Source organism: Lepisma saccharinum, chromosome 6 (assembly GCF_977018435.1).
Source record: "Lepisma saccharinum chromosome 6, izLepSacc3.1, whole genome shotgun sequence".
Lineage (NCBI taxonomy): Eukaryota > Metazoa > Arthropoda > Insecta > Zygentoma > Lepismatidae > Lepisma > Lepisma saccharinum.
In genome coordinates, this window is record NC_139234.1 from 3,682,350 (window position 1) to 3,750,345 (window position 67,996).

At 38.7% G+C, this 67,996-nt stretch overlaps 2 protein-coding genes across 2 annotated transcripts; both read right to left on the minus strand.

Moving 5' to 3' along the window:
- Positions 1 to 2,253: 2,253 nt before the first annotated feature.
- On the minus strand, positions 2,254 to 3,708 carry LOC145988948 (uncharacterized). The gene has a single exon (XM_083124252.1). The coding sequence runs from the start codon at positions 3,706 to 3,708 to the stop codon at positions 2,254 to 2,256; it is 1,455 nt and encodes a 484-aa protein (XP_082980378.1).
- A 22,255-nt stretch (positions 3,709 to 25,963) lies between these two features.
- On the minus strand, positions 25,964 to 60,514 carry LOC145989195 (sodium/glucose cotransporter 4-like). Its single transcript, XM_083124496.1, has 14 exons — positions 60,391 to 60,514; positions 49,670 to 49,741; positions 49,208 to 49,312; positions 46,669 to 46,833; positions 45,801 to 46,005; positions 42,399 to 42,619; positions 39,672 to 39,915; positions 38,135 to 38,285; positions 36,275 to 36,443; positions 35,406 to 35,496; positions 34,426 to 34,568; positions 31,771 to 31,891; positions 30,887 to 31,037; positions 25,964 to 26,956 (listed from the first exon to the last, which is right to left on the minus strand). The coding sequence occupies exons 1-14, from the start codon at positions 60,472 to 60,474 to the stop codon at positions 26,890 to 26,892; spliced, it is 1,989 nt and encodes a 662-aa protein (XP_082980622.1). The 5' UTR covers positions 60,475 to 60,514; the 3' UTR covers positions 25,964 to 26,889.
- Between the last annotated feature and the right edge of the window lie 7,482 nt (positions 60,515 to 67,996).

Consider the following 67,996-nt stretch of genomic DNA (forward strand, 5'->3'; position numbering starts at 1 on the left):
GCTTAGCAGTGTTCTTCTTATGATTTCAGTTGATTCTACATTCCGAAATGAAACAATTTCTGTAGCTATAGTGGAAGATCTTGTTCATATTTCTCCCAGAAATTTGTAACAGATTCCCCTACAACAACTACAAAAGAAACTTAATAACAGCATAATTTCACAACTTTGCTGAAATTACCCTTCGACGTAATCTATGACTTGGTATTCAGCTAATGAAGGTTTTCTTCTAACCTGGAAATTCACTTACTACTTTTCTAGTGATTAACATTTTCTGTTTGCAGTTTTAGGGGTCTAAAAATATAATGTGTTCGGTTGAAAATATATTTTAACGCCGAAAGGAAAACCTTTGAACTATCGGTATTTCTTATTTTTTTCATTCGTTCTGCGCCCCCGAAGCTCGTGCGCCCACCCGCGCCGCGGAAGTTGCGGGGGTGTTATTTACGTCACTGCTTGGAGTACACGGCCTTGTCGGAAGTGACGTCACGTAATGTAGTTCGAAAGCGCCAATTAAACGAGCAAACGGGACGCTGCACGCTTCATTGCAGACTTGTTTACTTGGCTCGTGCCCTTGTTGTTCACTTCAAGGATTATGTAATAGATAATCCTTGGTTCACATGTTTGAAATCATGGAAGTTGATAGTCAGCCAGATGTTGGTTGTAATTCTTCTAATGTGTGGAAATGTAAGTACAAGAACGTTTTAGAACACGTGTTCATAATGCGGGGTAAACAATGTGTTCTCAATTTTATCTAGTGATCGTATTTGTCGCTGCATTCGAAGTACATTCAAAAACATTTTCCCTTCGAGGAGAAACTATTCTCGATGGATGTTCGCTTCAAGTACGGTCTTGCACCTTTCGGACACGGCCTAATTTTCGTTTTCCATGCCTACCTGCAAGGCATGTCCGAAAAGTAAAGATTTTCCTAGGGGGGTCGAACCGAAGTTGTCAAGGACACCCCCTCCCCTCAAAAAAGCTTAGGTGAGTGTTCTCGTGTAAAATAAATAAATATGAAGAAATTAGAAATGCTAGTAGTATTAGTAGTAGTAGCAGTTTTAGTTTAGTTTATTTTAGCATCCAATAAGTTTATTATATGAATAATATAGTACTTGTTACAACCAAGATTACATAATAGTTACTTCGAACATTAGTAGCAGCAGCAGCAGCAGCACATGAAAGTTACAAATTAACAGAGTTTCAGTGTTGCAATCTATGAAAGTTTCGTACCAAATTCGATATCTCAAGACCATTTTTATACAATGACGCAAAATGATGTGAAATAGAGTTCTTCGTTTCTAAATTGCCATAAATTGAAAAAAAAAATTGAAAGGAATTTCCAGGGGGGGGGGTCAACCGAACAGTTCGACCCCCCTGCCGACGCCCATGACCAAGGGGACATTGAATCTATGACCACAGACGTTTATCTGCGGTGTGACCAAGGCCTCAGTGTTATTGGCACCCGCCCCAGAAGTCTGTGGAAATGTCGCGGGTAACGACAGAGAAGGGGAGAAAGCGAGTGCGGGGAGCAAAGCAGTAGGCGCTGCTGCGGTCGCGTTGCCCCTCCAAGGAATCCCTTTCTCCTTCACGCGTTCATTGGTTCAGTCCTCTCGAGTCACTACTTGTGCAGATGATTTGTTTTCGTTCACTTGCTCCATATATTCCTGGGACAGAGTGTATTCACTTTTTTCTTAATTTCTTCGTAGGTTCCAGGTTTCCGCGTCATACAATGCTAATCTCGACACAAAACACAAGAAGCTTTCAAAATCCAACAAATAGTGAAAAAATACAAATAAGCGAAAACCATAGATAACAGTTTTCAACCAACTATTTCTAATAAGAATAGTTTAATAGTGATTATGATGTCACTACCGCTACTTAATCAATTTAATATAAAAAAACTGACTCCCTTCAAATATATGCCTTAAGAGGAAAACTACTTCCTCTGATGAAAAGCGAGTTGGGACCTTTCCTCAATAAGAAACCTACAAGCAATTGATCTGATTAGGATGCTACGTATGACTTAATATTTATGTATTGATATATTGAAGCATTATACAATGGTCCGGAAAGTTATTTAAAAATACCCTGAAAGTAGATTTCGCAATGAGTGAGTCAGGAGTTCGTGAAATTTTATGAATGTTTGTTTCCATCCGGCTTCAATAAATTTTAGTTCCAAGTCAACGCACATCATAAACATATACGATCGAACATGGATGTTAACATAAGGCTGCATTCCAGCTCTATCAATTCACATAATCAGTTCCTTTCTCTCTTAAGCAGTTTGGATAGGATCTCCAAAGAAAACACTATCGTACTAGTTATTATTCCTATGGAGAGTAGCAGATAAGCACTCATTAGTTTCTCCAAAGTGATTACCACAGTCGATGGCTTCTTGCTGAAACTTATTCGTTTGAGAGCATCCCATAAGAGAAGTTCTATGCCGTCAGATTTCCACTTGGCAGATAGTCCAGATTCTTCGCAAATGCTAATAATTCGTTTGAATGGCTTTGTAAAGGGAGAATGACGTCTTAAGTAAAACACTTGTATAACAGACACCAGTTTCTCAGAAGCTATGCGGAAGAGTGGTCTTCCGTACTGATCGAAAAGCAAAAACCTGTATGTGAAAATTTCTGGAAATATTTCCCCCGTGAAAAGAACGAAATCCCCCTTGTCAACAACTCTTCTGTAACTGAGGAAATTGTCTTCTTCCAAAACCCAGTTCTGATACATAGTGTCCCATAGTGGATCTTCGAACATTGTGAAAACTTCTCGGCTGAAGCGGTCCCCACCAAATTTCAATCCCGAATCCAGAATATCTTGCATGGTGTTTACCAATGGGAAACTCTTTGGTTTAGTGATGAAACTGTAGAGGGATGTTTGGTAGAGGGTGTTCAGTATTAGTGAACAAACAACCCAAACCCAGAAGATTGGTCTCAGTAACCCTGATGGAGGAGGTTGCGGCACTGTCATTCCTAAGAGAATTGCCATGTTGTAAAGAAGAGGTGATTTTAGTAGGCTTGACTCCTTCACACTTTTACTGTATCCTGCTAATTTGGAATATACAATAACGCAAACGTAAGAGAGTGCCGTGAAGCACCATAGAAGAGGAGTGAATGGAAAAAATATGGTCATCCATGATGGATACAGTTTTGGAATAGTTACAACCCAAACGTAGTGTGATATCTCACCCGTGTGCAATAGATCAAACCTTCCATTTCCCCATACTGTCGCGGTACCAAACTTAAAAATCCCTTCACAATTACCTGAGTGTAACTCTCTGAGATCTCCTGTGAATGTTCCATTATCAAATAGTGTTCCCACGTCGACTGTTGCCCTGAGGAAATCGTTCGTCCTCAATGTGAAGTTCATCCTTTCAGCAAGAGCGTTCATAACTTCACCATATGCACCTGAGAGCGTTGTTAGATTATTTGAAGATCTCTTAAGATACACATATGGTGGGTAACTGAAAGTGAATAGACAAACATGACATCCATAAAGATTTGAGACCTTGTTTGGAAATAGTCGTGTTTCAGATACCAATTTCTCTCCTTGTAACGCACCTAACAGCGCCACTCTCCCTACATTCATACAGTGGCGATATGAGAAAGGAAAGTACGTGTAAATCATTACAGTCTCACCTGCCATGTGCTCCTGTCTTATGACCCGTAAACTTTGTTGAACTGAAGAAGCAATCACAATTACATCGTACATGTATCTTGTAACCATAAACTGAAATATTCTACGAATGTTTTCAACGAAACTTGAATTAAGTATTACTACTAAATATTTAGCATTCGGCTGAAACAACCAAGGGTCATTAATTATGGCATCAAACTGAAACAGGTCCCATACAATGAAAACATAACTAACACTAGTTCTGTCCATAAACAATCTGAAAAGCCAAATCTTTTGAGTTAAACGTAGATCAGTGGTCATAATACTTATAACAGACCTGTCATAAGTTCTGGCGATAAGCCCTGATAACTGTGATAAGTCATATTGTCCATGTTCTTGAAATACAATTACTGTGTTTGTTGTATGCACACACATTTTCATAATGTCAACCACAGAAACAATTAAATTGTCAGCTACTATTTCTTCAGGATGAAGTATAGCAGTACCACTCAGGAAACTGATAAGGAAAATTACACAGATACATTGAACCACACACCACATGGTGTGGATATTCTCTTGTAGTGAAGTATTATTGATCAGCGAAATTGTAATAAAATAAAGATATAAATATTTCTTTTAGCTGCCTCCCAACACTGGATAGAAGAAGTTCCACCTTACGATGATCTGAACAAAATATGTCTAGTACGATTGATATGTTCCGTGTTAAAATAATGATGTATTCGGTTCTATTCACTAATCGCAGAATGCTACATTTAACCAACATTCATCGCATAGTTCTTGAGTGTACCTGATTCAAGAGCAGAAAAATAGGATGGAAAATATATAAAGTGCTTAATATTTGAACAAGCTGAACTGTTGAAATCCGAATCATGAATAACAGACATTTTCCCTTCGTACGTAACGAAAGTAGAAAAGATTGAAGATTTAAAAAAAGAGGACGTTTATAAATGAGTCAGTAATTTCGCAGGTGCTCCTTTAATCGAACTGACAGTAGATTTCACCTTTTGCATATAGCAGGCACACCTGGAGGCATTTCTGTAAAACTTTCTTCGATTGATCAAAATCAACAACCGAATTGTACACATAACAACTGGACAAGCAATACAAAGAATAAACACAAGGTACCTTTATGAAGCCATTCCCGAGGTTTCGAAATATTTTCCCATTATTCTGTGCGCGCTATGACGTCATTAAGAGGACAGAATGGAACTTACTTCGTTAGCGTATACGGAAGCTTGAGATAATTGGGTCGATTATTTACTTATACACACCTTTTCTTGAATGCCGGTAGAATGAGAACAAATCACCCTGTTTGTGCTCTTGCCACGTGCAATAATAATAGAAGAAAATCGCCTGGAATAAAGTAATCATCGCTTCGCAAAAAACAAGTTGCTGCAGCAGGATTGATTCGATTTGTTCCTCCAAATTTCGGACTTACTCAGTGGTGCAACCACAGGGTGGGCAGGGGCATTGCCCCCCAACCTTCGACGGAAGTCAATTCTAGGAGGGGCAAACATTGATGGCCAAAGGCACCTGCAGGGGGCACAGAGGAGCAATTGCCCCCTTCTATTTCAAATTTTATACAAATAAAAATACATTTCGTAAAATTTTCTTGCTCGCTTCGCTTGCAGTGCCTGCTTTTCTCAGTCTCGTCAAGTTCAGAGCCGTAGCTAGGGGGCGGCGGAAGTCGGCCATGGGCGCCAAATAACCTAAATTTTAAAAAAAAAAGTTGTGAAAGAGAGAATGCCTTGGCGCCATGTGATATTATTTGTTCCCTATTAAATCAATATTATTTGCAAAAATTGGATCTAAAAATTTTCTTTCTCGCTTCGCTCGCAATATGAATGTTTTCTGTAATGTGATGTATTTAAATAATATGTTTTGTATATATGTAATGAATAAACTTTGAATACGTACATAATTTAGTGTTAGCATCTTGCATATCTTTTTTCTCGTTTTATGTCGCTCCATGTTGCATATGTGTAAAACATATGAAAGTTATACATGTTATATGTACAAAAAAAATATCTTCGGCATGCATTTATCATTCATTTTCTGCCATTCAAAAATACAGTTTGTGTGCTTGTTTTCAATTATTAGCTAATGTAAAATTTCTGGTGTTGAAAAAAATAAATTAAATTGTTTGTTCCAAATAAATGCTTTAGCACAGACATCTACCTCCCTTTTGCGTAATTTATGAGGATAATAACGTCTTTGATACTACTACTACTACCACTAGTAATAATAATGTCTTTATTAATGTTATTATTATTACTAGTATTATTATTGGTACGTTTATCCTGGCACTTGCCCCCTCCAGACAAAAATTCGTGGTTGCGCCTCTGGCCTTACTTCCACACTCGCCTTCCATATCATCACGTATGCAACTTTCAAAAACCTTTACACAATCCGAACTCAGTTTCTAAGTATTGCTTCATTGAATATTGAGTGCAAGATAAGATTTATTAGCTTTGAAGTTGAAACATCGCCAGCGAAAATAATACTTTGAACATCTCGTAGGTAGCCAACACTAATTAACAATTGCACTGTGTTACTTTATTTATGTGCGTTTCATTGGCGGAGTATGAGCTTTTGCTTTGGGGGAGGGCAGACTCTGGGAGAAGCATATGATATTATAAACTAGGGGATATTCAATAATTCTCAGGTATTGAATATCCCCTAGTTTATATGGGTCCGGAGGCCTTCCCCCGGAAATAAAAAAAAAACAGCTTAAAATCACTGAGTTTTAAGCCTTTTAGATTTGAAAATGTTAAATTCCCTCGCTTAAGTAAACAAATATTAATTAGTATATTGGTTGTCAGTTTTAAAAGAAGCAAAACAGTAGGATTATTGCATTTTGCATTTCATTAATTTTTTATTGATACAATACTCGTATTACTTTAAAAAAGTTACGGTAGAATAGTAAGCTTCAGAAATTTTAGAAAAATTAAATGGAAAAGTTCTTTTGATGCCTCAGCAGTAACTGTTGACTCAACATAGTCATTTTACGTTTTTCTTTCCTCGAACTGTACACATCAACAGGGCCGGATTAAGGTGGGTGCTATTGATTAGGCCCATTCCTGAAATATGCCCAGATGAAAACAGACGAGAATTTTTCGAAAGCTGAACAGTTTTCTTTTGCTATATTAACCTGAAAATAAATCTTAGAATGAAATTTGGAGCCCCAATTTCGGACGCCTAGACACAGCGTTACTTATTATACAGTTACTATTATTCTTTGCGCTGTGACGTAATTATAACGTCGTTGTGTTTATTGTTCACCGAATATTTCTAGTTAATGCTATCAATTGATGCAGCATCAGGCCCAATTTCGTCTTAATCCGGCCCTGCACATCAATAAAATCGTCTAAGACCCGCTATTGCGGCGCAATTACCGCACGTGACATCATGCCAAACGTCAAGATTTGCGGTATGGCTTCATAACAAAAATGTAGTAACTGAACTTAATCATGTGTTATTTTATAGTCTTTTTTAAGTTGGGGGGCCAGGCCTCCCCTGGCCCCTCCAGAACTTCGCCTATGGTGCGTTTGTTGAGAAATTGTGCTGAAAATATAATGTACGACTTACAGGACAGACGTTTCTCCCCTGCACATCCTTTCAATCTTCTCGTCAATTAATGAGAACAGCTGTCATGTAAATAATGCCCAAAGAAGCTATTCAATATAAAGCATACTTATCAAAGCAAGGAAAATTTATCAATTATTTTTGTATTATCAATATAATGTGTTGTATACACGTCTATTATATTATAATTTAAAGATATCGTACAAATATAATACTATTTTGCTGGCTTTAATTTATTTTATATGTGCTTTAAAAAGCCTTGTTGGTTCAGTCTGTAAATAATCTGACTGTCACGCTGAAGACGAGGATTCTGTTCCTAGGGTGGTTGGTTTCGAGGGGGATTTTCTCAGCAACGTCCTTACATGAAAACTGCTTTCAGGTTCACCAGGGGTCTATAAAGATAGTATTTTGGGGGCCGGAATGTGATGCTAACACCACCTTCATAAATGGCCGGGATTGTGAATCATAATCCCTATTTATTCATGGCATGTTACAACGCGCAGAAGGTACTTTTGCTTTTAAAACTTAGTGCATATTTAGTTCACACCGTGGCCGTTTGGTCTAAGACGTCATGCTTTGGGCTCTGGATACGGAACGCGCAGGTTCGAGTCTCCTAGGGGAAGCGTAACAACTTTCCTTCTGAGGTTTCGGACTTAGTATGGGACCGGTGGCCACCCACCATTGGGAGGAAATTGGAGAGCTACGAATGAGTAGCGTAATCCGGTCATGGAAACTTACAAAAATGACTGGGGGTCGTCGTGCTGACCACACGCCACCTCGTAACAAGTTGGATGATCTCCCGCCTCGGCAGGTGGAAGTGAGGCCGGCAGTCGGTAGGTAGGCCTTAGCCCTGTATTAGTACACATTTCAATACATGCCGCGAGAATACACATTATGAAATTTGTTTGACTCAACTCAAACATACTGCAGAAACTCTTTCCACGTAGATTTAATAGCCGGCATCCGTGGCAGAGTGGTTAGCACATCGTGCTACGACGCTAAGGATCCCAGGTTCGAATCCCGGCCTGGGTATGGATGTTTGTGAGTGTCCATTTATCAATTTCATCATCATGAGTCATCCCCATCTTCGCAATTAGCCAAAAGTGAAGTAAAATAAACCAAATAAAAAAAACTAGATTTAATATTTCATATTTGTGTTGCTTCATTGAATTGGCGTTTTAAGTCCGCTTTTTGCACAGAAAGGCTAATTGGGACTGGACCTACAGTTTAAAGTTGGATCCGAACCACTATGTGCCTACACCGAGTATCGAACCCGGGATCCCTTGACTACAAGGCGACGGCGCTACCACTAGGCCATCGGGGAAGACATATTTATGTTGCTTCACAAGACTTATTTTCTAATTGCGCACTGTATTATTAGTAAAACACATTTTATGTGTATGTTGGATATGGTATGAGATTTAATTAGGAAAAGCGATGGATAATGTAATATTTATACAAAGTAAATTAATGTATTATGTTCTTACAACAAATGTAACTATTACAGAATAGGAAGCCAGTGCCGAAATTAGCCGTAAGTTTCTTTTTAATTCCTCGCAGTAGTAAATATTGTTACAAATAAAATCTAAAAATTTAGATCCTCAACTCAGGTGGATAAGAGACCAAATTATAATTCTCAGCTTGCATTTACCTCCGTTTATTAGAAGTATCATTCGACCGAAAAGCAATCTCTGACTGTTGGCTGATAAATGCGACGTGTCTAAAATATAGGAAAACGTAACAGCATAATCGTTCCATTATTTTTGTATTTGTATTGCTTTTGTTTTATTTCAAGTATAATTTACCCCTTGGCTAATCGCAAAGATGAAAATGAATGGTGAGTAGATGAAATGGATGAAGGAATGATCAAAAATCCATGCGGATCACAAACAGTACAGAGTAATACACAGATCGTTGGTTGTTGATTGTTGGATTGTTGTTGATCCTTTCGGTCCTCGACCCGAGGTTCCGGAAATTCCACTGTCGTTAATGTCTTCAGCTTTGGACCCCAACTGGAACTAGTAGTATACTTCGTTACTATACGGTATTTAGTCCTTTTCATCTTCGAATCACTAGATCTTATAAAGCCACCAATGGACACTGACTGATCACTAATCGACAGTATGAACTGTTACACTTACCTTTGAATTCTCATTAACCCAATTCTTTTGTACAGATCAACCGGGAAATTGAAGCAGCGTATTTATATCCTCATTATATTCTAAAACGTTCCGCAGATAAAACGATTCGTAAATATTGCCAGTAGTTCGACTCCTTCTCTTATTCAAGAACGTTTCCTCTCGCGCTTTCCAGAGATTAAAAAAATTACAATGAATCGCTCTACGTGTGGCGCTACGTTTGCAGCTTACAAATGGTGACAAGTCTTTACGTAGTGCTGCGACAACACCGAAAGCTCAAAAAAAGTTTTAATGCAATATTATCAACAACAGGGTTATAAAACATTCTCCGTGTTGCCTTGGTAAGTATCTCTCTCCTTATATTATCGGCACACTATTCAAGAAAACAAAAACCTAATTTTATGTAGTGTAAACTGAAAAAAATTAAGGGGGGACTCCAGCCCCCTGATCCCACCTTGATCCGCGCTATTAACAATAACAGAGTTATAGAACATTCTGTGTCTTGCCTCGATAATTATTTCTCTCAAATTATCATCACATTATTCAAGAAGCCATGAACCTAATTTTATGTAGCGTAATTTCCTGAAGGGGGTGCTGGAGGCATCTGATTCCCATCTTGGATACGTGCTTGACTCGATAATTATTTCTCTCCTTAAATTATCGTCACTATTTTATTTCCCACCACAAGAAACAAAAAACCTCATTTTATCTATTGTAAACCGCAAACTTTCGGGTGGGGGGCTCGAGCCCCCTAAGCTCCCCCTTGGATACGTGCCTGCTGCGAGTGTCCCTTCATCAATTTAAACTAATCATCACTCATCCTGTTCGTCGCGATTAGCCAAAAGTGGAAGAAGACGCTAAATAACAAAAACAAATTTATCCTCATCGTGGCGATCAACTGGAGAATCTTAAAAGTAGCTTAAAAATATTAAAGGGAAATTCCAGGACATTCAGTAAAAATTCATATCAGAATATGCCCGGACAAGAACTTTCCTTAGAATTAGACATTTAAAATAAATGGAATAGGTTAGCTGGAAAGAAAAGCCGGCAGTGGACTACAGCCTACAGGGACAAGATATCACGCAAGAAATAAACTATGCATTGTTTCGGAATAAATGTATTCTTCTATCGCGTATTTGATCTCTTGTTGTCAAATTAAATTAACAGCTTTGCTGTATAATATCAAAAGATGCATGAAAACACAGCGTTTCATGTGCCATCTGCTACATTCTACGCATAGCTTTCTTTAGGCAATAACGTGCAAGTCGCGGAGTGGCCCCCTCTGGAATAAACAGTTCGCAGTGTTAGAACATGTAAACACATTTAATCAAATTAAAGGAAGAAAGTAGTCCCACTTTCAGTAATTTCTCTGTTGACTATTCCCACAAAAACGTACAGTTTAGTACATTTATTTGCATTGACTGGCAATATTGAAAAGACAATTTGCACTTGCTTAATTTAATCTCATTTGATCATCAGGGTAAATCCATGGACAAAAAACGGCTTAAAAGCTGTTAGGTCCAAAATAAGAATGAATTGATCATCAGATGAAGACTGTATTTAACCTCTCGCGAAATATCCTAAAAATTATGTTTATTTGTTATTTTTACAATTTCTGTTTCAGTATATTTTCATGCTGAAAATTGCATACAAGCACTACAATATGGTTGCTTCAAATATTATCTAGTGGCTTTTGTATCAAACATCTAATCTTCCTTTATACTGGTAGTAAATGTTTCTTAACTGTTGAAACAACATTACATTTGCGAATATTTTGGAGAATATGAAACTCAGAAAAAACATAACAAATGTATAGTTACCTTAACGCGAATCGAGTTAGATACGTCAAAAGGTCAAAATTTGTTTTTCAATGTCCACTTCAAAGCTCAAATAGGCCAATTTGGACTGGAACTACAGTTTAAAATGAGATCCATAGCACTGTGCAATGTGCCTCAATTGGGGATCGAACCCACGACCAATAGGCGCCCCACTTGTCAAGCGGCATAAAAGCCTTATCCAACAACACGTACAATTCAAAGGTCGGATACATGAAAAATGCCGGAAAGAGGATTTCAAAAGTGAAGTAGAAGGGTGCGGGATATGGTGTAATCCCAAGGATAAAAAACCTGTTTCGCACAAGTTTCGACAATAAGGTCTTTCGTCCGGTTAAATGTTGTCTCTCCAAACTGTATTAAGCTGTACAGTGGGATCCATGAGTATTACCGTGCAAATTGTCCATGACTATTTTCATTATTACTTTTTAAAACCTATGTGTTTTTAAGCAATGGATTTTTATGTATGCTGGTGAAGAAGTTGTCAACAGCTTGTTTTGAGTTTTCTTTTAATTCTTGAAGCTGTTATTGGGTCAAATAAAGTGCATTAACATGGTGATGGACAATTTGCAAGGTAATACTCATGGATCCCACTGTACAAGCCTGTAGTGTAAAATAAGCGGTCTCCTGTCTGAAGCAAATTGATTTTTAAGTCCTGCCTAATTATCAGCGAGGGTCAAACATACTATTGTCAGGAAAGGAATCGGACCATCTGAATTCGTAATAGTTAGAAGTTGCTTCTCTCTTTCTGTGCTCTGCTAAGCCAAAAAGCTGTAACTCCTTTTCAGATAATGTTGAGAAAATGAGCAAAATACGTTTACTTTGACTGCATCTTTAATGAAATGTAGCAAGATCTACCCCTATGAAGGGACGGCGTTACAGGAGGGCTAGGGGGCTGAAGCCCCCACAAAACCGCCCTCAGCCCCCCCTGTAGCCCCCAAGATTTCTGTGGTATGGTAGACGCATTTTGACCGAAAAGTTTAAGTTTACATTTTCCATTATTAAAATTCCATTGAGGCAAGTACAATGTTCAATACATTTTCTAGTTCAGTTAGATCGCAAAGTTACTTTTAATACGATGTGTTCTAAAATAAACGGGAAGGGGGTAGATGCAGATATGCCTGGATAGCAGTGGCTACCATTTGATACTACGTAATGGACCAATCATGAGTGCCAGCCAAACTTGCTACGAAATCTGTTACCTGCCTCGTAGGTGGACGACGTATTCAGTGGCTGTGAGATTGTTCTTTAATTGTTGGCAGATGCAGCTAAACGTGTACATTATTAGGCTCCATATATCGTATTGCTATATTTCTGAATAAATCTAACAGATGTGTAAAATGATTTTTTTTTAAAGTAGGCCAACGTTCAACATCTAAAGAGCCGTCAATGTTATTTTCTGTTTGTTAGTTCCTCATTCGAGTACCGACAATGGTATGAGTGTTATCTATGTTCTCTCATTGTTTTCATCGTTATATCTATCCTTAACGTTGCAAATATTCAAGAGGGAGAAATAGGACGTTATGAAATCAAAGAGTACACAAAGTAACTAATTCTTAAATGTTAAGAATTGGAAATATTAAAATTGGACCTCCCCGCCCTGGTTATCTAGAAGCAATACTGCTTCCTTGAAATTAAGGGAGAATTCACACCGAAGAAACACGCAACACGCAACATGCAACATGCAACACGCGACACGAGTGTTTCACACCGAAGAAACAACATGCACGCGGCAAGCGACACTTGGTTTCTTTGCTCAGTTTGCATGATGGTACCGATATAATTGCATTAATCAGTTTATTAGTCACCCGAAAATAACGTAACAAGAGACATTGTTACATGTAAACTGCGTTGTAAAATTTGTGCAAGGTATTGAAACTTGGGAGAGGCATGTTGTGCACGAGAAAACTGAGAAATAATATGCACTGAAATCAAACTGTATACGCTAGACTTTTCAGCCTGAATAAAACGAATACCTAAACACTAGAGAAATGGTTCTCACCCTTCTTGAAACCATGTCAAGGTATTCTTTTTAAGTTAATGCCCTTAGCCGAAGAATTTTCGTCGTAAATCTTTACAGTATTGAAGATTTTATGCATGAATTAACATGTACCTATGAAATTAAATATTGATAAATAAATTCTAGCATAATCATAAGAGTAATAATAGTTTGATTACGTGTATATATTTGCTGACAAATATAAAAATATGGAAGAGAAAGTGGTAACGTCGTCTCCTTGTAATTAAGTGATCCCGGGTTCGATAACCGGGGAGGCAGCGGGCAGATCCAGTTCTGATTAGTCTTTTTGTGCATAAAATGGACTTAAAAAACGAAAACTCACAACTCAAATATGATATTGGGATTATGATAGTTGTCAACCAGTTTCAGCAGAACATTTCACAGCTCAGTATAGTTGATACGAGGGCACGGTATCGGGTCGCGGCCCGTGGTTGAAAAACAATGCACTAGAGTACTTTACCATGTTCACTATAGTTTGGACTAAAGTGCCTCCATAAGCTGACTTTTTCAAATAAAAGCAGTCAGGTAAATGGCTAAAACACGGCCTCTTTTCACGATTTTCAAGGCAAATTACAGCCGATAGATTACTGCATCAAAAAGCTTGATAAAGCGAAATGAACGTTGTGTTTAAATCTTAAAACAATGTTAAGACATTGTACATATCGATACTTTATTATATCAACAAATTAGAGGATCAAACATTATACCGGTTGGATTCTCTTCTAGAGTCTAAATACAGCTCGTTGGAATGAAGCATTCGCTGCGCATGCGCGAACAACAAACTGAAGCAACACGATGCACAGTATTGAGAAAACGGCACAGTCCGAGAGGCACGTAAGCGACATGCGACACGTGCATCTTGCCGTGTCTCTTCGGTTCGAAAGGTTGCATTGATTACTAAGTGTTGGCTTCCAAGCGACACTTGTTTCGTGTTGCATGTTGCGTGTCGCGTGTTTCTTCGGTGTGAATTCTCCCTAAGGGGACCGGGTTCAATCCCCCGATGATGGCACATATCATTAAGTGGCTCGGATTCCACTATAAGCTGTAGATCTCATCCGAATTAACTTCTGTGCATACAGGGTGTTTCGTAACTTCGTTTACAACGCTTGGGAGGTGATTGTACGAGTGAAAATAAGGTGGAAAGTTCATGTAACGAAATTCCGGAAACGGCTTTGTTGCCGAGTTATTGACGTTTGAAAACGTGGGAAAATTATTTTCCGAAGTGAATAATGGCAAAACGGGTGGAGAGAAGTCGTCGTTGTTGGGCGGTCCACTAAGAAATTGGGTACGCTCTTGTCAAAAAATCACGCGACATTGTTGTGCAATGTCGGCGCAAGGGATTCCCCAAAGGACGCGGATGAAGATGTTGACGGGAGTGGGGTGGGTGTGCGTTCTGCGTGAGCTGGTATCGACGAAAATTGGCATGTGTTGAATGGCACCAAAAAACAAAGAAAATTTCCAGAGCGAAGGGCACCATGACGTAAAAACGAAAAAAATTAACTGTCATAGGTTGCATACCCTGAAGGGCAGATGGATGTCCGTGTGATCTGACGTTAAGTATCACATTTCCCGCTAGGGGCGCCAACAGTGTAGGTTTCCTCATGAAGGAGCGCATGTGTCTGTGCCATTCGTGCTTCAGGTGCTGTGCCAGCAACAGGTTGTTAAACATTCACGGGTGATTGGAAAGACGTGAGGTTCTTGGACAGTAGTGTTGGGCAAACATTTGATCTAGCAGTGTTACGTGTTAGTTCTTAGCCACAGCCCATCGTGTTCTGTGAAGTGTACTAGTATTAACGGCCATAAACACTTGTAGCCCGGTGTAAGGGATGGCTGCATACACGTCCCAAGAGCTGGCGAACATGCATCTGATTTATGGGGAGGTTGGAGGTAATAGCCGTGCTGCAAGGCGTCTGTTTGGGGCACGTTTTCCAAGTAGGGTGTTACCATCGCACACCTTATTTCAAACTGTAGACACTCGACTTCGGGAAACAGGATCAGTGTTGCCACCTCGTCGAGAAGTTGGACGACCGCGAATTGTGCGAATACGACGGTTTGTGGAAGATGTGCTAACTGCAGTGATGGATCATCCAGGCACCAGTACGCGCGCACTAGCCCACGAACGAAACACCTCCCATGTGAATGTGTGGCGAGTCCTGCCAGAAGAGGGGATGCACCCGTACAAATTGAAGAAAGTGCAAGATCTTTTACCTCGGGACTTTTGCCAATGGTTTGTTCATCAAATTGAAACTATCCCCAATTTTCAGAATACGGTACTATGGACTGATGAGGCTATCTTCACGAAAACTGGTGTGTTCAATAGTAAAGACAGTCATGTGTGAGAAGATGAAAATCCACATGCACTGCTAGTGGCACATCATCAGCACAGATTTGCAGTGAATGTGTGGTGCGGGATACTGCATGAACATTTGATTGGACCGTACATTCTCCCTGTTCGCCTATGTGGACCCACTTATCAAGCATTTCTCAGTGAGGTTTTGCCTGAACTACTAGAGGACGTGCCCTTGGCACTGAGACAAAGACTGTGGTTTCAACATGATACGCTTTGTTTATTTTGACCATATGAAATATTTTATTTGTTTTCTGTTAATTTCACATTTGATTTATTTGTTAGTTTCAATACTGTTGTTTGATATTTTGATATTGGCTTAAATTTGTAATTTTTTCTGTACATTAGTTACACGCAATATCGGAAGCGGAAGTCATTTCCGGTTTGTGAAGATGTGTAGAACTGTCCAATCTTTTATTGATTCGGTTGCGAGGACAACAGTGCAAAAGAGAGAAAAATAATAAGTTGAGTTGCGGAAGATGATGTCTATTTTGTGAAAAACGCTGTTTTAAAGGAAAAGCAGCAACTTAATTCAAAAGTGATTGTGTTGGTGAATATTGTTATTAATTTGCAGTGATTGTTTAAAGGTAAAATGTTTTATTAAATTTGTAAAATAGTAAGAAGCTAATTTTTTGTTCAAATCGTTTCGTCCTGAGAACCAAGTGTAGTATACATTAAGGTGAGTCTCATAACTCCGCCGCACAGGGAGATTGGGTAGCTACCGTGACGTAGTAATCCGTGATCCAGTGGCGAACACCAGAAAGGAACGTCACAGGTAAATTTGGCGCTCAACGTGAAGGCACCGATGATGTAAAAGGATAAATTGTAACTGTAATATCTTGTGAAAAAACGTGTGTTTTGTGCCGTGTGAAGTCATGAGGAAATTGTCGAGCGTTACAAAGTCTGATAACACATAGATGTAAGTCATGTGATCGATTTTGCAGAGATATCAAGGTATGAGTAGGAGAATTTTGAGAAGCCAGAGCAAGAAGAAAATGGATAAATTGAGTTGTTGTGATGATAAAGATAAGCCCTTGGACGAAATATTTCAGTGCAGGAAATGCGAGGCGTATTTCCATTTAGGGTGTGCAAATTTGCCAACATCCAGAGAATTTCTTCCTGATGGTGACTTAGTTTGTAAAAATTGCAAATCGCATAGTGCTACTTTAAATATGGAGGTACTTTGTGGCTGGTTAAGGAGAATTGAAGAAGGAAGGAAAGAAGGTCAGAATGAAATGATAAAGAGGTTTGAGAAAATGGAAGAAGGAAGGCTAGAAGATAAGAATGAATTGAGAAAGATCATTGAAGAAGGAAGGAAAGAAGATAAGGATGAATTGAGGAAGATCATTGAAGAAGGAAGGAAAGAAGATAAGGATGAATTGAGGAAGATCATTGAAGAAGGAAGGAAAGAAGATCAGAATGAAATGATAAAGAGGTTTGAGAAAATGGAAGAAGGAAGGCTAGAAGATAAGAATGAATTGAGGAAGATGATAGAAGAAGGACGGAAAGAGGATAAAAAGGAACTGATGAAGATTATTGAAGACGGAAGAAACGAAACTAAAGTAGCTTTCAGGAACTTAGAGGAGGTATTTAGGAATGATAAGGAGGAAATGATGACGAGAATGAAAGCAGACCGAGAAGAATTGATGAAGAAGATTGAGGATGAGCGGAAAGATGATAAAAATGAAATGATGAAAGTAATAGAAGACAGAAGACAAGAAAACAAAGAAGAATTGGAAGCTGTGCGATGTGATTTGTTAAAACAAATTGATGAAGGAAGAGATGCTCTAAATAAGATAGAAGAAGTCTGGGAAGTAGACAGGCGAAAAGTAATGAATGAATTGGACACCGTAAGGGCAAGGATAGAATCCGTCGTGGATCAGCAAAGTACTTCAAGGAATTTGTGTATGCAGGACAGCGAGAAGATGAATAAAGAAATTAACCAGAAGTTCTATTTTATGGAGGAATTCCTTTTAGGGAAGTTGGAGAGATTACATTTAGAATCTGTGCAAGGAAATCCAGGAATGACTGCTGGAAATACTGACAGATCTGTGGAAAATGTTCGATGGGTGAGAGATGATAATGACCCTTTGTTTTCCGGTATATCTTCAACAGAATCTGTATCTTCTGCTGAATTGTTGACTAAAAAGAACCGTAAGAGGAGAAGACGTATCCAAAGTACAAAAGGGATACCCAGAGAAGATATTGATAAATCTCCTGATGTCTCTCATAGTCCATCTCACACTGGACATTTTTTTAGAATGTCGGATATTAACTCTCTGAGCAAATTTACCGGAGAAATAAATTCCATATCAGCGGAGCGTTATTTGGAAGAACTGAAAACGTCCATGGACATAATGAAAATGCCTATGCACTATAGATTAAAGGTGCTTCCTTCTGTAATGAAAGGGAAAGCTAAAGCCTGGTTTATTGCCAACGAGAGAAGGTGGAAGTCTTTTGAACAGTTTTGTGCCGCGTTTAAAAAACAGTATGCCTCTGCAGAAGCGAAGCAGAGAGAGATCCAGATTTTAAGAAACAGAAGATATTCCAAATCCTCAGGTCTTTCTATGGAGGATTATTGTTGGGACGTCTACGGGTCATACTGTAACTTGGTCGAACGTGTGGACCAAACAGAAGTGTTAAGTTTAATTATTCATCAGCTCCCATATAGAATACGGCAGCTAGTATTAACAAGAGATCCTCGAAACATTGACCAGTTGACCAACTTCTTGGGGAAGTACGAAGCCTCAGAACAGATAGATGGGTGGAGAGGCGACGGTAATAAAGCAGAAGAAAGGAGACCTAACCAACTTCGAGTTCGCAGAGTACAGATGACAACTTCTACTAATAATCTTGGAGGATCCCGCAGCGCAGAGAGCGGAAATGGGAAGGAACCAATCACCAGAGAAGGACAGCGATTCCCGGGTGGAAGGTGGAAGAATAGAAACTGGACAAGTAACAGACTTTATAGAAGGACTACGCCGTACACAAATAGTTGGAGAAGAGATCAAAGAGCTCCAGAACGAAAAGAGTGTGCAATACAGACGGAAGAGCTACCTTCCAGTAATCTTAGTTACAGCGTCGCCATGGGAAATTAACTGCAATGAAGTTCTGGGTTTAGCCCAGCGCCCGTTGTAAGCGGTACTCTTACGCTTGCAATGAAGGGCATGCAAGTACAAGAAAGCGACGAAAGTGAAGACCCATTCCTAACAGAAGATCTGTTAGAAGTATTGTACTTGAATATCGAAGCCACTCCTCTAAATTATTTAAAAATTAGAAAGACGATAATGGAAGAAGGTAGGGATAATGTGAAGAAACCTGAAATTTCAGTCGAGATATTAGGATTCCAAATAAAATGCACTCTGGACACGGGTAGCGAATGTACCCTTATGAATTATAATATTTGGCTTCAAGTACGAGAGCGATTACCAGGTCTTAAACTGCAGAAGTGTCCAGGCGTAATATTAAAAGATTTTGCTGGAAAAGAAAGATCACGGATAGCTGGTTGTAGGCGAATAAATTTTGAAATTGGCGGTTTTATATTTGAAGATTTGGTATATGTGGTCAAGTGCTAAGAAGCTGACTTATTATTTGGTTATCCTTTCCTTCGAAGATACAAAGCCACTCTGGATGCAGGCGCAGAAAAATTGTATCTGATCAATGGCGGACAAACAGTAGAGCAACATTTACTTCCTAACGCTGGAGATTCAGAGAAGGGCGAGTCGCGGGAGAAGACAGCCTTAATGCAGTGTACGAAAGTGGAGGAAGAAGCTAACGCTGATGAGTGGACTGCAACAGAATCAGACATAAGAGATAAAGCCTTTGCTTCAGATGTTTTGAGAGTTGAGGAAAAGGAGCAGCTATTTAATTTATTGTCGAAATATAGAAGAATATTCGCCGACAAGCCAGGATTATCTAGGAATTCTATCTGCGAAATAAATCTAACCAGTGAAGAACCTGTTTACTCCAATCCTAATCCTGTTCCGTTGTCCAAGAGGAAAAAGTTGGAAGGAGAATTATTGAAGTGGCAAGAGAAGAAAGAAATGTTTGATCTATGGAGAAAAAGAAGGAAGAAGATTGCAGATCTGAAAACAAAAAGAAACCGCTTGTAAAACACTCTATCAAATAAGCTTGCACGTGAAGATGTGAAGTATGTGTTATCAAATTTATATGAAAATCTATCTTTTGTTTGCATTGTGAAGGTTGAAAAATATATTCCATCATAGAAAATAATCGTTGAGAGTCCTGCACATTCTTTGAAGAAAATGGATAAAGAAGAGTTTACAAAGCCATATAATTATTCAGGTAATGCTTGCCTTGTGTACATGATTTGGATACAACTTGAATTTTATTTCCTGTACTGATTATTATCAAACCGAAAGAAAGCAGACGTTAGGTATAATTCTCAGAAGAATAAGAAGTTCACAATGTTGATAATATAGTTCCAGGAGGCCAATCTGAGAATGAATGGCGAAGTCGAAGGGAAAGGACAGCCATAGTCGACAATGATAAAGGGCCAATAGGGAACAAATGTATAATTTTATGTGAGACTTCAATGTCAATAATTAAGTTTAAGCCCAGAACAATTTCAGAAGTTAACCGTTTGGAAATGCAAATGTTTAGGAAATGTATAGTTGTATGAAGAATAAGCTGTTAATGTTAAGAAGCTCTTAGAAGATGTGGAAAGGATGACAAAAGAAAGAATAGAAGTTCTACACAAAGCAAGAGAACAGATAGTTTGAAGATTTGTTTTTATGATTAAAAAATGTAGGATCATATGAATTTTCTTAGAGCGAGTTTGCATGAAGAGTGAAGAGTTCTGAAGTAAGCACAAAGAAGTTTATTCTATAAAGAAAATTTCCTTCATGTACATTACGTCAATTTTCTTTGTTTGTATGGGAGGAGAACTTGATACGCTTTGTTTATTTTGACCATATGAAATATTTTATTTGTTTTCTGTTAATTTCACATTTGATTTATTTGTTAGTTTCAATACTGTTGTTTGATATTTTGATATTGGCTTAAATTTGTAATTTTTTCTGTACATTAGTTACACGCAATATCGGAAGCGGAAGTCATTTCCGGTTTGTGAAGATGTGTAGAACTGTCCAATCTTTTATTGATTCGGTTGCGAGGACAACAGTGCAAAAGAGAGAAAAATAATAAGTTGAGTTGCGGAAGATGATGTCTATTTTGTGAAAAACGCTGTTTTAAAGGAAAAGCAGCAACTTAATTCAAAAGTGATTGTGTTGGTGAATATTGTTATTAATTTGCAGTGATTGTTTAAAGGTAAAATGTTTTATTAAATTTGTAAAATAGTAAGAAGCTAATTTTTTGTTCAAATCGTTTCGTCCTGAGAACCAAGTGTAGTATACATTAAGGTGAGTCTCATAACTCCGCCGCACAGGGAGATTGGGTAGCTACCGTGACGTAGTAATCCGTGATCCAGTGGCGAACACCAGAAAGGAACGTCACAAACATGACGGTGCACCCCCACATTTCGATCGGAATGTGCGCCATTTCCTCAATACCGTATTCCACAACCAGTGCATTTGGCAGGGAAGGGCCTGTGCCATGGCCACCTCGATCGCCTGATATTACGCCCCTGGATTTCTTCCTCTGGGGATGAAACGCCTCGTTTACGAAACACCTGTCGTGTCAACCGAGGACCTCGTTGCCCGTATCAATGTAGCTGCAGCATCGATAGCAGAAACGCCGGAGTTATTGGGTCGCACTAGACAATCCTTGATTCGCCGTTGTCACCTCTGCTTGGAAGTACATGGTGGACACTCTGAAAACCGTCTGTGATGAGGTTCGCTTCACATCTCCATTAAGCATACTGTGTTCCCTTCAGGGTATGCAACCTATGACAGTTATTTTTTTTCGTTTTTACGTCATGGTGCCCTTCGCTCAGGAAATTTTCTTTGTTTTTTGGTGCCATTCAACACATGCCAATTTTCGTCGATACCAGCTCACGCAGAACGCACACCCACCCCACTCCCGTCAACATCTTCATCCGCGTCCTTTGGGGAATCCCTTGCGCCGACATTGCACAACATTGCTGCGTGATTTTTTGACAAGAGCGTACCCAATTTCTTAGTGGACCGCCCAACAACGACGACTTCTCTCCACCCGTTTTGCCATTATTCACTTCGGAAAATAATTTTCCCACGTTTTCAAACGTCAATAACTCGGCAACAAAGCCGTTTCCGGAATTTCGTTACATGAACTTTCCACCTTATTTTCACTCGTACAATCACCTCCCAAGCGTTGTAAACGAAGTTACGAAACACCCTGTACAGTGGATCTTAATACAAATCCAATCAAGTAAACATTTTTGCATACGATTCAAAAATCAGCACGCTTGGGCAAATTTAATTCTTCGCAGGCCTAGGCATACATGCTAATTAATTATTATTTGTGGTTAGAAAATAATTTCTGCAGTACCGGCAAAGTGGCCAAATTTGATTCCGTGCAGAAGAATCAATCTTTGAAGCACATCTCATAAAACAATTGATCCAATTCTGATCAATATTCAGAGCATAATATATGCTGAAATAAAATTATAATCTTCAGCAGTCACTTCTCTAACCAAAATGCCCAGTGCAAGAGTTGCAACTATATTCCTTTTCCGCAATGTCTGGAGTAGCGACGCGCAGAGTCGAAAGCTTGTGGGCGGGGCCAGACTAGGTGGGAATGGGCTCGGGATGAAAGCAACGAAGTGCTGCGCGGTGTAACGGCCCCTCCCCTCCGCACGTTCATTGGACAAGGCACACACCCGCAACGTGTGCCGAGGACGCGTTCTCTTACTCCAGACATTACGGAAAAGGAGTATACATATATTCATTGATTTTATGTCAATATGTTTGTCTCGTAGTGGAGGTGAATTTGTAGTGAACATATTTTTGTTCCTTGAGAGTAGCACGTCACATCCTTAGTGGACGATATTTCTCACATCCTCCCCATTTTTAGCCCTAAGTTCAGAATTCCAGTCGTTGAACAAGAAAAGTAAGATATTTCATCATGGAATAGAAAATGGTATCATTAATACAGTTTCTATTCGAGAGTGTTTTCGCTTATTTGATGCCTACTTTATTAAGTTAGTGCCACTTTTCTGAAGCATGAAGAGCTACAATCTTTATACGCTCCCTACTGTTGTGATTTGGACAGTTTAGAGTCATGGCACACTATGAGGCAGAATGGAAGCCAAAATAAAGACCTTCAGCAGCTGCTTGCAATGATTGAAACATTCAAAATTTCCTTTTACGAACTTTATAAGCTTTGTGTTATTGAAATGTTCGTATCCCCATCAACGGGTGCTTGCGACAAACCTTCGAAATCTAATTGGTGACGAGAGGTTGAGTGCTCTATCTGCTCTGTCCTTTGAAGAGCTTGCAAAATCTTTGGATTTAAAAAAGGTTGTGGCTGCTCATAATAACAGACGTATATCTTATCGTAGTTTCTTGCTGTTGTTCATTTTCTCATTTTAGCAACAAATTAGTCACATTGTTTACATATAAATAGTGTTACGTGTAGTATTTATACGAATATCCAGCGAGTTGATAATGTAATGAGTGTAGTTTATATGGTGTATTTTGTACTCTTCACATGAATAGTAGGAGTGATATTTTTCCACTTAATAATGGCTTAGGAAAAGAAACAATATACTGTACGGACGCGATAAGAAGCGGCGTGCAATCACAACGCAGAATGGCAGAACGTGACCAAATTCTGTCTCCTCGTTGGCTGCCATGTGGCTGGGGAGGTTTCTACGTTGCCACGTTCGCACAAACACATGGACAGGCTAGTCAGCTGTTGGCAAGCTCGGGAAAAAAGCGTCACGCGAAATTAAGCACGTACGTATCAGTATGGTAATATATGTTATTTCCGTCGTAAAGTGATAAATTAACGAATCTAGAAGTTTGAATCTGAAGTTTCTTGTAGGTTGACGTTAACTACACAGCAACCGAAAACCTTCACTGAAAGAGTTTTTGTTGTGTTTTTATTATGGTACATTGCAAGCATCAGCTACCGGCATCTTTTTACTTATGTTGTATCGTATCACAATTACCAACAAAAGAAAATGCGTCTTGTGTTATGAACAACACTGTGGCAAATCATTCTCCTTTGATTTCATGCCGCCTCTCTTTGCCTTCTTTGTCAGGCCGCGATTGTTGAAGCTTCAGAACGTACAAATGAAATGTATTTCTTGAAAATTATGGCAAATTACGTATAAACAAATTACGTACAACTTCGTTTCGTTAACACGTTTTTAAATTATATTTTGGGGAACCTACAAAAATTCACCTCTAAAACAGAATTTTACATAACTGAGTTACTGTATTACGGAGAAGAATTTATCAAGAACAAATCAATTGTGTGTGAATTGATTGACTGAGTTGGTGTTTTAAAGTCCACTTTATGCACACTACGGCTAATCTGGAATGGACCTACAGTTGGAAGTGGGATCCGAACCACTATGTGCCTCGACAGGGTATCATACCCAGAACTACTTGATTACAAAGCTACAACACTTACCCTACCACTGTGCCATCGGGGAGGCACATGTGGGTGTGTGAAGTGAGATAATTTGGGAGCTATATGAGAATGCAGGCTCTGGCAATACAGAGTTCAATAAATTACAACGAAACGCGTGGCAATTGCTCGATTTCCTTAACATTAATGATACATTTGGTACACGTGTTATTAATGCTTTGAGCTACCTGTATGTAAAAACATAAAAAATGAATGAAAGAACAGAAGTAGTAGTTAAAGAATCAGTTGTTTTTGCTTACCGGCTACCATTGCAGTGGCGCTATCCCAAGATCATCTTCATTGTTGGTTGGTAAAGGAACATCTTCATCTGAGCTACTACTGTCACTGTTGTCTTCCCGCCCAAGTGAAATTACAAAATCCTCCATTTGCTGCTCTTCAACTCCCTCATTTTCCCATGCTTAGGAAATAATCTTCCTTGTGTGTTCTATAGCCGAAAGCCACCTATCTGCTGTCACATCCACGATAGTCTGTTCTGTCAATTGCAAAATTTTAGACGGTGTAAAAGGTGGCAAAGTGTTCCTCTGTGCTACCAGCCCTTTGACCTGTGCCCAAATAAGTTCGATTGCATTGTACATACAATGATAAGGCGGGAGACGGACCACCGTATGTCCCGCTTCTTCTGAAAGCTTGTCTATTCGATATATGGGGAACTGGGGTTTGTACAGTGATGTGCCGTAGACTATACGTTTACGTCTACATGCGTTGTCTACACGTAATCTACGCGTAGATTACATTGGGTTGTAGTTTACATAGACTACGTAGACAATCTAAAGTGCATTAAAATTAATTTTCAAGGGTTTCATGAAAGGAAAGCGACATTTTCAACTATATTGGTTCCTAACGAAATGAAAAGAATCCTATTTACAACAAAATTTCTCTTCTCTTCTATTAACAAGTATGGAAGAAGATAAATAGTATGCAAAAAACAACAACAGATGGCAGTCGTGAGCCAAGAGTGGTCTTTTCCCCATAAAACACTAGAATATTTCCTATATTAGGTTTCTTCCTAGGTGAGAAATTGTGCGAATTTGAAAGAATGAGTATGAAAAGTTCTCCACACACATCAGCAACTGATACGCAGTATAATTTTCTTTTAATTCCACGGCGCCCTTTGCTAAGTTATCACCTTTCGCCATGTTGTTTACATAGATTACCTAATCTACGTGTATAAAATAGTCTACGTGTAGAATGTAGACTATCGTTGTTTACGCGTAGACGCACATCACTGGGTTTGTGTAACATAAGGAGCTGCAGTAGTTCAGCCTTCCTCATGTTTCTGTGGGCTCGCGAAAATCCTGAAGTAGGTCAATCCGGCAACAGCGCGTCGCTACCAGAGTGGGTGGTTCCACGCCGCTTGCTAGCGCGTCCCGACAATAATTATTGCATTTTATTTGACATAAAAGATTCGTGCCTAAAAGTACTTTCGTATGATGGAACAAAATGCAACATCTCATTGATTTATCTTGAGTTCTGATTCTAAAATATGCAAGCGGTAAAATTATACCCTAAAAGTATGAAGTAAGTACATTTTAGTCGGTATTAGTTAGCCCCCGAAAATTTGACTCCGAAATCTGTAGTCCCCCCCCCCCCACTTATTTCAGGCTTGCGCCGTCACTGCCCCTATGATCAGTGTATCTTCTTAAAATGTATTGAAATGCACAGCATGTTTTGCCAATACCTTGTATTCAATTTGGCATAACAAAAGAAGACCAATTTCAGGCGCTCAGCTACGCTACCTCGTGTTCTACCTCATTGGATAGAAGAACATCACCTGCTGCAAAACAGAAACATCACAGAAGAACAACACGATAAAGTTTGAGAATTTATTTACATAATTACAATATTTGTACAATTAATATCCACACTTTAGGTAGAGTAATATTTATAGTAACATAACTGTAGAGTGTAGGGCTTATTATTCAAGCGATCTTGTAATTAATACTGAAATATAATACAATCCTGTGACCTTCTTTACACCGTTACCATTTTTTCCTGCAAAAACATCATGCAAGTAGAATCTAAAATATTGTCTTTATAACATTCCTTTATTCTGTTGTAGTGATAAAACAATAACTCTTGATAATGAAAAGTTATGACGGTATATAATTATGAGAATTATGGTTCACGCTTTTTAACAATTTTGTGGTGGATTTATCATCCAAAACGCACCCAGGATATAGGAAACATTGTGAGTTGATCTGTGTGTTTTACAAGGTAATCACATTATAGCTGGTACCACTGCTTCCTTGCGTGGAGAGTGATCTGCTAATAACGTACAATGTTTTGATGTATCCGCTAGTATGTTTCAAGGGGATGATCGTCAAAGAGTGTGTTAAATTATGAGCACAAGAAAATATGACCAAAAATATCACAGTACATGAAAAGTATGCAAAGTACAAAACATGTTTCGACACTCGTGTGCCTTCAACAAGTTGGGCATTGAGAAACAGTCTGGATACAAGTAGGACTAACAACAAACATGAAAGCATAACAACATATATACCTTATTCTTTAAAATATTGTCTTTATAACATTCCTTCATTTTGTTTTAGAGATAAAATATTAACTCTTGATAATAAAAAGTTATATTTTACCATATACTTTAGCAAAATCTATGCTAAAATAGTTAAATAAAATATTAACTACTAACAGCCGTACATATTTTTGGTAAAATAAAAGTCAGCTAGAAAAAATATAGCTATTTCGATTTCAAAAAGTCAGGTACTAATTTCATTTTGTGAAGTTACTTGTAGTAACAGTAGCAACTTCCTAGTTACTTCAGGCAAAGTAACCCCACATAAATGCAGCAAGAACCATTAGCAACATGGCGTTGCCATTCACTAACCTGCAAACAAAAGAAAAAAACATCTTGTAATAAAACGTGCAACGTTAAAGGTGGAGCATCTAGAACTACAATCACATGACGTCATTGCGGCACCTTAACGGACCTCCTGAAGAATAATACAATTTCAACAGTTACATTTATTACTTTACGTTGAAATATCTTTCTGAAAGCCTCCATTTTGAGAAGAGCCCTTCAAGATCTGTCATTTCACCTACTTATTAGATTAAAAACCCATTTTTAAAAAATAGATATTGAAGGTTAAACAGTTTATTTGGCCACTGGGCCTTTCTGTCAAGCCAGGGACGTCGTTAGGGGGGCGGGGGCACGGGCACCGGCCACCGGCCACCGAAACGTTCAAGTGGCCCCGGCAAACTGTTCTACATTTGCTGAAAATTTTAGGTTGATGACAAATATTGCAAAATAGTATTTTGGTAAATTTTGCTTTCAGTTTGAAACACTGTTCTTGATTTTGAGTGGCACGAAACCGGAGCAATACATTTTTTTCTCATATTCCTGCTTGTTGCTAGTTGAACACAAACATATGTATTGGTAGGAAATGCCGCTAATGATTTTATGGCCCGCCCCTTTCAGGAAAGTCGGAGACCTTTTGAAAACACGCCTTTCCTTCCTGCACACCAGGGGCCTTAGCCAGGTTACCCCCTCCCACAAACATCTTTCTGCTTGTGACATCTTCTCTTCATCTGGCTCTGGACTGGCACCATTCCGCCGTTCCAAAATGGTACAAACAGATTGATTTAGCTGCAGGTGGCTAGGACTTTCTGGGTTAATTATTTTATGGTTCTGGAAGGACATCCCCATGCTTTTCAAATTGCAAGAGACAAAATTCTACTGTTTGTCACTTTTCTGGCGCAGGAACTAATGACAAAGATGCCGCCAGTTCCCAGGCGGTTCCTCCACACAACTCTTGTGCCGATGACCTGCAATGGAGGGAAAGGCCATTCTCTGAAAATTCAGAGAATAGGTCGGTCGATTGCTACCCTGAATTCACTTGAGGGTTGGGGTTTTATTGCTTCGGCTCAGTTTCAGTCTGTGGTACACTAATAAGCCCTTGTAATGTACCGCCTTCACATCGTTCCTTGATAACTTCCCACTCATTTTCAAGTGTCAACTGTTCAAAACAGGCTTCTCGTTACACAAATCTCCTACGACAGGACTCTAGTTTCTCTTTCTTGTAAAGCTATTCTAGAAGAGGATACAAAGATATTGTCGATATTGCTGCTACAACCATTTTTCGTCGTCCTCTTCTTCTAAGAGAACCAAACCCAATTAGCCTAACCTAACCACCACAGATGATTTACTACCCCAAAAAGCTACCAGCCAATGGGAATGCTTGAAACAGTTGTAGCAGCAATCACTACCCAAAAATATATGTATTTGATGACAACATAGGCGCCGACTTTGAGGGGGTAAGGCACTATCTGCCCCACAAAATTCACGTAGAAGGACACATTTTATGTGTATTTACCTATGGAAAGTATTGTTTATGCCGATCTTGCCCCCCACCCTCCAAAATCCCACTTGAAAGTATGGTTTAACGCAGCTATAAATGGAGCGGTTGAAGAACTTTAAAATTGTACTTGCATAGATTCAGTTTCGTAGATTTCAATGCAATGGGATTTGTAGAAATAATTCCTATAGTGGAACCACAAGCAAAAAAACCTGCGCAGAAGCACATCGCGCCGGCGGGTGGGGGAAAGGGCAGGGGGGAGCAACATTCGCGCTGGCTCACGTCAGCGTTGCCAGGACTATTGATTTCTCGGGAGAATTCCTTAATAAACTATTGCTATGGAACCTTCAACGGCCAGCTTAAAAACACGTTTCCTGCTCATCTTACTTGAACATGGAGGGGAGATGTGGAGTGGAACTCCACTCAGCCGTGAAGAGTGCTGTTTGAACTGTGAAATTATGTCAAACGCTACTGAATTGTGATAGGACATTATTTTATTACTTTTACTACATTACTATTTTTAGATGACTGTATTTTATCCCACCCTAAACTCTTTTTCTTTTTTAGTTGTTTTACGTCGCTTTTGTGCCTCTACGGGTAAGTACGACAATATGGATGAATGAAATACTGATGAAATGGATGATGTGACACAAACACAGTGAAACGTCCTTGCCTTACTAGGTAGAAACACTGACTTCGTACCGTGGGCAAATTATGTTATACATATATGTGTTTGTGGGTGTGTGTGTGTATTTCTAGCAGATGGGGAGGATGGGTGGCACCCTAGCATAAGCGTTGCTATCTTGAATTATTCAGGAAAACATGCTGTCTAATTCACCAAATATATTTCACATACGTAATGCATTTTCTCATTATGGTGCAGGACGCGTGCCCACCCCTATCGATAGCTGTACACCGAACACCAGCAGAAGGCAAATTGATTTGTTATTGTTAGCATTCGACTTGAAAGATTGTGGAAAATCGCCGACAACGAAAGGCGGCACGTTAGCTTCATCTGTGAACACAACTTTCTACCATTTCCTGTCATAAAAATTCCTCGCGATAATAGAGGCATCGCAAACCCCTTGTGTCGGTGCTGAGAAAGGGCAAATTTGAGGGTGTTTTCCACGCACCCTCTAACCGGAAAATGCAGAAGAGATGAAAGATGTTGGTTGTTCCCTCGGGAGGTTTACTTTCTTTTGTTTGAAACATGTCCACTCCTGAAATGGAGATCTTCGGTTTATTTTCGCCAAACACAGGGTTCTGGGTTTAGCACCATTCATAGGCGTCCGGAAGGGGGGCAAGGGTGGGCCACGGCCCCCCCCCCTGGAAAATGAAAGTCAACCAAAAATTATATATTTTTCACATATAATTTCATTACAGCCACAATAATATGTGTTAATTATTGCATGAATATGATAAATTCAAATTTAAGCAATGTTTTTTGAGGAAACAACACTATTATTGAGGAAAATGTGCCTTGTTTGCCCCCCTGGAAAAAATCCTCCGGACGTCCATGGCACCATTGTTACAAAAGTATCTGTGACGTTTACACCGTAAACAATGCGCGCCACTCCCCTTGCCCCCCCTTGCGCACGCCTATGCCGCCCCTCCGCCCCCAAGAACGTCGTTCATCCGCTACTATTAGATCATCGGATTTTGTAGCAGATCTTCTGGTTTCCCAAGGAACAATCTCCCGAATTTTTCAAATCTGACCTGGCAACACTGCCCCGAACACCGATAACGGCAGGGAAGTTGCGCGAACGCTTTGGACGGAAGGTTTTTTTCCTTGTGGTCGAGCTATAGCCTTTTCCCCCTATTTTTGTAATGGAAATTGCAGTCTATGAAAACCAACTTAGAGGATTTTGATTTTGAGTGTATCGAACTGTAACAGTGAGTGAATGGGAGAGAGAGAGACAGAGACACACACATACATATCCATGTATGTATGTACTACGAGCACATATTGTCCTTTGTTTCATAGCAGGGAAAGATCTAATTGAGATTGAAGTGAACAACATTTCCACTCCCCATTATCCACTCCACAGAGCGCATGATTATGTAGTACCTAGCAATTCAATATTTTGTTAAATGCAATACTGATACTAAAGGAGATTTTGAAAGAACTCATGTAGCATATGGCTCTCTGCAAAGAGCATATAACTAGATGTTACTGCTTGTACACAGCTAAGAAGTTGAGAAACATCTGGAGTGGGTGAAGCCGTATCCTGGGTGAAGCATAATGAATGCGAAGTTTTGCCTATTTGTTTTCGAAGCTACAAGTTGAGCCCATTCTCTCATTGGTTATTTCCTAGTACCTTCCCCGTTACTCCACTCTGTCTCATTGGTTCCACTTCCTACCGTCGTGAGTTATGCAAAACTTTGCATTCAGTTTGGTTCAACAGGAGATAATATAATTCAAGTTTTAGTCGTTTCCGAGTCCTTGAGCTCTTTGATCTTACCTTCTCCATTTTGGTGGTTCGTGCAGAAAGTTAGCTGCGTCTTGGGCTAATTCTTCCTTGCTCTTGGCGGGAACAACGGTGCCATCTGTGGACTGGTTCACACCGCAAGCAAAATTTATCACCTTTCTCCAACAGGATTTGTTTTCTGGAGCTGCAAGAAAGCAACAAAACATTAGGTCTAGCCATTGACGTGAATTGAATATGAGTACACAATCTTTCCGATAAGTAACGAGACTGATTAATCGGTAGTACAGTAGTTTGCGACTGACAACAGTTCAAATTGGATTGTGTGAGTCCTTCGCGTCAAAAGTGCTGTGATGAATCAAACAGCTTTCATCAAATTTTACTATAAATTAGGAAAAATGCAACGGACGTGCACAAAGATTTGATACAAGTTTATTGTAATGAATTCTTAGCACTGCACACGTACTTCGTTGATATTCATCACTGCAGAAGGGGAGGTAGTCTGTGGAAGATGAACCACGGTTCTACACGGATGGCGGAAAATTTGAGGAAATCGAGAGGCGAATAATCACACGGAAGTTACTTCTGGTATTATTTGGGAGAGATATAACGTATGCACCCCCTCATGCTATGTGTCAGGAATCGAGCAGACTGTGTACATGAATATATATAAAATTACAGTGGAAAAATGTTATAGTTTAAAGTGAATTAGATTGATTGATTGGTTGATATTGATATGGGTACTTAAGTCAACTTTATGCACAGATGGGCTAATCGGGACAGGACCTACAGTTTAAGGTGGGATCCGAACCACCGCGCAATGTGCCTCTACCGGGAATCGAACCCGGGACCCCTTGAAAGTGAATGAGAGTAAGAAAGAAAAAGAAATTGATCGTGATGTAGACAAACTACTTTCTTACCTATTTTCGTTTCATCTAATACTTCGTCCTTGATTGTGTCTAACGTGTCAGTGGACTCCGAAGTTCCCAAATCACTTCTTACTTTGTTACTGTCCTTGGTCCAAAAGGTCAATCGATATAACTGCAATAAAGATAGGAATCGAGTAAAATTTATTTGCAACTAACGTGGTTCTAAAAAAATAATAATTACGACATTATAACATCAAGATCATGTCCGAATCGGCATCTGGACATTGGAATATCGGTCTGGGTTTGAGCGTTCTTTTTTAGTGTCCCTTCCATCCAAAGAGTATAGATATTTGTTCCACCAGCCGAATCCGTGACATCCGTTGGTGAGGAGAGGTGGAAGGCACGACAAATGCACGCTTCAACTCGCTGTAGCGCTACGCTTGGCATTGAAACTTCCACTCTGTAGAGAAACTCAGTTCTACTTGTACATTTTGTCGATAAAACTACGTGGGTTAAGTCATAAGTCATGGCAACTTTTTTTCTCGCAAACAGGGGACAATACGAAAAATCTAAGATATACGTTTGAAAGCGTATGGAATGTGGTTTCCAAAGAAGCCACCTGATGGTGTATGTGAACAACGGTGGTGTAGTAAGCACGCACCCAAGTTCAGTCGGTGAGTGACAGGCAAGGAGTGACAGCGTTCGAAGATGGAGGTCGTGAAGCAGGGGCAACATTCGTACGTTAAAATAGCAGTTCTCCGCGGCAGAAATGCGCGGGAATGCCATACAGAGCTACGGGAAGCTCTGGGGGTGCATGCCATGCCCTATCGAACAGTGGCGAGGTGGGTGGAGGCCTTCAAACGGGTCAGAGTGTCAACTGCCGATTTGACTCGTAATAAAACACTGTTGTCCAATATCCTGTGTTCCGCCTCTTCCCTACGACAGTCTCCTGCATCCAGAGACTTCATCTGGTGGCTTCATTCGAAGGTACATTCCATATACTTTCAAACATACATCTTAGATTTTTCGTGTTGTCCCCTGTATGCGAGAAAAAAATAATTGCCATGACTTATGACTTAACCCTCGTATATTTAGGAAAGCTGGAATAGATTAAAGAGATGAAACAATCTGCCCCATTTACAAGTGATAAATAAGTGTATAGCATTACGAAATTCGGTTGGTGCCTGCTTTCCGATTCCGTATTGTGCGCGTAGGTACGTACACCCCAGTGAGCAGTGAGTGGGTGACGTTCGGACTGACATCTGGCGGGAAGAGCAGCAACTGTACGATCGAGGAGCTTTTCGATTCGGACAACTTGCTGTACGGTCACATTGAATCCGGTTTTTGCCGAACTTTTATACTATACCAGTGGCGTCTCGTCCCTTGGGGCTTCCGGGGCTTAGCCCCTAAAGAAAAACGGACGTATTCACGTTAATTATCACTCACCATAACGCATAACTATCACACAGTCTTTTTAAAAGGCGATTTTTACCCACGTAAATTCATCGTCTGTTGCAATGGATACGACAGTGCTCCTAGCGGCATTGATGTCAATTATCGTTTTCCGGGGCACGCCGCAAAGGAAGGCGCGGCCTACACCCACCTACGCTACAGTGAAGGTCACATGCTAGCAGAGAGAGGAGGGGAGAGTGCAATGGATTTGAGTGCTGATTCGGGGCTAGCTCCGTTGCGTCTCGTTCGATCTCGCGTGTTGTTCTGTAGTGTTTTGGTGGCTTTCATTCGCTATGTTTGAGTGAGTTTGGCAGGGTTGATGTTCGAACACAAAATGATGAAGGACATAGGCTGTCAATTACAAGACACAATGAATTTCTCCGGAAAAATAGGCATATATTAAATAGAATTATCGATTGCTTAAAATGCTGTGGTCGACATGAACGAGCACATAATGAAATAGAACAATCTTTAAACAGAGGCATCTTCCCAGATTTATTATCCCTTCATAGAAGAGGGAAAACTAAAGAGGGAACTTCGTGTTCTTTATTGTAGTGAAGAGTTGAAAAACATAAACTCTATCAGTAGATTGCATTCATTTTTTATTTATAATTATTTAGAGGGTACCTTTTCAGAAACAGTAAAAATGACAAACATAGTATTAATAACTCCAGTGGCAACAGCTGAATCTGAACGATGTTTCAGCACATTGAAGCGTATTAAAACCTGCTTAAGAAATGCAATGGGACAAGACAGACCAAATGCCTTGGCACTTGCTTACAATAGAGATAGAATACATTTCAAACATAGAGGGCTTCAACGAAAAAGTAATAACAAAATTTGCTTAGCAGAAGAACAGGAGTCAACGTTCGTAGAAAGGTATGTTTCACAACAATACCTGTTTCTTTTGTAATCATGTGAATTGTCATTATATTTTAAATTCTTTAAAAAATAAGCCCCGGCCAAATTTGAGGCCACGAGATGCCACTGCACTATACCGTGCTCGACTGACAGGCGTTGTGGGGATGTGGTGGTCACATTGTGGGTATTTTTAGCAACGAAACATTATGTTTAGTGCTTTTTACATTTCCCGCCAATTTAGGCAATTGTGGTAGTTCTTCTTTTCTCAAAGACCACCGTTTCGGACCAAATATTTTTTCTGCAAACATTCACATCAAACTGTGCTGAATTCTTATCTAGTTATACAGACAGTAAATGTTTATAATAATAAGAAATAAAAGAATAAATACTTACGTGCTCTTCCTCAATGGGAGGTGTCAATAGAGATATTATCACCGCTGCCAATATGGTGATCGCGAACAACAATATGGCGAAATGGAGATAGTGAACTTGTCCAACGACATACTTTATAAAATCTGGACGTGGATCTGGCAACCCTGAAAATATAGAAAAGATTAATTTTGTATTTTCTCTTACTTTAGGTCGCTTTTCTGTCAATATTAATCGATCGCAATGGTAAAGATGGATATATTAAGATTTCGTGTTTAAATGCAAGACATGAGACGATAACGATTTACATTTAAAACGGGTTATGCAGGCCGGGAATCGAACTCTGAACCCCTAAGTAACCACTCTGTCACGGAGGTTGGCTACACTCAAAGCGGAACATAAAATCTTACGAGAGATACATGGACCAAAAAAGGCAGTCGAGTGGACTGAACTGCATAATCTACGTCCATTCCCTGATATTACTAGAATAATTAGATCAAAGAGACTTCAGAAAAGTTTACAGGATCCTTTTTGGGCAATAAATCGTCGGGTTTAGGAATGCCAGAGAGTGAGATAGATGAGACGGTGAAGGTATTGACACACACTTTCCCTTCGAGACCGACCTTGAACGGACACAAAATATCGAGTCGATACCGAAAACGAGACAGGCTCGTGACAAGTCTCACGCTCACCTCGTCTCTGTACAGCCAACGGCAAGGATAATAGTAGGCAAATTGTCCATCACTATTTTCATTATTATTTTTTATTCCACATCCTGTGTTTGATTTAAGGAACGGAATTATCTTGATGCAAAGCAGATATTGTCCTCTGCCTTTTGACGTTCTTATTTCAATTCATGATCTTTTCCATTCTGGAAAACGGACTGAAGACTGAATGAAAATGGTGATGGACAATTTGCCTACTATTTATTTTGCCGTTGAGTGTACCGTCCCTATTACCGATATGTAAAACTGGCTTGAAATAACTAATTTACGAATACTAACCTGTTCCACATGCTGGAATGGTATAACTATACTCCATTCCAAAACGGATCAAACCAGCTCCTAGGCCTACCATTAGGCCCCAGAAGGCTCCCTAGAAATAACAGAAAAGAAAATTAAAATTAGGTTATTAAAGTATCAAAATGTAATAATATTTTCAGCGTCCAATTCAAGAAGCAAATTTAAACTCGCAAGAGGTTGTTTCAAGTATAGCAAACGTGTAGACAAAAGGCATTCCATTATATTTGCCAAAATATATCTCAGATGGAAATACACTATCTACACAGTGATCTACTGGACTATAGAAGAACTGCGGTTTGGCACCAGATACAAGATGTCGCTAGTGTGCTGCAAGCAGCGTAATGTGATAGAGATCATCATGGATTTTCCTTCTTCAAAATGTCCAACGATGCGATATATTCTCTGATGCATCCTGAAAAATCACTTCCTATCGTAATCTGTGAGTATATTAGACAGATCAGATTTGGTGCATTTAGCGTTTCGTTCTTGGTGACGTCACAAGTCGAAGGCCAAGATGGTTTCAGAACAGTTTGTCCGAAAAGTGAGACTTTATTGTCATACTCAAAATTCAATATGGAAATTGACGAGGTTGTTATGTCATGTACTGTAGATTTGGATACCATTTGTAAAAACATTTAAAGAAATGTGCATAATTTCAATAAAATCAGCTAGTTTAAATTATACTTAGTAATTCTTTGATGATATTCTAGGAAGCGAGTTAAGTTTGTTCGTTGAATATCTCGGACGGTCTCACTTCTATGAAATCTATCGTGCTCAAGATTAGGGTTTGATTCAACAAGAATACAGAATGCAGGTAAATGCATAGTATGAGAAGTAACGATCAGTCTTACCTGTTCATTTGTCCTGGCCCAGAAGATACCAAGGATATATATCGCGCAGACTGGTGGAGCGAGAAATGATGATATGACCTGTATATAAACAAACAGTTGACTATCGTTGGAAGATTGTATTATCGGCACCCAAATGATGCTGATGACGAGAAGAGCGAGGACAGATAATCTAGAAGAGAACATGAAATGTGTGATCAGTTGCATGAATATCTTGTATTCGTTTGTTAATTGTGTGACAGAACCTTCTAACACCCTGGCGAAAGTATAGAAGATTTAGAAATTTGATATTAAACTGCTATTACTTCTATCACGGTTATCTTTTCACATAACGAGGAAGAGATGTAGGCTTAGAAGTGCGTTAACTATGTTTTCTAGAAATAATGGAAACTGAAATTAACCACAATCAAAATAAACTATTAAAGGTTTAATAAGATTTAAAAAATCTGCAAGTTACAGAATATTGAATCGACGCAGTGCCACATGAACACCATTGGATTCTTATGGAGGCTTTACAGGACAATATTTTTCCATCTATGTAAGAATTTGATTCAAGTTTTAAGTAATGGAGCTTCAATTTATACTTTTCTTCAAATATGAAGCGTCGGTACAGAATAATCGAATGTAAAATATCTACGCATAAACAGAACAGTGTAAAAAATCGTCACAGTTTGGCCACTACTAACTACGTTCTGGTTTAAGTTACTATTTGTGATTTCTGTGACCAATAGCAGTGGAAAAAGCCACAGCGGGTCGGCAGCGAAGGATGATTTCTGTGATGTAATCTATTTTTGTGATTTGTCACTGCATCTGTTGGTATATGTGAGGACAGTCTAAGCGTGATTCGTTGTACGTACGTGACCGAGATAAAATCACATGATGAACGGAAGCGTTAATTATATCCCCTCAACATCTACAATTAAGCGATCGCCTATTAGAAACAATAAATCCATCCTTTGTCGTCTAAAAAGACGATCACCATTCCACTTTCTTTGATAGTAACAACGCCAGAAGAAATTAGGGTGGAGGTGGGAGGAAGGGCGGTCGTATTTAATACAGTAAAAACATCGTTAATTCGGACCGAGATAAGCCGAACATCGCTTAATCCGGACAGGCAAAAGGCCAAAAAAGAAAAAAAGCAGAATGCAAGGTTTTAAATGTGGCTAGAAGTAAACAAGAGAACTTCCCAAAGAAAAGGCAGCCAACCACTGATGAAATTCTGTTTCTCGCAAACTTTGCACTGTACTGTATAGTGTATTTAAGCCTTTAAATACACCATAATAAACGTGTTTTGTTGCTATAAACGGAGTTTTAATGCACTTTCTACTGTTCTTTTAGGTTATTTCAGTTAATCCGGAGTTTCGTTAAACCGGTCAACTTATCCTCCCATTATAGTCCGGATTAACGAGGTTTTACTGTATACCTCTAACTATCATCCGACAATTGGTGTTTTGGTTCAAGTACATTTATTAATCTATACCAGCTAGAGGAATAACGAATAGGTATATTAGGGTGGTCATTTGTAGCCCAGGAAAGTTCCCCCCGTCCGCCCCTGTCCCTTCTGTCGTTGTCGCTATCCTTTGACGTCTAAAATTAAGTCCACCACAACAGAAGGAAAAAAACGACTCCAAATGAACATTAAACCTTCAATGAATCTATGGCTAAATGTCATCTGCCCCCACGAAAAGGTTGTTAATCCAACAGTTCAATCTTTTGGCGAGACTTCATCATAGTAAGAAATTGCAAATACTTAAACTTCGATATTCGATCACTAAACCAGACTGATTTGCTTATACCAATAGTTCTATACAATATGCTAACAATTATAATTATTGAAACTTATTGTAACTAAATGCCTCTCACCTTCCAACAATCAACAATTCAGTATCTGAAGGATTCTTCCTTATCCGTGTCCAGATGTCCAAACTGAAGATTGTAGAGCTTGAATTAAAAATGGACGACAAGGAACTCATCAAAGCTGCCAGCATTACAGCAAGCATCATGCCAGACAAACCTGCAAAAAAAAAAAAAAAAAAAAAAAAAAAAAAAAAAAAAAAAAAAATGTTTAAACAATGACATAGAATTAAAGCTAGACAGAATTGGACTGACACACAGTACAAACTAACTCAATGTAAAAACAAGGTTTTTAAGACAACTATAGAATAGACTGGCTGGTGCGTTTGATGTATTATGGAACAAGTTCGACAATAGAGGTAAAGGTATCTCTGCTAATATTGTTACTATATGCTATTCATTTCATGTATGGTTCAATTTTATTTCGAAACTCGGATAGTGCAAATCTCACAAAGCAGTTGAGATTCAACATGATGTTGTTCAATTCGTAGAAAACATTCAAGTATTTTTATACAAAGCAAACTTACAACTTGGAATTGTGTGGAAGCTGACAGTTTTGTCACATTAGAATACACAAATATAACATAACGTAATCTAACCTAGTATGTCCTATCCTAATCCAACTTACGTAAAAAGATTTAATCTAACATAATTAAACTTAACATAATTTAACGTTAGCTAACCAAACGAGCATAATTCCATCCAACCTAACCTGGCTTAATCAAATTATACTTAATATAGTCCAACACAATCCTGTTTATACAAATAGAACCTAACACAATCTAACTTACTCAAACCAAACTTTGCCAACCTTCGTGGCGGAATGGTTAGCGCAGCGGGACAACAGGGGTCCCCAGGTTCGAATCCCGGCCTTTGTGAGAGTCCTTTCATCATATCATCACTCATCTTCATCTTTGCAATTAGCCAAAAACAAGTGACAGAAAAGCGAAGTAAAATAAACCAAATCAAACCAAACCAAACTTTATCTAATGAATCTAACCTATTTCGACTCAACCAAATCAAACATTATCGAACCTAACCCAGCCACAATCTAAACCAACCTGGCTTAATCAAATCAAACCTTACAAGATCTAATTTAACCAAATCAAGTTTAATATCATCCAACCTATCCTGACTAAACCAAAACAAACCCAACGTAACCTGTCTTGGCTTAATCTAATGAAGCCTGATATAATCTAACCTAACCTGGCAGAACAAAATGAAATCTAATATAACTAACCTAAACCTAATATAACTAACCAGGCCTAACGTAATCATACCTAACAATCTAACTTAGTAGAACCAATTCAAATTTAACCTAACCTAATCCAACGTAACCCAGTTGCACGCCTAGAAATTTCTTTAAGCGAGATATGACTAGAAAGAAGGGCTTTTTTTATACTTTCAAGGTATTATATTTTATAATTTCTTCGCTGGTTTATTTAGGAAGCTAGACCAATGGGTATAATAAAACCATCACCAACCCCACCTAACTTAAGAGCAGGCACACACTACCAATCTGAATCCAAGTAATTTTTTTGCACACCTGGAGGCATTAAGTTAATGACCAGTTCCACATATGCGATATTGCTGCATCCAGATTCACTGCCGCAGACTTCGACGCACTTCTTTGGATCAGAACATCCTACAGTGTCCGGGAATAGAACTCGGGCAGCCATACCCGGCAAGACCAGAAGAAACATCGGTAGGAGTTTCAAGTATCCCGCCATGATGCAACCTCCTTTGGCATGGACCATAGACTTTGAAGCTAGAGTCCTTTGCACGATAACCTGAAGGAAAAGAACAACACCAACGTCACTAATAGAGTCATAGTATACATACATCCAGGGACTCGTCACTAAAGCTCTACAGCGCCACGTGCGGAACTATTCGAGATTAAAATTACCACCTGAGCGCTAGTGTCGCTTCCAATATGGCCGCTCTAAGTAGGATAAATCTTTGTTTACATTCAGCAGTAGTACAAAATAGCAGCGTGTTGTCATGACTGGTATGGTAGAAAACGTTTAAATTACGCATTATTTTTAAATATTGCGAAAAAGGTAAAGGTAAAGTGTTCCCCTGTGCATAGCACCACGCCATGAAGGCGTATAGGGGGTGTGGGGGTAACGCCCCACACTTTCTTGATCCGGTCGTGAGTGGGGGTGATGTGATCAGCATCACGCCCCTGACCGCCTTTACCCCCCAGGGTTTCCCCCAGGTACCCATGTTATTCGACGCTGGGTGGGCGCCGGGGCCGCTTTCACCGTTAGAAAAGTTCCCGGATTTGAACCGGCCGGGGATCGAACCCGGGACCTTGAGAATGGTAGTCAGACGCGTTACCGACTGAGCCACCGCTTAAATATTGCGAATGCGATGTGAATTCCAGGTACTCTAACAAACGTGAAGCTGTACTGAGAACGAAGCATTTAATTATGATAGGCAAAAATAACACGGAAAATGCAGACGAAACTATGTATACGCACTGGTTGTCCAAATCAGTACTGTATTATCTGCACGTCATGTTGTAACTGGGGTTCTCGGAAATTATTTGAAAATAAAGGAATTGAAATTGGCCTGTACTTGAAAAGCTGGGACAGGAGAAAATTGCAAACATATCTTTCCAGTTCTTTCTCGAAAGAGAAAGGCTGGTTTAGTAATAATATTCACGATTTCATGACTAGACTATACTCACTGAAAAAGGACATCGTACTGAATGAAACAGTAACATTAGCATGTCCACCTTTTTTTCTGGTTACACTTGACATTAATTTATTCTCAAACTATTTTCATTTTTTCTCTTAATCGACTTGCACCTGTTCCAAATTTCACACATACGTAATACCGGTAATACATGGACGCATTGGGTAAGACGCTTCATGATTTTTCGAAAAAAAAAAAGCTTTATTTATAAAGTACACTTTAAAACTTTACTTTCATGGTAATATATATTTATCTCTCGAAAAATAAAGTAAGCAGACTCGTGCATTCTTCGTAATTTCCTTGCCGAATTACAGTGTTATATCCCCCACACCAATCTTCTGTCAATTACATTTTCCCTGATTTATTAACAAATTTCATTTTGTTGATTCCACGGGGTGGAAACACATGAAAACTTTTAATTTGTTCTGACCCATAAAACGTTTTAGAGAAGAAAAAAAACTGAACAGTAGACCTTACTGTCTCGCATATTCCCCATGCTTTAAACGACTTCAAAACAACGCATCCTACTTAGAGTACTTCCTGAAAATCCCACCAGATGGTACATCGGTTAATTTTAATCGCGAATCGATAACTTCTGCGATGTGAAAAGAAAATGTACCAAGAAGGGATGTCAAGTGAAAGCTATTTAAAGTATATTGATTGACTACAAATATCATCATTGTTTTTAAATTCAGGAATTCTGAGTGTAATAGAGAATAAACTAAAAATGATTCTTTACCCTTTACGAAATTAAAGACAGTCGCAAATCTAATACATTGAGCACTTGTAGGGAAAAGATTCGAAATTTGAACACTTCATATTTGCTCATCTCTTGATTTAGTGGCAAATCCATATTTATTTGGATTTATAGATATGTACAAAGGAAATAAAAAAAACCACATTAGGAACACACCAAACAATAACAAAGTCTCACTTGAATAGCTAACAGCCAATATAATTTATACAACGCTATATGAACACTCTCATCACACGTATTGAAGTGACTAGAGTTTCTCCGTGTTCATGTGTAATAAAGAGAAATTGCATGAAATAAATTAAGAGTACGCCAAAAAATCTACGAACGCGCTCTTAAATTTTACCCTAAGAAAATATGATGTAAAAAACCTATTCTCTCATATCTTTAGCTGTTTGCTTCATCAGATTCTATAATCCATGTAATGTAACTATTACCAACTAAGAAATGGCTGAATTGTATGGAATCGTTCACGTTATGGACATTGTACAGTGGGATCCATGAGTATTACCGTGCAAATTGTCCATCACCATGCCCGTGCACTTTATATGACCCAATAAAAGGTTCAAGAACTAAAAGAAAACTCAAAACAAGCTGTTGATAACTTTTGCACCATTATACATAAAAAATCATTGCTTGAAAACACAAACGATGTGAGAGAAAAATAACGAAAATAGTCATGTACAATTTGCACGGTAATACTCATGGATCCCACTGTACAGTCACCGCCAATAAAAAATGGAACACTTAGATCCTGAAATACTCGCTTCCCTGTGTCACGACTCACAAGCCTACAAATTAGGAAAGGTATAAATGTACCTGATCTGAACACCAGTACCAGATGGAGGAAATGGTCATGCCAAAGATCACTCCAGTCCAGGGTAGATCCGATTCACCGGGCACAGCGGACCTAAATAGATTCATTGCATCGCGAGGGATGGCACCACATGTCTCATTCCGGTCTCCCAGCGACACAACAGTTGAGTTGAGGTTCAGGTAACTTGTTATCAGATTCTCATACCCTCCTGTAGCTACGAATGCTGTAGATTGGGAAAAAATAAGAATTAACCAAAATGGAACTGTATGTATGATCCAGTAGACATGTTTAAGATGACAAACTCAATATGCTGACCAAGGCAGAAATTTATTTTATTATAAAACATAAACTAAACGTAACGTTTCAACCTTCTAGCAAGGTCTTCTTCAGACTCTGGACCAAGTACAAATGTAACAAGGTACAAAAACAGGACGATATTACACAAAAATACTCCCCTCCAGACTATTAGAAAGTAGTTCTGGAACAATCTAGCAGATGGCATTCCAAAGTTAAAGAAAGAAATGTAGATTATGAAGAAGTCATATATGACATTGAACAAGCAGTGCTCCATATAAAAGAAGAACCAGAAAGAGACAAGATTAGAAGAAGAACAGCAGCCATACTGAAGAAAGAAATGGAAAAAACAAGGAAAAGTAGATAATTTGAGTCAAAAAGAAAGGGAAGGGATGAAGAAAATCGAGACAAGAAGTGATGTGGTGATAGAGCAGGCAGATAAAGGAGGAGCAATTGTGGTGATGGAAAGAGAATGGTACGAGAGGAAGTATGAATACCTAAAAGAGAACGGATATGAGGAGATTTGTGGAACAGAAGAACAACAAACTATAAGAGAAAGGGTCATACAATACTGTAGGAGGAGAGGATTCAAGAAGTGCATAAAGGAGACAGGAAGACTACCAAGTTTGAAAGGCTTTCCAAAGCTACACAAAGAGGACATAAAGTTGAGACCAGTAATGGACTGCAGAAATAATATTTTGGAACCCTTGGAAAAGAAATTAAAGAAAGTTATTGAAGTGTTAGTAACACAGCAAGAAAGCAGAGCAGTTAAGAACAGTGAAAAAGTGGTGGACCTCATAAAAGATCTTAAGTTGAATGAGATGAAGACAACAATGTTTAGCTTAGACGTGAAAGAGGGGACACGTTTTGGACATTATTGAAAAAGAGAATGGGAAAATAAATTATAGGAGAATGGGATAGTGAAAGGGTAGTGAAGGCGCTGGGAACCATTTGAGTGAAGGACTGAATATAGGTTCTAGCCTAAGCCCAGCATTGGCTGAATTAGTTATGAATGAATAGAAAAGAAAGTGATAGAAAAAGGAGGTGACAAAATGATTCTGTTTTGCAGATATGTGGACGATTGTTTTGGCATATGGAAGGGAACGAAGAGGCAGCTCGACATATTTGCCAAAGAAATACAAGATGAAGAAAAATGGATATTATTGGAACTCGAAATAGAAGAAGAATACAAGATTAGCTACCTAGATATATTGATGAAAAGGAAGAGAGGACAAGAAATTGAAACCGCTTGGCATCAGAAGAAGTGTGCAGCAGGGATATTCTGCCACAAAAGAAGTGATGTAAGTGAGGTGACAAAAATAAATTTTATAAACAATATGGAGGACAGTATCAAGAAAATATGCACGAAAGAATGTGAAAAAGAAGGGTAAATAAATAGCTTATGGAAACAGCTGTAAAAGAATGGCTATGAGAAGGAGGATAGACTGGACATAAACAGAAGAAGGAAGAAAAGTGGCAGGGGAGAATTGGAAGAGAAAGAAAAAGAGGAAGAGAAAGAAAAAGAGAGGATGTTTGGAATAAGGAGTATGGGGAAGACCACAGAAAAGATATGCAAAGTGCTTAGAAAAGCGGGCATTAAAACTTACAGGAAGGGAGGGAGAAGCATCTTAAAAATAACGAAGAATGCAAACAAGAAAAAGGAAAACAGAGAAGAGGAAGAGGAAGGGATTATCTACGAAGTGAAATGTAAAGAATGTCGGAGTGTGTACATAGGAGAAACGAAAAAGAGGCTTAAAGACAGGTTGAAACAACATAGGGATGGTGTACGACTTAAGAGAGAGAGAAATGCAATATTTAAACACACGAGAGAAACAGGACATGACATAGAGTGGGATGAGGCTAAGCAGATAGGAAGGGAGAAGAGAATGCTAGTGAGAAAATGGAAGGAGGCCAAGGAAATAGAGAAGAAAGGGGAAGAAGACACAATGAACTGGAATGGAGGACTGAAGTTAAAGAAAGAATGGAAGAAGGTGTTAGAAAGAGTGGAAAGGACAAGAGAGAAAGAGGACAGAAGAAGGAAGAAGAATGAAGGAAATAGAGCTTGAGATAAAAGAGTCAAACCCCATTCTCTTTCAGGTGAAAGTACAGTTGACAAGGGAAAGCCACCTGCTAGATTGTTCCAGAACTACTTTCTAATAGTCTAGAGGGGAGTATTGTTGTGAATATATATCGTCCTGTTTTTGTACCTTGTTACATTTGTACTTGGTCCAGAGTCTGAAGAAGACCTTGCTAGAAGGTTGAAACGTTACGTTCAGTTTATGTTTTATAATAAAATAAATTTCTACCTTGGTCAGCATATTAATTTTGTCATATCATGTAAACAAGGCTTAATGGTGTTATAATGTTTAAGATGTTCTGACTGAGCGTTGGCAAATGTTTCTAGAATAACTGGGGGAGGAACACGTCGCAACTCCCAACTATACCCGGCTTCTGGCGTCCCTGATAAGATTTATCAGGCAAGGAGATTGTATTCTAAATATTATTAGCAATTTATTGTAATTATTATGAAATTCAGTTTTGGCTTGTGTATTGAACAGCACGATGAAGATACATAAGGAGTTTTTTCCGGTTTCGGTAGGAATGTATAGAGGATGTGAAAAAGACCGCAAACTTAAAAACTGAAATGTCATTGATTTTTGATGGCCCTAAACAATAAATACACGGTAGCCTTTACTAAATTTGGCAATTTGGACTAAATTATTTGGTCTTTCTGAACATAGTATGAGCCCAATTTGATCACAATTACCAGACAAAATTGATGCTGGTGTGAACAGTAATTTGTTCGTAGTACAAGTAAAAAAAATGTTTCCTTACCAGCAACTACTTTTTGTGTGTCGATAACCCTGTGCATTGGGCCTCCTCAATGGCGCAGTGGTAGCGTCATTGGCCCTTTAATCAAGGGGTCCCGGGTTCGATACCCGGGGGAGGCACATAGTTGTTCAGATCCCACTTTAAACTCTAGATCCAGTACCGATTAGCCTTACTGTGCATAAAGTGGACTTAAAACACCAACTCAATCAATAACCCTGTGCTTCAAAAGATCTTATGGCAACTTCTATATATTGTTCTGTGATTATGAATGAACTCACCTCTCGCCATGAGAACAAAGGCTCCTATTACCATAAGGAACGTTTGGACAGTGTCGGTCCAAATTACAGCTGTGAGTCCTCCTGTGATGGTGAACAAGGCCGCGAGAATGAGGAGTATGAAAATTGAGACGTAGAGATCCGCATCCCCGGATAGACCAAACTGTAGAGCTTTGTTGATGAAGAGAGCACCTGCGTATAAGTCAGCCTGAAAGAAGAGAAGATCAACTGTAATCCTAGATGAATCCACCGCATTGTCTACTGGTGCTCAAACAGCAACTAGCAAATGATCCCTTAAATTCTCTTCGTTTCACTTCGTGTGAGTTCGGATCACGTGGTGCCGAATTGGCCATTCGTTCCGTTCGATCGAAACGTTCCGTTCCTCCACAAACACCGTGTAGTTCCATTTGTTATCCTATATTACAAGACCGATTAATAGTGTGCTGCCTCTAAATTGACACATTATCTGCGTAACAATTTGTACATATGCAAATAATATATGTTATTATAAATTGCATCTTTGACAAATATAGTGTACAAAGAAGAAAGTGATTGTACAAACAATAATTTTTTTTTTTATTAATCAAGTGACTGAATAAATATCTAATATTTTACACCAGATATGTACACTCCTGTTCTCATAAAGTGGATAAACAGCCAATGTTCGCACACTTTATGTGAACAGGAGTGTACATAATACCCTGGGTAGGCAATCGATTTTAGCTAATTAGGTATTTCTACTTATATCAGTAACATTTTGGATATTGCCTGCACAAAATGAATTTGAAATTTAATCTTTAAAATGCCCATCGTGATTACGGCCATGATTTGAGACTTTTGAAAAGTATTTTAATCTAAAAAACATACTTACAGAAATTTTGGTGAAGACATAGAGTAATAGGGTCAGCACGGAAAGATATATACTGATTCTGTTGCCTCCAAATCTGAGTTTCAAATACTCAGGCATCGTATACACCCCTGCCGCCATATACACTGGAACGAACAACCATCCTAGGAGCATTAGGACGAAGATTGCCTGGAAATAATGAAAGAGGAATTTTAATTTTCATCCATGTGTGACATATGATACAATGTTCTTGTACAAGTACATATATGTGATTTATTTTTCAGAATATCTCATCACATGTTTATAATTTCATTTAATAAAAGATCTGAGGGGCCTCCCCGATGACACAGTGGTAGCCTCGTCGCCTTGTAATCAAGTGGTCCCGGGTTTGGCACATAGTGATTCGGATCCCACTTTAAACTGTAGGTCCAGTCCCGATTAGCCTTACTGTGCATAAAGTGGACTTAAACAACAAATCAATCAATCAATCAACAAAATATCTGACCAAGTTTGCGCACGATTGAATGTTTCTCTATATTATCTAAAAGAATTTTAAATATCTGTTTATATTCTAGATGCACACTTCCAGTGCATTCTTAACAAAATGAAAATACGAGTCACATTTCTAGGGCATTCTCTACTATCAGGATTAATTTTGCATAAATCCATTACAACAGCACATTCGTGTACAGTAGTTCGCCCTTGTACTTTAGTACTTCTTCACTTCAGACCCAAGTTGACCTCAAGGCAGTGACGTAGCGCAGTCTTCTGCCCCCCCCCCCCTTGCAAGTAAAATATGGGAGGGCCCCACCCTTAGTGACAAAAAAAATCATGACGCCGGAGTGGGACGCACGTGCAATAGTTAGCTAATCCCCCTCCCCCCTTAAGTTGTACAAGAAATTAACGTTTACCCCAAACACTCTGCCTTCACATTTTTTGTTATTGCCTTATACTGTATATCAGTGCAGTACCTTCTTGAAACTAAATCAGGTTAATGTGAATCTTTGATAAATAACTGGGAAAAAAATCTGGAAATATTTTCTTTTATTTCAACGCAGCGGCACAGCCAGGAATCTTTTTTGGAGGAGGGGAAATCTTCCCACTGTCAAATATTTTGTTCCTGATCCTTTGTGTTTCTTGCTTGAAACATTTTTTTAACGAGGTTACATGTAATACAAAGATATTTTTAAAAATAATGTTTTGGGGGAATTGTTAAAGGATAGTAAACACTCTTCTTTTGGACTTTGAGGTGGATGCGCCTTCAACCCCTAAGCCATCCCTGGTTGCGCCAGGCCAAGATTCAATGTAAGAGTCGCTCACATTAGCCTTCTAATACTAATAGCATGCGCGTGTACTCCGGTACAGCAAGGCCAGCAGGGGTGGCACACAGCATAACTGTTACAAATTAATTCTTTAACTTTTGGTTTCTCATTATTTCTTCCGGTTTGCCTCAACAGAATGAACTTCACAAAATTACACAAAATAATGGACAGATGTAACTCTTACGTCGTATACCCTGCGTATAGTGGAACCACGAGGAAAGAAACCTGCGCAGACCCGCGACTCCTGTCCACCGTGCTCCCGCGTGGAGGGGAGGGGGAGAGTGGACCATGCTTCCTTATGGGCCGAGCTGAACGGAAGAAGGGAAAGCTGCGCGGGGACTTTTCGTCCAAGGCTTTTTTCCTTGTGGGCGCTCTATAGCAGACAAGGGGATAATGGCCCCTGGGCCCCACCTTCTACTGAAGTTTTGGGGCCCTTTGAAGTAAAACGTATCAGGTGTAGACAATGTGGGAAATGCATTTCAGCTCTTATTTCAATATGAAAAGGCTTGCCCCCCCCCCTGACAATATTTAACGTGACGTTACATTTTAAATATTACGTGTAACACTAATATTAGCGGTGAAATGGTTAAGAATTACCAAGTTTGATGTTTATTGTGTAACAATAAGGAATCGACTGCTTGAGCAACTGAATCTCACTACACTACGTTTACGACAAACTGCGAAGCTATAACGGTATGAGATGAGGGATATTTTCCTATCGATTACTATCTGCGGAGCAAATAAGTTAATTCTGCATTTCGGAGGAAACCCATATGACAAGATACCCGGGCCCCTCCTGCTGAGATAATGCACCACTGCTTATTATCGCAGACGTCGTCACATGATGTTACTGGGAACCAGATTTCTGTTTCGCAAATCGACTTTTTTTTTTCAGCGACACTAACTGTGGAATTTCTGCTGTTACATAAAATTGGCGCCAGCTACGCCACTGGCTCAAGGTATCAACATTTGGAAGAAAAGAATGAGGTTAATACCTAATTATGTATACTGTGACTGTATATTGCTGTAGATAGTAGTTCTTTGTATGATAGTGTGAAATATATGACCAGATTATCCTGCAGATAAGGAGTTGTAAAGTTGCGGTTGCTTAGCAGTTCCATGCACATATGAAAGAAGTACGTTTTCATATTGCGTTGACTATGGCAGGTTTCTTGCTATCTCCAACTTAATTCGTAACTTGAATTGACGAAAAGAGTTTAAAAATAGGATACACAACTTACACTCAACTCAAAAGTAGCTATTCCAATCCCAGATACAGCTCCAGAGCCTGCCAATCCTATAAAATGGCCACTTCCTATGTTACTAGAGAATAGTGATGCTCCAACCTGAAAAAAGCAAAATAGTTAATCAAACCCGTTTGTGTCAGTAATGTATGAATGCAGTCTCGTTATTTTAGAGATGGTGCAGTGAAATTTATAGTTAAAGTTTTAACGGACATTCATTCCGCCTGCACGTTAAAAACGTTCCACTTTGATACACAGGTTATACACCAAGAGTAAATTGAAGCTGTTTTTATGGTTACAGAATCAATGTAAAGTAAATTGTAAGCTTAAGTGCAACCCTACTTTAATAATAAATTAAAAGAGAAAGGTGAAATATAATTTTAAGCTCTTGCAATAGATATACAAGACTAGAATTGGAATGTTTTCTTTCATAGACTTTGACTGCGTTAAGGAACTCACCAGAAGCCAGTTCATATTTCGAGAAGCAAGAAAATATCCGCTGACGCTGTCACGACGGCTCCGGAACGAAGACTGAAAAGAAAGACGAAATAACATTATCAAAGTTGCCCTCAATGCGTAATATGCCTTCCCAAAGAAAAACAATATCATGTAGGTGAACCTGTCACTTCAATTTGCTGGAAGTAGATATGGTATGGAATCGAGATGATACTGGAAATAGTATAGGTATCGTATTGAGTTTTCAATGTATCGTATTCGGTCTCGTCTAGATTTATAAACGTGTTTCGTCTCGAGTACAACGTCTACAGCGTGCCACCACACTAACTGCGAAACAGTGTAGGGAGATCATTAAGGTAAACAACTTTTCTAAGTAACGGAACATTAATTTGAATATAACTATGCATCGCAGGCTCGCAATTGCCACTGCTGGATTTAATTTGCTATAAACGAAGTATACGACTTATCTATTAATAATGAGGTAAACAACTTTATATGAGCTTGGTATGTCTGAAGAAGTCGCATAGTAAAGTAAATTCGGTTTACATAACTTTTACAAATCATGTCGTACCCAAGTCTCGAATAAATCCCAGAGGCTTGGTCTCCTCTCAACAAGTCTCAAATTTCAAGATTAGACCAAGACTTGTATCGATATCATCCTTAGTTGGAAGGATCGAGCGTAACGAAGGCTCTCATTCTTTTGGAGGGAGGGCAATTGACGTTTAGGCTAGCCAACACCGCATAGTGAGCTCTAGTTATTACGTTAGAAAGGATTTATTTATGTTAAGGTGAATTGTAATTCAATTGGTTCACTAACATGTCAGTCATGTTGACCAATTATAATTTATTTGATGGATTGTTGATCATGATACAGAAATAGTGGAGCAATGTGAGTTGGTCTAGCACTATCTCATTCAGAAATCCTGCATTGCTCACATGCAACGTCATCATTGGTAGGCTGTGAATCACAACACGATATCTTCATTACGGTCACAAATGTGTGTGAAATAGGCGACAAATTGTAGCATGAACACAGTATTTCTGGTTGCATGGAAAAAATGTTTAAAAAAAAGGCACGTTTCCGACTGCAACGCTGATACCGTGTTGTGATCTACTACCTACCAATGATGACGTTGCATGCAGTATATCCGTTTGGTGGGGCAATACTGAGGAAATGCACTAATGAACTGTTGAGAAGATGGCTCTGACTAAAGCCATCAATCTGACCACAAGGTTGAGCGAAATTACGTCAGGGCCAGTTCGTTTGTCTCTAGGTTACCACACAAACGTTTCGAAAGCAATAAGAATGTTTCAAAACCAGAGTTAATACGCGTGAATTGCAGCTGAACAGAGATTAGTGCAAATTCGTGCCTTAAACTAATCTTGCGAGGCTTTTGTTTGTTGACTTCAGGCAACCACTAGCGTCCTTAGTTGAGCATTAAGGAAAAATTGTCGTGGGACAGATAAGAGAACACGGAAAACAGTTGGCATTCCTTTCCTTCACTACAAACATGAAGACATTGTGAATGTATTCGTTAAAAGCCTCAACACAAAATGTAGTAGCTTAGTTAGAGCTATTGCCTTGTCAGTAAGAAGTTCTAGGTTCGATTCCCAGAAAGAAACACACACACACACACACACACAAATATATATATATATATTCAGTTCTTCATCATGACTTCTCTCTTGAAAAAAGGACGGATCAAATGCGAACTGGAAGCCAATGTTGGTGACTGAAAAATGCAATCAGTTGAATTTTATTTTTTCTCTCGAGTATTTTAATAGTTTTATGCAATTAATACTCATTGTATGCGTTACTTTACGTCGAATTGGCCTCCCTAATCATAAATGGAGGAATAGCCACTCCTCAACAAAATTCTGCAACGTTGGGAGGCCCACAAACTAGTCGCACGAAAATTCCAGACAAAAAAATAAAGGTACAGAGCCCACCTGTACGTTTACATCTTGGTACGTGCTCATCAGGAATTTTCAGGCAAACAAAAATATAGTTTCGAAGCACTCTCTAAGGTAGAAGCAATTGAATGTCGACTTTTCCTCAATAATTTTATCCGTCCAAACGTGAGAAAGAGATAGACGGGTCAATTTAGCCAAAAAAAACAACCCTAACCTAAAACAAATTCCAACAAAAGGTCTGTAAGCGGTTTTTGTTCCTACTTGATGTACTGATCAACAGAAAAAAGTCTACCAAAATCTGGCAACAGGAAGTGGGTTATTTTCAAGATGGGCGCCGGTAACCTTGAAAATCAGAGAAAGTCCTATAACTTGCTTATTTTTAAGCGTAGAACAATTATTTTTTCATCAATTTTACGGTTTTTATGGTCTAGGAATTCATTTCAACCAACAAATGTTGTCTATGGGATCAAAAAATGGAACCAACAGTGAAAAATAAAGGTACAACACCTGTTTGTAGGTCTAAGTAAGTACACAATGTGCAGTTGTAAGTTTGTATTATCATCACACATTTTAACTGTTTTTCTGTTAAATATCTATTTTACAAAGTACACTTTAAATTAGGATATGAAAATGTGCAGCAATATGGGGGCAAAAAAGTCTTCATTGTCCATTAGCCCTTATCACTGTCCTTTATTTCATCTGGCACCTGGTTGTCACAATGCGTACTTAGCACGATCCACATACGGAACTGCATGGAAGGTCATTTGTTCTGCAACTGCAACGGTTACCACTGCAACCAGTTCTACAACTGCAATGTATAATTTTCAGTAGAGTGTCTGGTGCAACATTCATATCACACATTACTGGTACAGTGGGATCCATGAGTATTACCCTGCAAATTGTCCATGACTATTTTTATTCATTTTTTCTTACATCCTATGTGTTTTTAAGCGATGCATTTTTATGTATGCTGGTGCAGAAGTTGTCAACAGCTTGTTTTGAGTTTTCTTTTAATTCTTGAAACTCTTATTGTGTCAAATAAAGTGCACGAACATGGTGATGGACAATTTGCACGGTAATACTGATGGATCCCACTGTACAAGTTCATCGTCATCAAGTTGCCAACCCCAATTCACAGGATTAATTTCGCTAGCCGTACTCATCCATGTCATAGTCTGATAGTACACTCTTAGACAATGGAATTCTCTTAGACAATGCAATTTGTTGGAAGACTCAGTTGGAGGAAGACGTTCTGGATGAGCAAACGATTTGGCTATCACGACTTTCTTCGTAAGTGTCTGGTAACGCAAGGCTGCCAAAGAACTTGTACTGTTGCTACCAAAAATAACAAGCATCGCTTGACTGCCGAGACTTACAATATCAGCAGGGTTCTGACCTGGTGTAGTGAATGTAGTCGCACAGGAATGAAGGACACGATCACCTTTTAAAAGTTTTTCTAATACCGATTTTTTACCAACACCATAAATACGGGAGATGGAATCACATCCTGTCAATGCATGAATAAATAACAACTGTGCACACTGCCAAGAATAGACCAAGTTATTGATGTGATACACTTTTGAAGTGTCTCTTGACTGATTATCCGATCGAAAATACAGTGGTTTGCCATTAGCTTCAGCGTAATATAGGAGAAGAATTAACTGGTCAGTATCATTTCCAATGAGCGTGGTGGAACGTTCCTTCGCACTGTTAATTGCGGTCTTTGTAATGGCCACGTCAGCGTCACCTTCCTCTTGAAAAACCTTACAGCCTCTCATAACCATTTCCTCACTGATTAATGTGATTAGTGGTTGTTTATTACGTCCCACCGAAAGGAATTCTTCCTGCTTCCCTTCGAATTCAGTATCACCGGTGAAATGAACTATTGGATAATGGATGTTTCGTTGCCTTCTCTTATGTGTATTATCCTTTATTGAAGGACCTGTGTTATATCCATCTAACACAACAGTTGCAAACCCATAGTGTTGAATTGTAAAGTCTGAATATTCTCTGGCTATTTTACGATAGGTGATGATGAAGTATGAGCTTACTGCATATTCAACATCACTGTTTGAGGACATGCACATTCTGAGAAAGGCATATAAACCACAATTAGCCCATGCCATTGATGAGCACTGTAACAATCAAACCTCAATTGATGCTGTTCTGTGTACGGAAAGATGCGTTATTGACGGAGGCTACTTGATACGCAAGCTGAAGTGGAAAGATGGAGATACCTATCGTAAAATAGGCAGAGAATATGCAGACTTTACAAGTCAACACTATGGGAATTTGTTTTAGGTCTGAACGTTATATTAACCCGTCTAAGAGGCCTCGTGCTTTTTCGAACTACCCATCATTTCCTTCGTGAAGAATTACTTTGTTTTTGTTTTTCCTTTCCTGTCAAAGAATAACGTTACGTAAACATCTGTCTGGTTCGGTCTGGATCCCAGAAGATGGACGTTTGTTGACAGACATTTTAATTAATGGGAGGGGGGATAACCATTTTTATCCCAATATGCAGATTTTATGAAGTAGAGCATTTTCTTACAGAGAAAATACCTTGTAGGAGCGAGCATAGGTCCTTGAGTAGTCCCTATCGTAGAAATGACCGGTGTCTGGTTGAAGATTAACAGCGTACGTTGAAGCATTTGCTTACTAGAGTACCTCTATCATAGAACACGTGAAAATATACTACTAGAGGACTGGTGTCGCTAGTGTAGCTCCAATGTACAGTAGTATGCAGTTATTTCGCTCACGTTCTTGCACTTATCGTTTCGCTATGAGAACAGTGAAAATGAACCTGCGTGAACCATCAGAGCTCCAACATATTTGTTTCGATTACATTTAACATAGAGTTAGCGAGTACTGAAGTCAGTGGCTATTACGAAAGGGAATTTCCAATCGAGTGAAAACACCCAGGGCTGTTTTGAACCGAAACAGGAATTGGGAATGTATTTTTGTCTTCAAGACTCTTCAACTTGATAATGTTTTACCTGTTTCTGTTATCGTAAGCCTAAAACGGTAGAGTTCATCCTCATTATTCTTGTAAAGGGCAGAACCAGAATGAATTACGTATAAATTCTGAAGAACATTGCTAAAGTTGGAAGTTGTTAATATTGTTATAAGTGAACATGTATTTGTATTTTGGTTACTTTAATGTAGTTTCTCTACCTTGTTGGTTTAATCGCGAAATTAAGGTTGCATGAAATGAATGGAAGAATGAGATGAAAACAAACGCCTATGCCTTGACATGGGTTAGAATTCACAGCTAGTTTTTGATATGTCGGACAGTTCTGGCGGTATCAAAGGTATTTAGCCAGATACTGGGCACTATGATTACTTGTAAAAACAGCTATACGTTTTCTAAATCAACTATTTTTTTTCACTTACAGTTAAATTTATTACTGGAGAATGACCTGCCACCTAGTGGAGAGTTTCAAATGGAAGTCGTACCATGGAGTACGTCTGTGCTTGGAGTGTTCCATCCATATCGCTGTGGCAAACACTTCAATTACAGAAGAACAACATTTACCAACATGGCGTGATAGTTGTTTTGTTACCTTGCAATCAAGAAGTTCTGCGTTCGATACCTGGTGGGGGCACATAGTGATTCAGATCTCACTTTCTGTAGGCCCAGTCCCGATTAACTTTTCTATATATAAAGTGAACTTTATAAAAAAGTCAGTCATTAGCATTCGCAGCCGGATGTTTCGATTGTATAGTGTCGTGTAAGCCCAAATTGGTGCAGGTAGATTTTATAGAGTTGAACGGCTGAAATATGTGTCACCTTTTTGTGAACAGGAGTGTACAAAGTTAATAAAAGCAAATTGTCATTCAATGTTGACTCTGTGCATTTTGGACTATACTATTCTCGACCAAGGATTATGATGAGCATGAAGCATGTTATCAGGAAGTGTCTTGTATGTAGGCCGTGACGTCATCACTGAAAGACTCCATTCAAGGAATGGGAGAGGTGGTGTTACAACCACCACAACAGAAGTTATATCTGATAGCATCATATTCCTGAAACTATTGTCGACGTATTTCAATGATGATTTGCTTACGTTTGTTCTTTGTTCGTAGCAGATAAGACCAACTCATTGTTCGTTTCAGGAACTAGAGAATTGCATCAAAGATGATATGTATGTACAGGTATTCTTTGCAACAATGACTGCAATTAGGAATTGTAGCTTTTCTGATGACGTGATTCGAAAGTGTTCTCGGGCAGTGTGCGAATTAACGGGGATGTTGTCGGGGATTCCCCCCCTTAAAAAATTAATCCTCGGCAAAATAAATTTATTTTTATCCCTGCCAGGTGTGTTTTTATCCATTTCAAAGAAAATTGAATTGAACGATATAGATACTTAACTATGCGTAACAAACAATTGAAAAATCATTTGTATCCAGTCATCAAAGATTTCCCTGTCAAAACAACTCACCGAGTGAGACAAGAGCAGGCTATTTTTCACCTAAGTTTTCATACATTACATGTATTAAAGCGTTCACAAAAAACTTGTAAGTAGGTTAAATGAACGTTACGTTTGAACTTGGTGATAGAAATTTGATCAAGTTATCGGTGTTACTAGTTCGATAGTAGATATTAAGAAATTGTTCAGTTGAGGACCTCTAATTTCAAATTTTACAGGAGAGAGAAGAAACGTTATAATGAAATTGTTATTGGAAGTATGAGTACCATTTCTTTATTTCAAGTAATACAATATATTTGCAACATTTTGCATAAAAATAAATTGTGACATATGTTAATACAGTTTAATAAAATATTACTTTACTTGTTAAATTACAGGCCCTTTTTCCGCGGAGACATTAATCTATTATGAGTTAATTATATGCTCGCTTGCTATTGGTCGGATCGGCCAAACAAAAAATACCACGTGGTAGCCCGAAACCTTCTCTTTCCAACGTGACTTGATGGTTTGTTCCATCTCAAACATGTTTGTCGTAAAAAATTCACCGGTCGAACATTGAATTTTTCAGATTTTTTTAACCCTGTATCGACGCCCCTGGGTCGATTCGGGTTTTACCACCCAGGTCACCTTCGGGATGGATACCCTTTCGATAGCCGCATTTTCGATTATTTTCCCGTTCCAGAGATACGCCTCCGGAAGAGCCCTGTTTGGGCTGGCCCTTGCGCCGCAACCATAGCTCCATCCATGAAACTTTTTTATCTCGGTTAAAAGAACTCGGACCGAAGTTTCGTTTGGTTGCATTGTTGTGAAGTCGTAAACACTTTTATATCAGTAACAAAATCGTACTGCATCAACACATAGGACCTCTGTGGACACAGGACTTGCTTCGACGGAGAAATTTTTAGAAGTGTATTTTTCAATCAAAAAATGACATCTTTGCACTTAAGTTTATTTCGTCATGTGCCCCAGCACATAAAGAGTATTTTAAGTAGTGTTGCCCACGAGACGAGACTTTGGCCTGTCTCGTCTCGTGGAAATGCTGTCTCGTCTCGAAAATATTAGTTTGTCTCGGTTCACATGATCAATCTCGTCTCGTCTCGAATTTTTAAAAGCCTGTCCCGTCTCGTCCCGTGGACAACACTAATTTTAAGCCTAAGAAGCCAATTTCAGAAGTGGACTTGGGCCAATTTTCCGTAGAGGCCCTCAGTTGTTGATTCGATTATTAACGTAGTTAATTTGCACCATTAGGTTAGTCGAGACTGGGAGATGAAAAGAGAATATGTTTTGAAACAAGCGACATCCTTTTTCTCAGTGCTACTCCTCCTAAAACGCATCTTCATAGGCTTACCATATTTCCGGGATTGGCCCGGACAGTCCTGGTTTTTTAGTGCTGTCCGGGATTGCAAAATGTCCGGGGTTTTCAGAAACTGAACATGAATATAATCGCCGGTATTGAATATTCACGACCAGAATTTATGACCGGCAAGGATCGATCGATTATACCTTTTCTTTCTTCGAGATATCGACTTCCGAGCGGTTCCGTTTCCGTACTTCGGTGAGCGTCTTGGTGGTCAAAGCAAGCAATTTTTAAGGTGTTTCAAAAGACTGATATTTCATGTGCCAACATTTCTAAAATGGTTGAGTTTGGTTATTTGTTATGTCTTTGCCTGAAACATCGGCTCCAGTTGAGAGAGTGTTATCAATTATGGGGAATATTTGATCTGCAGAAAGAGGTAGACTTCCAGTATCCACTGTTAAACATCTGCTGAATGTCAAAATTAATTCAGAACTTTCATGTGAATCTTATGATGTTATTAAAACAGAAAGCCATTTCTGAAGGAAGTCTAGTGAAAAGTACGACTGAGTCAACTAACAGATAATGATACCTAGAACAGAGAGGCTTCCTAAACATCAGAAAATGTATTATTCAATTAAACATTTGAAAATTAATTGATTGATATTAGAAAATAATGTTAATAATTTTTCTTGTACAATTTATAGTTTAATGTTCCAATAAAATGTTAAGGCTTTTAAGTAATTTCAATTTATTTTTATAAAAAAACAACAACTGGAATTCAGCAGTAACGAGTTGATCGCGAATATGTCCTGGGTTGGAGCCAAAAAAATATGGAAAGCCTACATCTTCAGGGAGTCCAAAATTCAAGAAAAGGGGAAGAAAACACTCGGTTGTGATTGTAATGTTATTTAGAAAGCACGATCTGTAGCTTAAAAATTGTCAACGGAAGAATCGAAACCGTAATACGGTTCAGAAAGCAGAAACCGAGAAATTTATTTTATGAAATGTCACTTTTCCGAACACGAATTAAAAATCTCAGACAAGCATTGTTAGCTATAAGGCTATAATCTTCCAAATCGTTCCCTGTTCTTAATAACGGTTATTTGTTTGTTAGTTTGTTTGACGCCTCGTTTCAATGCCATAAGAACCCTAGAAAATAAAAAAAATAGCCTCAATGTATGCAACCACGCTATACAGTTTCACAGTTAACTCTAATGGATCAACTTTCTAACTACGATAAACGAAATACCGGGTGATCTGTTTGAGATGTCAGAAGAGTAAATCATTGCACACAAAAAGAACAGTTTGTTTGAATATGAGGATCGCTACTTTCTTTGTCACACGGCAGTGAATCGGTCAATGCCTACGTCTCTACCGGGACAGATTGTAAGCCAAAATATCTATAAAGAATTAGGTACATTCCGCTTTATATATCTCCTAAAGTCACGTAGTTAAGACATTTTTGATTTCAAATATATCATACATTACACAGTAGTTTATCAAAGTGTCAGACACTAAGTATTGTCTCGTTCTCCTCTAGATTTTTAAAGCTACGATCCCTACTTCATTGTGTTTATTGTTCCACATATTTAATCTCATCATTCATCCCCATCGGTCGATTAATCTAGAGATGCAGAAGAACGACGCGAAAATAAAATTACAAACACCATGAAATGTCAACGGAATGATTCGAACCCATGAGACCCAGTCTTTCAAAACTGAATCTAATGCAAAAGAAGAAGAAGAACACAAGTATACAATAAACCATGTCTCTGAAACAGGTCGCTGATGTGTAACAGATAGATGCCCATAAAAATGTGAGCATTCTTTCCAAAGGCTTATCAGTACTCACAACGTATGTTTATTTATAACTTTGCATGAAGTTTGCAACTGGACTTTCAATAAATCCCTACAAACTAACTACTGTCTTAGAAAGTATACTTCCTCATTTTTATGTTGCTTTTTTATCCCTTTGGGTTAATAGCCACGATGAGTGTGTATTGCGACTGGATGAAATTATAGACAAGCACGAAATAACATATCCAGGCTGGGAGTCGAACTCGGAGCATCCAAGAGCGGATTTGCCATGCAGATCGGCGTCGAAAGAAGGGGTCCCCTCACTAACCCACAAACATTTTTTTCTTAAATGGAGATGATTTAACGTTGATTTCCTGTCTACACTTGCCCGACCCTGTGGCCGAGTGGTTAGCACATCGCGCTGCGACGCCAAGGGTCCCGGGTTCGAATCCCGGTCGGGCTTGGTTGTTTGTGAATCTCCATTCATCAATTTCATCACTCATCCCCATCTTCGCAAATTAGCCAAGAGGCACAAAACGCGAAGTAAAATAAACTAAATCAATCAATCAATCCTGTATGCACTAATAATGCAAAGGTAATTGTTTCAAGACCACTTGATGCTGAGATAGGATAATCGGGACTGGACCTACAGTTTAAAGTAGGATCCGCATTAGTGTGCAATGTGCCTCAACTGGAAACATAGTTCTGAACTCCTAGGCTACAAGGCGACAGCGTTAGCCACTATGCTATCAGGGAAGCGACAAGATGTTGATGTTGTCGGAAATACGGGAGGGAACAGGAGTGGTGTGTGCCCCCGGATAATGTATAAACATGTGTTACGCATAGAGATATTTCGATATCGGCGTATGTCTCTCCAATAAGCATAAGTAACGACCCCTATAGGCTGGAAGTTAGAAATAAATTCAAAATTAAAATTTTACACAAGGTTGGCTTTGCGCGAGTAAAGTTAAATCGCCGTGTGCACTGTTTTTTACAATTAAAAAGATAATTATAAGACAGACAAATTATCCATTTCCATGTTCATCCACTTCATATTGCACAAATCTGAGTTTCAAGAATTGAAACAAAAGCCCAACCTCGGCACCTAAACAGCGATGGAAATTTTCCTCGCATTATTTCTGCATCCGACTGTACCTCAAAATAAGTTTCCCTATAGCATCGGATTATACGATTTAAAAATAAATGTCATCATAACGGGCCTTCGACTGTTTCTTTTTTTTTTAATGTAAGGTTAATAACATAAATGAGAGCAGTATCCTACTTACCCACAATCCCACAGCTATCACGGCCACAAAGTAGACTACGATCACTAAAAAATCTGGCCATTGTAAACCAGTGTGTTCTGCCATTTGTGTACGATGAACGAAGATCCAAGACCTTCGCGCCTGACGGTTAATACAAGACTGACTACCGGCTTTCTCGTTGTGCCTTTCGAAATTCACCTGGATTCCCCGTACAGGTGGCGTTGGTGAAGGGAGTCAATTGTTTTCCCGGTTAGTGATTCCCCGCATACTTTCCTGTAATGGGTGTGATCATGTTTTTGCGTCAACAATGCACGATTTTTTTACCAAAGGTTGACGCTTAAGCTATGATGCACTGTGTTATTTATAATTTTTCCTTTAATGTTGGAAGTTCCAGTATGGAGAGTTTCGTAATGCAAAGAGCTCCGAACGAACAAATAGGGGGAAAATGGAAAAGAGTAAATGAAGCGGTGCCTGATTAAGGTATTGACGCTCTATTTTTATAATAGGGGTGTCTGCAAGGAAATAGATTTAGTAACAGTAAACATATTCATGCGTATCTATAGCCTAAGTCACATCAAGTTTATACTAATTACTTGAAATCAATTAGGCCCTACTTTACACGATATTATTTATGTTACATGGAATACCAAGAAAAAATCACATTGTGTGAAGGGCGTTTTGAACATGGAAATATTTTGTGTATTTCACATAAAATGTATATAATTTTTGCTAATGAATTCTTAAGGGTCAGGAGTTCCTTCGAGTGTGAATATTAAAAAGGAGGTTTAACAAGAAGAATATTACTGTTTGTGTATAGTGGGATGCACAAGTATTGCACGGCAAATCAATCATGACTATTTCCATTTTTCTCTCTCTTGTATCCTACGAGTTTTTAAGCAAAGGATTTTGTGTATGGTGTGGATGTTAGCAGTTGTTTGTTTGGCGTTTTGTTTCAATACTTGAAGCCCTCGTTGCATAAAATAAAGAGAAGAGACATGCTGATGGACAATTTGCTTTATAATACTTATGCACACCACACTACCTCAAGCGGGGAAGGAGGGGGAATCTATTCTCGACCCGGGCGTAGAAATCTCTAGCTACTGCTTTGCATACAATGTCTTGTAACAAACACTTTAGAAGCCAAAGTGTTTTCCTATTTTACGTCGTTGTAATTCTGTAATACGCTGAAAGAACATCGCATAAACACCTCATTCATTTATGACAGGAGAGCAATAATTACAATTATGGAAGGAAAATGGAAATTATAATTTCATCCCGTTTCCGCGGCAAACATTTGAAAATGATGTTCATATTTCTCATGATTCTGATGAAGAGGCCTACGAAACAAGGTATAATTTGATAGTTTGCCAATCAAAAATGAAAAATCATACACCAATCGACCAATTTTCTTCACTAGTCTTGGAAATCTGGACATTTGGTTTTTATTTTCGATAACATTGTATTTCGAAAAGATTGTTCAAACGTTTAGAGTATTTGAATTTTGTCCAGTCCTTCAAGTAGATAATTATTGAAAAATAAGTTAAAGGAATGAAAAAATTGAAGATAGAATTAACATGTAAATGTTTTTTTCTGATATTTGTCAAAGTTCGTTTCAAGTCCATTCCATGAGTTGAGTTGAGTTGAGTTTTTTGTTTTAAGCCCACTTTATGTACAGATAGGCTAATCGGGATTGAACTTGCAATTTAAAATGGGATCCGAACCACTATGTGCCTCCACCGGGTATCGAACCTGGGACCCCTTGCATACACTTTATGACCAGATAGGCTGAGCGGAACTGATGCGATCCGAACCACTGTACAATGTGCCACGACCAGGGATCGAACTCTGGACCCTTTCATTACAAGGCGACGCCGTTTTTAGTATTTTCTCCAAGGCGGGCACATACAGGTTAGTCAATAAGGTATATTTCATGTGATCGGATACTTTATTCTCTACATTAATTAGTGAAGTATATGTGGCAAGAAACTGTATTTTAAGTAAAATAGGCTACATGTCAAAAATGTATTCCACAATAATGTTTCGTATTTATTAAATGGATATATCTGGATGGTCCTAATAACCCACAACTATATTTTTAAAATGAATCATATTGAACGGAAGTTCAGTGGTAGAAGCGTACAATTAACAAACTACTCGAAATAATTGGATTATAATTATTAGATTCTTATCTGTTTTCCCCAAGAGACAAATGATCGTGAAATCACGCAACAATAAACATTAATGCTTTCAGTATAAACACCCCTCCCTCCATTACCCTCTACTGAAGGACGATTTGCACGCGTGCACTTCAATCGCTAGTTAATCCATGAAATTTGTTAACAGATTCCACAGACTATTTCCTTCTTGTTTGCACCGGATTTCAGAGGAACTTCCTAGCGTTCTGTGACATCACATATTGTAGGCGGCTCCCACTCCCAGCATAACTAACTTCAACCTTCGATAGATCCTCCTTGTAATAAGAGTGTACTTCCTAATTGTCCATCACCATATTCGTTCTCTATTTTACGCAGTGCGAAGTTCGAGTGGAGGACGACAATCCCTGCACAAATAACCAGGATGTTCATGAAAAATGAATGACTAATAGGAATGAATAATTTTCGTACAGTAAGATCCGCTAGTATTGCTCGGCAAATTGTCCATGACTATTATCATTAATTTTTCTCTTACATCCTATGTGTCTTTAAGCGATGGATTTTTATGTATGCTGGTGCAGAAGTTGTCAATAGCTTGTTTTGAGTTTTCTTTTAATTCGTGAAGCTCTTATTGGGTCAAATAAAGTGCACGAACATAGTGATGGACAATTTGCACGGTAATACTCATGGATCCCACTGTACAATTTCCTTCGTCGCCGTATAAGAGTCCTTAGGCAGAATTTCGTTCTTGAGAAGGGAAGAGGGGTGGAAACTGGTGTTCTATATGTCCTGTTATACATGAAAAGTAGGGAATATTTTCAAAAGCAACCACACATGAATGTCTTTATATTTCGATTATTTCATGTTGCTTTTATCCTTTGGATTAGTGATGATCAGGATGAATGATTACATGATAAAATTGATGATGGGACAAACCTTGTAATGTATTCATGCGCGGTTGGGACCTGAGACCTTGAAAACGTAGCGTGAGTGACATTAACGGCGGCGATGGCACTCGATATGCTGATCCCTCAAACCCTGACAAGGAAGGAATTGCTTGACAGGCTATGGCCCTAAAAAAAATGTTGCTTCTCGGAGATTATGGGTTAGTACACTCAACAGCAAAAGAAATAGTAGGCGAATTGTCCACCACCATTTTAATTCAGTCTGTTTTCTACAATGTGATGATCATGAATTGAAATAAAAAAATAAGAACGTCAATCAGCAGAGGACAACATCTGCTTTGCTTCAACACAATTCCATTCCTTAAAACAACACAGCATGTGGACTAAAAAAATAATAAAAATAGTGATGGACAATTTGCCTTCTATTATCTTTGACTTTGACTATACGGTCAACGGAACGGGGGTTGGTATGAATGAATGAATTCCTTATACAGGGAAAAGAACCTTAGTAGTTCCTGTCACTCACCAAGATCGCAAGTTTTTCTTGCGATAATATGAAATTGAAATTCCAAAACTCATTTTCAATTGAAAATAACGATACAATTGAGAATTTTATAAACTAAAAAATGTGTGCTGTAATTTTTAGTGCATGTTCGTAAGTTAATTTTTATAGATTTTATTTTGATCTTATCGTTAAGTGGAAAAACTAATACGTAATAATATGTAGCTATTTTAGAAATGTTACAACTTTACATATTTACCTCCAAATTATATAAGTCTAAATGTATTTTCTTATCTTATACCTGTATCCCAGAGGCTCAAATTCACATTGAAAAAAATATATATTTATTTCGTTGCAGCCATTGAGCATATGCACAAGTTACATTTTTCATTTCTTTTTTTTTCTACAATTTCATATTTTTATAATTCTATATTTTGTTGTCTTATATATGGTGAGTAGAATCTATATTTCTGCAGTTGAAGTGTTAACATGGTGTATCGCCAATAATATCCTGTTTATTTCTCATAAGAAACAATCACATGAAGTATGGAGTCGACATTCAAAGATAATATGATTAGATGTTCCATCTGGTGTAGAGGGAGATTATTTCCGTAACATCTTTGGCAGTTATGCATTTGAAGCTTCGGAACGAGTCACAACTCTCGAAGCAGCCAATTAACCAAGCGAGCCGCTGACGTCATCTCAACCCAGAATCTATCGCTAAGCTCCTTGCTCACGTTGTACACGCCCACTAGGCCCGCTAGACAGACTCGCGCAGTCCGCTGGAGATGTTCCGAAAGTAATTCGACTCTACCACACTGACAGCAAGGGATGTTACAATCTTCTCAGCAGGGGCGTAACTAGGCTAGGGCAGTCAGAGAGGTGGTCCGGGGCCCCCCAGGTAAAGGAACCCCGACATCAACAGCAACTTTTTAATTGGAAGTTCTGCTATCGCCATATAGTTAGGCAACACACATAACGCATTGCAATAAGCCATCAGTATTTCAGGATCTAGGAATACAATTGTTTATTACCAGTTCTGTACCTTACTGTTTATCTCACAGTAGCAAAGGCAGAGAGATCGTTTTCTAAATTTAAAATTATGAAAACCTATTTACGTAGTACTATGAGTCAGGAAAGTCTTAGTGATCTAGCTTTACTTTCAACTGAAAATTAGAGCCAAAAAAATATCAAGTTTATTAACAAATTAATCGATGCTTTTGCGTAAATTATAATAAATTAATCTATAATGTAAGCATCGTAATTAATCATTAATCTTAATTAATTAATGAGTAAAGAATGCATTTCAAACTATCTATTTTATTAATTATTTTGTGCTATTCGTCTCTAGCATTTATCAAAACAAACACAGCTTTAATCATAATAAAGATAATTTTATTTGCTTACAACCCCATGTGGAAAAATTATGCAATTTTTGCATTCGTAGATCTAACCACAATAATAGCAGTAACTGGGGGGCTCTTGAGAAGTATCGTTACGCCCCTGCTTCTCAGTTTGTAAAATAAATGAAATGCATCAATGAATACCAAAGCGAGCACAGTGAGATGACCATAGTACGTAGAGGTGCCGGACCCTGTGGCCGAGTGGTTAGCACATTACGCTGCGACGCCAAGGGTCCAGAGTTCGAATCCCGCTTGAGCTTGGTTGTTTGTGAATGTCCATTCATCAATTTCATCACTCATCCCCATCTTTGCAAATTAGCCAAGAGGCACAAAATGCGAAGTAAAATAAACTAAATCAATCAATCACGTACGTAGAAATCCCACTGCATTCACCATATTTTTCCTCTTTGTTTTATCTATTGAAAGCTTCAAGAGTTAGAACAAGACCAAACAAGCAGCTGACAACCTCTCCACCAGAAGACGTAAGAGTCCATTGCTTAAAAACACGTGGGATGCAAGGGGAAAATTTTCGAAAATAGCCGTGGACAAATTGCTGAAACAATTGCGCATCCCACTGTATTTCTTTCATATCGCTCACTTTTGGAATCACGGAAGTAGAATCTACAGCGTTCTTCTTGTTGTTACTGAACTGGGAGAGAAACTGCCAAATTGCTAAAAGCACTCGTTAGCAACATTCTGTCTTGTGGGCACTCGTCCGTGCACTCCGGGAAGTGAGCTGGTCGTCCTTCGCACGAACATCGCGAGATCTCGGTGAATCCCCGCGTCTCTGAGTGAAAGTTTTCTTCCCCGTGGACTCGTAGGTCATTGTCCTGGCCATGGTTCTAAGACTAGTAGGTTGGCTCATCCGGCGGACGACTTTCGTCCCTTCCAGCGCATTACGTCATCTGGTGAGCAAATGTCGCAGCCAGCGGGTAGAAAACACATAGCAGGGGTTCATTTTCGTTGAATGAAGTTTTCCGGGGAAGGTTTAAAACCTTATTTACTGCTTAAAAGGACTGGTATTTCTTTGTGCACAAAGTCAGTAAAAGTAGGAATGAATAGAGCGTAGGGGAGGAGCATACGGAAGAAAACCTGTAGCTAATTTAGTCGCTTTTTCGTCTGTATCTCAAGCTAACACATGTTGCATTGATTCTTTTAAGTGTCTGGACAATATGATAATATTTTCGCATTTTCACCATGGCTGTTGATCTTTCTTCTATATTTCGCAAAGGCAAGTAACAGAAATGCTTTACCCGGTATTCGAACTTTTGTAACTCACTACACACTACTTGCGTTTACTAAATGATATATTGTCTGATGATACGTAAATTTAAAATGAAGCCTACATATTTAAATTCCTAAAATGTAACGTGTTAAAACACATTCTAAGATCCTTCAGTGTCATTGTACTAATTTCAGTTAGTTTAATATACCCATATCAGTGTTTGTGAAAAGTAGTAAAAAATAGGTTAAATATAGTACATAGAGAGGTAGTCACGGTAGTCATCCAAGATACAGTTCGTCGGGTAGAAACAGTATCAAAGAAACAACAAAAATCTAAATTGAATATTTTCTTTAATGGAAGAATGAAGAATATAAGTATAAAATTTTATATAGCTTTTTTTTTTCTTTTTTGTAAATGATATTTCCAAAACACCAAATGTTTAGTTACATTATTTATAATGTAAGTTTGTACTGCAATTTTTTTTAGTTCAACACAAATTTTATAAAGTACACAAACAAAAATACAGTACCTCACGTACAAGCACAAGGGCTGACGTAATCCTTCTTAACATAGAATCAAACCCTTAAGATCAGTGGCGCAGGAACTGGGGGGTACAGGGGTACATTGTACCCCCCTAAATTTTTGAAGGGGGTACTGTACCTCCTAAATAGATTCTAGTTGTACCCCTTGTACCCCCCCTCAGATACAAGATGCTACTGTTAAAAAAACCTAGTATTTTCTAATTGCTCAATATAAAAAGTGTAAATTGTAAGCATTATTTTCCTTACCACAGGAATTCAAACCGTTGTAAACTTATTCTACATGTACTACATTGTTCTTGCTACTACAGTTAGTTTATTGGTCTGTGTGCTTGGAAATCTTTTTTAGGAGATGAAAGTTATTTAAAATGTGGTGTGGAACGATGGAATGAGCTAAAGTTTACTTTCAGAAAATCACGCTGCAGACGAATTCCCTTCGTATAAGGGGGGTACATGTTTTGTAAACAAATGATCGCGTTGATTCGAAGATATAAACCTGCATCAGAAGAGTATATAACTGACCTTCTTTCGTTTTGAATTTTTCAAATGGAATTTTCCGAAACGAAATACTTCCACAATTCCTGTCTCGTCTTGTTTTCGAGACGCGACAAGACAGACCAATTTCGGGGGTACAATATACCTCACCGATTATATTTATAACTTCGTCAGAGGGTGTTCGGAAAACTGTACTTAAACCTATATATTAAGAGATTTTTGTCTCATCTCGATACCATTCCTAGTTGAAATGGATCAGCGATATTTCCTAGACATTAAAACAGGGTGCGATTTGTGATTTTATCAGGAGACATTACCTATGAATTAGATATGCTTAGAATTGGACATAAATTGCTTAATAACTAATTTTGATATTGAATGCAACACAAACACAACACCATTTCA

Excerpts from the sequence above, each read along its gene's own strand:
- LOC145988948 (XM_083124252.1), bottom strand. The coding sequence starts at position 3,708 with ATGTACGATGTAATTGTGATTGCTTCTTCAGTTCAACAAAGTTTACGG.
- LOC145989195 (XM_083124496.1), bottom strand. The coding sequence starts at position 60,474 with ATGGCAGAACACACTGGTTTACAATGGCCAGATTTTTTAGTGATCGTA. Across the intron at positions 39,916-42,398 it reads GGTACTGGTGTTCAGATCAG|GTTATCGTGCAAAGGACTCT; the intron begins GTACATTTATAC and ends CTTTTCCTTCAG. Across the intron at positions 36,444-38,134 it reads GAATTGTTGATTGTTGGAAG|ATTATCTGTCCTCGCTCTTC; the intron begins GTGAGAGGCATT and ends GTTCTCTTCTAG.